Raw genomic sequence first — 72089 nt, 5'->3', positions numbered from 1 at the left:
AAAAAATCAAAACAGAAATAAAAATAAAAAATTCACATGAATTAAGATCTAAAAGTATCTTGAACAAGAACATCAAGAACACCAACCTAGACATAAGATCTCAAAATTGAAAACCAAAAATCACGAATAACTCAAAAAATAAGACCACAAAATTAAACATAAGATCCACATCAAAATAAACATGAACAAGGAATTAAATAAGAATAAGATCAATATTCCAAGCTCAAAACAATCTTTCTCGAACTATTAACAGGGATCTAAGCATATAGAACAACACATGAACCTCCTAGCAAAAGCAACAAAATATAAAACCCTAATAGAGCTGAGATTTAGAAATCAAAGCAAAAGAGAGGGTGAGACACGGTGAGAATTGAGAGAGCTGGAGAGAGGAGAGAGAGGTAGACCCACCACCACGCCACCATCACTAGACCACCTACACAATTAGGGATGACAATTTTGCCATGCCTCGTTTGACCCGCCCCACCCCACTTCGCCCCGTGCGGGTTTTCCCCGCCCTGCAAAGGTGGTGGGGTGGGCATGGGGCGAGATTTTAAACCCGCACTTCAAGGCGGGGCGGGGATGGGTTTGCACTTTTTAGACCCAACCCGCCCCGCCCCGCATTAATAAGGGTTAAACTATAATTTTTTCATACCCTAAAACCCTACTATTTAAAAAAAAAATATCATCAGCTTATTTTATTCTACCTAACGTGGCTCTCTACCTCTTTTTTCTCTCTAGCAAAGTTGGAAATAAGGTACCAATTTTAATGTTTTCTTTTATCTTTATTAGAAACAAATTTATGTACTATTGAATTACTGATTTCATTCATGATTCACACATCTTTCTCAACTTACTTTTCGTCATGAACATAATTTTTTTTTAATGTGGTACAAGTCTGGGCCTGAGTCTGAGACTCTAAATATTTGTGTCTGTGTCATTGTGTGTGTGTGGGCATTTGGCTGTTATAACTTATAAGGTACAGGTTTGAGACGTTGTCCCATTCTCTATGAAATTGTCACAAAATGGGAGGACCTGAGTGTGCCAGTTTTTAAACATGCGTTGGAAAAAAACACAACCAATACTTCTTATAGTTTTTTCTTTGTTTGGACACAATCTGTTACTTTATTTTATTTTATTTTATTTTTTGGAGGGTTGTTGTCTGCTAGTATCCTCACTTTTTGTAAGTTTTTGGGCTTCAGTCCCTTTTTTCAATATAATTCTATCTTCGAAGTCAAAAAAAATAATGCACACTACTTAGTAATTTATAACATTTATTGGGTTCAAGTATATTTTTATTATCGAAACATGTCATTTTATTTGAAAAAATGGTAATAGTTGTAAGGAAAATTAACAAGAAATAAAGTTTTATGGGGTGGGGTGGGGCTTCGTGGGGCCTTAAGGGACGGGGATGGGGCAAGAAATTTTCCCCGTCATGCGAGGCAGGGCAGGGCTGGGGCAAGAAAAATCCATGCGGGGCGGGGGCGAAGACCCCATCCTTCAGCCCTGCCCCACCCCATTGCCATCCCTACGCACAATCTAGCAATAACCCACACCACAAAACACTCTGGAATCCACCATACCCACGGCTACATCACACCCACACGACCCAGCAGCCACAATACCCACACCCACAGCCACACCCACAGCCACAACAACCCTACATGATGATGCCAACACAAGCCCAACCCTGTGCGGCGGTTCAAGCCCAAGCCCGGCCCACCAGCGTCGATGAGGTCCACACTCTTTGGATTGGAGACCTCCAGTACTAGATGGACGAGAATTATCCCTTCACCTCACATCACTTTTCTACGTGCTTTTTATTCATTTTCGGTTTCTGGGTTTTGATCTGTGAGATTGTGTTGTGTTTTGTGTTTTGTGTGTGTGTGTGTGTTTTTTTTTTTGTTATGCGGTTTAGGTGTTTGATTTATTATCTCTGAGACTTCTTTGTCAGAATGGTTGTTTTGTTGCATACCCATTTTTTGTTTTTCGATCCTGTTCATATTTCTGTTATCTTTTGGTCGTGAAAACTTTATGGGCTTTACATTACGTGGTGCAAGGAGAAGGGTTTCCTATTGTTCTTATCCATGGATTTGGTGCCTCCACATTTCAGATCTAAGTGTTTTTTTTTGTTTTTTATTTTTTTATTTTTTTTATTTTATATATATATATATATATATATAATTTTTGGGTTTGCGTTCTTAGATCTGGGTTTGTGTTCTTGTTATTCTTGTTCAAAACACACTTAGATCTTAATTCATGTGATTTTTGGTTTTTAATTCTGTTTTTAATTTTTTTATTTAGTTCAAATTAATATATTAATTTTTTTAAATTTAGATGCTGATGTGGCATTTTTTAATGCCAAAATAAAATTTTTATTATTATTTTAATAATTCCTTCTGCCACCTAGGACTTTGTCATTAGGGCACTGGCGGAAATGACTAAAACAAGATGCATTTTTTAGGATATGGAGTAAAAGCAAAGAAAATAAAAGACAGGGACTAAAGTGGGAATTGCGTGAAAATGTAGGGACGAAAATGTGGTTTTTGTCTTGATATGTTTTTATAGCTTAGGTTTATGTAGTTGTATATTTTAAAAGCATGTTAGGTTGTTAGAATTCGTGTTTTGAAACCTTGCTCTGTTTGCTGTGTTTCTAGGGTTTTTGGGTAGAAACCCGCTTGCGCACACAGGCTTGATTATGCGCACGCAGGGTTGTTCATGTGTGCGCATGAACCAGCCCAAAAACTCTAATTTTATTTCTTCTAATTTTGCTTCTGTTTTCACATGTAATACTTCTGTTTAGACTCTTTTCCATGTTTTTATGGTTTTAAGCCTCTGTCTTACATGTTTAATTATTTGTTTTTCTTTCACATGTTAGAATTAGGGTTTATCTTGTGTTGTCTTATTTTAATGCAATGAACAATGTAGACACCGCATTTTGTACCTCTCACGACTCGGGCCCCCGTTCCTTAATGATGCCTAAACTTTAAGGTCCAAGGCCAGTTTAGAGCCCAATTAGATATCAAAATGACTTGAAGAGTATTAAAATGGAAAATATAACATTTCAAATGGGCAAAAATCTATTTTTGGAAATAAAATGACCAAAGTGGCTTTCAGCCCACATACGTGAGCAGCAGCCTGCATACATGGGCCAAAGCATGCGTACGCAAGCACACTCTTGCATACGTACCTAGGGTTTCAGAGACATAAAAAAAAGAAAGTGTTCTGCAATAATGGCTGAGGTTTGGAATGAATCCCATATCGTTTGGGAGCCGTTTCAAACCCCATTTTTTCCACTATATAAAGCCTTACATGGTACATTTTCAAAACACACAAAAAATCCTAAGGGAAAACCTAAAATTCACTAGAAAATAGTGAATCAAAAGGAAGTTTTTCACAAAACACTCTCAAGTCATTTTTATCTGATTGGGACCTTTTTTTTTGCTCCAATCCTTTGACTTTAAAGTTTCTAATCACTATTTTATTAAATTTTGATAGATTTGACTGAGGGGAACGGTAAAAAATCAAGCTTAAAGAACTTTTTGTTTAAGATATCCCTTAAACCCTTTCTTTTTCTATTTTACCTTTAATATTTGTTTTAGCCTGTTTTATTGCTTGGTTTATATTTATGCATGTTTGTTTAGGTTAGTTTTACAGTTCTTTTGTGTTCTGAACATGTTTGGTTGTTAGAATTAGGGTTTTCGTTTCCGCTCTATTTTTTTGCAAGTTTGTTTATGGGTTGGGGTTTTAAACAACCCTGCGCGCGTATGCCACAAGCATCTATTTGTAGGTCAAATCCTGTGTATGTGTGATTTGGCCTGCGTACGCATGCTATTGCCAAGAAATCCTAACTCAGGTTTTTGCTTCGTTTGTTTGTTTCATATGTATTGCCTTTGTTTGAACCCTTTTCACATATATACACGTATCTGAGTCATGGTTTCACATGTTTTATTTGTTGTTTATCTCTCATATGCTGGATTAGGGTTTTCTTTCGTTTTGATGCCATAAACGTGCATTCACACGTCCATACATGATGCCATTGGTGCTAAGTTGCTACAAGGTAAGTAAAGGTAGGTCATGTATTGGTATGAACATGCATCTTTTATGATGAATATGTTTGTATGATGTTTGATTTTGAGTATGGATGTTTATATGATCTTATGATTGCCATGATTAAGTTGCTGTCTTGATTGAGTTGCTGCCTTGTTCTAGATGTATGATATGATAGGGTTTTCACATGTTAGATGAATGCTAGGGTTTGTATGTATGCATGGTTGGGTTTTTTTTTTTATTGCTTTATAGATAGATAGGTATGTGTTTTGGGATAATGATGTCATGTTGTATGCTTTGATGTATGCTAGTGTGTGTGAGTATAGATACAAGTGTAGAACTTGTTTTTTAATGAGGTTAAGATATAAGACACAATGATGGAAGGCCAACCTTAGGGTTAGGCTGTCTTGGATGCCTAACACCTTCCCAAAAATGTACCTAAACTCCGAAAGGATGCTATATATATGATTCCTAGACCATTTCAAAAACTAGGTGGCGACTCCAAAACCTCTTGTGTCCACAAACACGCATTCACATGCTCATACATAATGCCATAGGTGTTAAGCTGTTGTAAGGTAAGTAAAGTAAGTCATGTATTAGTATGAACATGCATTTTAGTGTTGTTTGATGCTTGATTTCATGCTTAAGAGTTGGAATACATGTTATGACCTATGTTTGATTGTCATGCCTATTTTTCTGCCTTGTTTTTGTTGTTGCCTTGTCTGGGATGATATATTATACCATGATTAGATGAATGCTAGGATGATGTGACATGTATGCTAGATGAATGTTAGGGTTTATGATGTGATGATATGCATGATTAGATGAATGTTAGGCTCTGGTTGACAAGTATGATAGATGTATGGTTAGGGATGATTGATGTCATGTTGTGTGCTTAGATGTATGCCAGTGTGTGCGTGTGAGTTAGATAACAATATTGAGTGTACCTTTAATAGGGTTAAGATATAAGAAACAATGAGAGGAAGCCAATTTTAGGGTTAGGCGGTTTTGGGTGCCTAACACCTTCCTAAGACCATACCTTAACTTTGAACCCATATCTCTAGTAATAAGATCAATGGTCATTTCTTGAAAGGACACTATATATCTGGTTCCTAGACCATTGCAAAAACTAGGTGACAACTCCCAATAATCTGTTGTGTCCACAGCAGGTTTCTACATGTGCGTGCATATTGCTACCTAGAAACCCTAATTTAGATTTCTGCTTTGTTTTCTTCGCTTTTTCACATGTTATGCCCCTATTTGTTCCCTTTTTTTTTTTTTATATATGTTTTAGTCATTGTTCTTTTTTTTTTTTTTTTTTTTTTTTTTTTTTTGTTGTTGTTGTTGTTGTTGTTGTCATTCACATGATTAAATTAGGGTTTATGTTTGGTTGCTTTCTTTTGATGTCATGAACACGCATTCACATGTTCAGACCTTTATTTCATAGGTGCTGAGATACAGCAAGGTAAGTGAGGTAAGTCATACATTCACATAAACACACATGATGTACGTTTAATGATAGAGATAAACATGTTTGTTTGGATGAGTATTACTTAATGTATAGATGCAATCACATGTTTACTTGGGCCTTTTTATGCTTGTGTTTCTACCTCGATTAAGTGTTTACATGCTTCTACCTTGATTAAGTGTTTACATGCTTCTACCTTGGATGTGATATGATGCCATGCTAGATGATTGTTAGGAGATATCATGATAGATGTATGTTAGGGTATGCCATGATAGATGAATGGTTAGGTCTTTTTGGGATGATTGATGTCGTGTTGTATGTTTAGATGTATGCTAGTGTGTGTGTGTGTGTGAGTTAGAATGCAATATTGAGTATGCCTTTAATAGGGTTAAGACATAATGAGAGGAAGCCAACCCTAGGGTTGGGTGGTTTTGGGTGCCTAACACCTTCCCCAAACCATACCTAAACTCAGAACCTATATCTTTAGTAGTAAGATAAAAAAGGTCCTTCATCAAAAGGATGCAATATATATGGTTCCTAGACTATTGCAAAAACTAGGTGGCGACTCTCCGTTGTGTCCACACTCCCTACCTGGCTCCCCATCTTGGACAAGGCAATAGAACCCGTCGTGTCAGTACTTGAGATGATCAAAAATTTATTGCCGAGGCCCTTGTTGTTCTCGAGAAGACAAGAGATAAGTCTAACTGGAGTATTCCTCATCCACAAATAGTAGCCAATGACCTTGCTATTGTGACAACTATAAATCGAATTGATGTCATAGTGGGTCAGGTCCACATTCATTTTTTCGATTATGCGGGCTACATTATTAACTATCTTAAAAAGGTTAATGGAACACATGGAATGGCTTGTTCTAAAATATAGGAGGAAGTCACGCATCACCCTGTCCATGAGTATCCTCATCCCTGCTTCGATGAAGGTTATCATGGGAATGGCTACAACACCTGCTGGTCTTCTAGTGTAGTGCTTACCTTTCTTACAGTGCTCTATGGTGACCTCGGCTGAGATGCCATATTTGTCCTTAAAGGCCTCCCTTTTTTCACCAGTGTCCCCTAAACTAGCAAACCTACTCATCCTAGGAAACAAAAAGGGAGAAGAAAAGGAAGAAGCAAGGGAAAAATGAGGAGAAGATGAGGAAACTCTAGACATAGAACCTACTCGATTGAGAAAGAAGGTAAAGAAACTTACAAAGGAGGAAAGGCAATGCCTCTCTTCAAAAGACTCTTATGATTCAGAAGAATGTGCTAGGGGCAGAAAATGAGCTCCTTTCCCCTCTTATATAGGGGGAAAAGGAGCGGAAAATTTTCTCTCCCCCCCCCCCCCAAATCAAGGTGAAATAAGGATTGTGAAAACCCCATCTCACCGTTAGACATGGGTAGCAGGCAGCCGCCAGTAGCATTTAATGTCGTGTTGGGAATCTGGAACATTAGGGAGGTGCGCAGGCAATTGAAGGGTCAGGTTGGCATGTGGGAGCACTTATGTCATGTATGACCATGCAATGTCACCAAAACCGCACATTGCCAAGAAAATAGGGAAGTGGGATTTTGGGGGGGCTATTGTGGGGGGTGGGCTGAGGACCGCATAGGCCCAACAGATGGAGCATCAGGCCGATCAAGGGATATTGAAGACACTGCATTTTGTACCCCTTACGACTCGGGCTCCCATTCCCCAATAATGGTAAAATTCTAAAGCTCAAAGTTGGTTTAGGAGCCTAATCATATTATAAATTGACTTGAGAAAGATTTTTATGGAAAATATAACTTTTTTATGAATAAAATAAAGGCCACGAAAACCTAAGGCTGTGTACGTATACACGTGTATGCGTACGCAGCTAGGATTCTAGAAGCTATGAAAGGCAAGTTTTTCTGCATTAAAACTGAGGTTTGGAATGAATCCCACATCATCTGGGAGCCGTTCCAAACCCTCATTTTTCAATTATATAAAGCCTTACATGATATATTTCAAAAACACACAGAAAATGCTAAGGGAAAACATAAGATTCAATAGAAATAGTGAATCAAAGAGAGATTTTTTCATAAAACATTTTCAAGTCAATATTTTCTGATTGGAGCCCTTTCTGGCCTTGATGTTTGAGTTTTAAGATTACTAATTACTCTTATATTTGATTGTGAATAGATTTGACTGAGGGAAACGATCAAAATCAAGCCTAGGAGCTTTTGTTTGGAGGTAATGTTTTAAGTCTCTTTTTCTTTTCTTTTATCTATTTTGATCTTCGTCTCCTTGTTTCTTTTGTTTATTTTGGTTATAATATGCTTGTTTAGTTCAGATCTACATAGTTCCCTTGTTTTAAAGCATGTTAAGTTGTTAGTTTCTTTAGTTTTTGTTTTTGCGTTTCTATTTTTGGGTTAGGGTTCTAGGGTGTGTCTACGTGCGCATGCTTTCTACATGCATACGTAGGCTTGAAGTATGCATATACATACAACTGGACTGTGTACGCAGGCTTATGTATGCGCATGCATACTTGTGCCCAGAAACCCTAATTTAAATTTTTCTACTTTTGTTTCTAAAAACAAAAAAAGTTTTTCTGCTTTTGTTTCTTTATTTCGTTTACTTAATATGCTTTTGTTTTGACCCTCTTTTATGTTTTTAAGTCCCTGTTTCTCTGTTTGATTGTTTGTGTGTCTTTAACATGCTAGATTAGGGTTTCTCATCAATGATTTCTTTGTTTTACCATGAATACGCATTCAAATGTCCATGCATTGATGCTTAGGTGTTGAGATGCAGTAAGGTAAGTGAGGCATGGCATGTATTCATATGAGCATGCATTTATCTTGTGCTTTTGGTGATGGATATGAGTATGTTTGGTTGAATGATATGTAGGGATATCTATCACATGTTTATTTTGATCTTGCCATGCCTGCGTTTCTGCCATGATTTGTTTGTTGTCTTGGATGTAATAAGATAGGAACATGCTAGGGTTTATGATAATATGATGCCATGATAGATGTATGTTAGGGTTTTGGGAAAATTGATGCCATGTTGATTGTTAGATGTATGTTAGTGTGTATGTGAGTATAGAATTCAATGTTGAATATGCCTTTAATGAGATTAAGACGTAAGACACAATAAATGGAAGTCGACCAGTGGGTTGGGTGGTTTTGGGTGTCTAACACCTTCCCAAAATCATACCTAAACTCCAAATCCAATACTCTGGTAATAAGATCAATCCTTCCATGTAAGGGCATTATGTAAATGGTTACTAGACCTAATCTAGGTGGCGATTCCATCTTTTCTTTGCCCCGATCCACTCGACCGAGGAGTATTCCCTTTTCTTAGGAGAAAACTGCTGCACCCACAGAGATTCCCTTGCACACCAAGGAGGGTGAGATGAGCCACCATCATACCAAGGAACATAGGCCAAAGTTGGCAGCTGCAGGAAGACCCCCAAGGAGAAAAGGGGGGAGTTATGTTGGAGAAGCATCTATCACCTTTGAATTAAATGCCTTGCACCAATCAGGACAGTCGCATTAATGGAGGAAGTGATGTCTGAACAGTGTCTGGAAAACTTGTAACTCACCTGGCACATCCTCCAAAGGAGAGGATGGGACAAGTATCAGATAAACAACCACCACCTTATAGCTAGAAGGCCAGGATTAAGAGCATACTACTATAAAAGAAAGGTAAAATCCTACTAGATAGGGAGGACCAAAAAAAAAAAAAAAAATAGAGAGAGAGAGAGAGAGAGAGAGAGAGAGAGAGAGAGAGAGAGAGAGACTTACTCATACTTGTGTGATTACTAGCTCTGTAACACATTCCTTGGTCAGCCAAGGGGGCATTAATACTAGACTCTTCCTTTGCATAATCCTTCTGCCTTCTGCTCAACTTTTTTATCTCTATGCTAGGCCCACTTTCCCCATTTTAGACTATAGGGCTAGGAATCCACAAGCTAGTCTGCCTTTCCCATCTCTAAACAATTAATTGTAGCGAGCTTGTCCCTAAGGCCTCGTTTGGGAGGAGGGAATGAAAAGGAATGAAAAGAATCATTTTTTAATATTCTTCCATTCCTTTGTTTGAGAGTTTTAATGGAGGAAATTGAAAGTTCATTCCCTTGTTTGGGAGTTTAAGTGGGAGGAAATGGAATGGGTAGGAGGAAACACTTATTCCTCTTTATTCCTTTAAAACCTCAAATTTTCATTCCCCTCGAAATTAGGAGGAATGTGAGGGAATAGAATTAGATTTAATGATTTTTTTACTAAAACTCTCAAAATACCCCTAATATTCAACTCTTTATTTTAAAATATGGGTCTAATAGTGATATTGTCATAAAATGATTCCATTCCATTCCCTCCATATTACTCCCAAACAAGATTACTTACATTCCATTCATTTTCATTCATTTCCATTCCTTTATTTTAAAACATCCAATCAAGGTCACTTAATTCCATTCTATTCTTTTCCATTCTTTTTCCTCACTTAAATGCATTCCATTCCATTCAATTTCTTTCCATTCCCTTATGATCATTCCATTCCATTCCCTTATGAACTCCCAAACGGAGCCTAAGGCCCAATCTTCTAGCCTTTGGATCCTTGGGAACCATTTCCTGCCCCCCACACCACTAAATGCAAGTTGTGCCTATTCGACTATTTCTCATTCTTAAAAATAAAAGAAGGATTTGGTTAATGGGTACCTTTAGATTGTTTTAAGAAAGTTTTAATATCAATTTTATAGAAAATATAAAAATTGTTAAAAATCAATCACTTTTTTTCCCATAAAAAGTTTATAAAAGTATTTCATAAAACAATATTTTTAGGGTATCTGTTAACATTTTCCTTAAAATAATTGTCTTCTAAAAATAAAAATAAAAATAAAATAATAGATGTAGCTTTGTCTTAGAGGTTGTGATATTTTTCAATTAACTCTTCTCAATTATTTATGTTTTTTTTGTTCTATAAATTTTGGTACAATTGCTTTTTTATTCTTACTCCTAAAGTTGTGAATAATTAAAAAATAGAGTTCGAATTTGGTAAGGATTTGGTTTAAAACTCATATTTTACACCATCTAATAAGAGATTGTCACATTAATATTTTACTTAAAATTCAATATATCTTACTACACCAACATCTCAATAAACTCCCAATTTGATTGGATTTATATATGAGTATTAGAATTAATTGGGTGTGGTTGTATTTATTCTTAAATATGTGATAAGATGATGTGGTATGTTGGAATTGTAAAAGTAAAATATGAGTTTTACACTACATCCTTACTGAATTTAATTTCTAAAAAATAATGACAATTTTCTTAATTAATTAAAAAATTAAAGAAATAATATTTTTTCAATTGTTTCTTAGAGATATAATTTTTTATTCCTAAAAATAGAGAAGAATCGAAACCGTACATAGAATAAAACAATTAAGAATCTTAAAAAAAAAAATAATGATATTGTTTTTTTTTTTTTTTTGAGAATTAATAATGTTTTCTCAGTTCTCAGTTCGAAAGTCCAGATGCACCCTCACTTCACTTGTGAGTTGTGAATAATAAGGAGGAAAGATATACTTATCAAAAAAAAAAGGAGGAAAGATATCCGACAGAAGCCAAAGTTCAGCGCGTGGTGACTACGGAATCGATTTGTTTTAAGGAATTGACTTTTTCAGCACGTGTCTAATGCGTGAAGACCCATCTAATGCCACACAGTTGAGCAGTGCCACTGAAAAGAAACTGTATACAGTGACCCCCAACTGCCAAGATGGACGAAGAAGGTTCATTCTTCAACAAGCTTCTACTATTTAAAGAACAAGTCCATTTTTACTCTATTTTATTCCATTCTCCTGTTAATTAATATATTCAATTATGTAACATCAAAATCCCATTTATTACTTATCAACGCTTAGGTATAGGCTTTATTTGGATTGAGTTTATTTTTGTTGAAATTAAAAATTGAAACTGAAAATATTGTAGCAAAATAATTTTTAAATGTATAAATAGTGACGTGAGGCCAATTTTTAATGAAAAAGTTGTTGAAAAGTGAAATTTGTAGATCCATAAACAATACACGAATGCACTGTTCATGCACTGAAAGTCAACAAAACCGGCTTTAAAAAAATAATAATAAAAAAAAAAGGACTGAAACGCAAACGCACTGCGTTTCAGCCCAGTCTACGTTTTAACCCAATCCAAACGCTACCATAGTATCCAAGTATCCGTCTCAAACGCTAGGGATAAGAGATGGGCAACGTGTTGTGATATTTATGAGATTTTCGGTTTAAATTTTGAGGTCACTCTCATGAACTTTTACCCTATAGAGCTATAATAATTTGGTACATGTATATTCTTAAAAGAATAGTAAGTTACTCTCAAAGAGATCGTATGAAAAAAAATTCTTCTCGAACTTTTTTTTTTTTAGAAGAATTTTTTTTTCATACGATCTTTGAGCGCCCTTCACTCACTCCAAACCATCCTTTCCTTGCAAAGATCTCTTTAAAAAAAAAAAATACACATAATTACAATAAAAAATGGTAGAGCTATAATTTTTTTTCAAACAAATTGAATGCTTATTGTAAGAGTGATATTACTAATGGGTCCAGATAAAAAGCATTACTCAATTACAATTATACACGAATAATAAAATTATGATTAATAATAATTTAGAAAATTACAGAACAATACACATATTACTCTCATTAGTCATTACAGACAATCTTTGTAACACGACACAAGACAAAATCGCCGTATTAATAGTGCTAAAACCGGCTAACTCTTACTAATTAAATATTAACACTCCGTACATTGACCAATACACTATCAAAAATATCAAGGTTATTTTCGGAAATCCGAAAAAAATTGGGCTTTCAGTTCGTTACCGTCCCCGAAAATAACCAATAAAATTATGCCACATAACTACAATTGGATATATCTCTAGTACCATATTACCAAACTATCCCTCCCATTTACCAAATATCTCCCGACAACACGTGCTTCCTTTTTTTTTTTAAGAAGATGAAATTATTATACTAAGAACGAATCGACGTCAAACTCGCCGAACTCTTCCTCTTCCTGGACCAATTGCTTTCTAGACAACATGAAATCCGTCAAATTTAACGGCCCGTCAATACCAAACCCGAAAGCATCGACGTCCCCGAAACCAAAGTCATCGAACTCTAATTTCACCTCCTCGACCAAGGGCTTTTTTGACAAAACAAGATTCGTCAAATTTAACGGCACGTCAAAATCTAACCCGAAAACATCGACGTCTCCGATCCCGAGGTCATCGGACGGCGACGATTCCTCGTAACGGAGAACTGAGGTGGGAGATGAGGAAGCCACGTCAGACGAGGCAGGAGAATCGATCTCCTTGCAATTGACACTGTCCACGTCAACAGACGTCTCCGTCATAACGGAGTTAGGGAAATTGGTAACGGCGTTAGGACCCTTGAGCTTAACCGCAGCTTTATCGTACTCAGAAGCAGCTTCCTCCGCCGTATCGAAGGTACCAAGCCAGACCCGTTTTCTCCGAGTCGGGTCTCGGATCTCAGCGGCCCATCGACCCCACGGTCTTTGCCGGACGCCTCTGAACTTTTTCCGGCGAGTTACGGCGGCGGATTCCGTCGATCTAGCTGGTCTCTTCTTGCGTACTTCTTGCTTTGGCAACTGTGAGCTCGAGGGAAGCGATGGGAGCTCGAAGCTGATCTCTCTGACGAGCCGTTTGATTCTCCGTACTGGTCTCCGTTCTGGCTCGTCGTCGCTGGAAGAGTCTGTGGCGTAGGGGTCGGTGTGTATGATCCTCACGAGTTTTGAAGTCATGGCTTTTGGGTCAGGGACGAGCTTGCTTGTGGTCACTTTGTGTTCTGAGTATTTCACTCTGTGGGGTTGCACGGTGGATGAGTATCGAGGATCATCGAAACTTATCATGGTACTTGTTGTTGTAGAGAAAAAGCAGAGAAGGTAGAAAAAGCATATAGTTGGGACAAAGAAGAAATAGACTGAGAAAAAAGAAGCGAAGGCAAAGAGGAAGATTCTTTAATTCTATATATATTCCTCTTGGAAGCGAAATTGAAAAAGAAAAAGAGAAAAGACAGTGGTACTGATTGTATATCTGGAGTGAGAAATCTTTTTGTAGATATCCCAGCAAGAAAAGGAGATGACTTTGAAATCATGTACTTGAAATACACAGAGATGGATGGACAAAAAGATATTTAGCAGAGAGAGAGAGAGAGAGAAGAACCAATAGGTAATTATTAAGACGACCCCAAAAAGTTAATTAGGATATTGGGCTTTTGGCGGGAAGGAGAGGCCCTTGCAGGCTGTGACAAATGGGGGAGAGAGAGAAAGAGAGTTAGAGAGTGAGAAGGAAGAAGAAAACGAGAAGAAAGGTGTGTGGGTGAAGTGTATATATAGTACACGGGGAGTGGAATTTTCAACCTTTTTTCGTGGGTGGGGGTGTGAGTGTGAGCTGGGCTATGAGTCATGGGCCATTACCAGAGAAATGGAAATTTTGGGGAAGCTGATTCCAGCTGCCAGTTACATAGACGTGTCAGAAGCCTTCTCTCTCACTTGTCTATTCTATCAACAACAACACCACTAGGCTAGGCTAGTACTACTTCCCCAAGCTAGACACTAATAATCTTTTTTTTTTTCCTTCCTAATAATCGTTTCTAATTGCCTCAAAAGAAAAATAGCTTCACTTCAAAAAAAAGAAAAAGAAAAAAAAGAAAAAGAAAAATAGCTATTGGACCAATAGAGGGAAGAAAAAAAAAGTTAAAGAAAAAGAAAGAACAGTATTAGAAAAAAAGAAGTAAACGTTTTTCTGGAAACAAATTTTGGATTTAAAATATGTGTTTTTGGCAACAAAAGTAGTTGAGATTCTTGAGAAAAGGTGGTCCTAATTTCGGCGGGTGTTTGATATATATTTTTTTTTTTCCCAGTTTGAACGGCTACGCATTTTGTACAGTACGAGAAGGGGCTTTTTTTTGCTTTTTTTTCAATCAACATGTTCCCTAATTTCCGTTTGTGCGGACTGAGTTAGTAGAGTTTAGTAATGACTTTTCTAATTCATCATAAAAAATAAATAAAGTAATGACTTTTCTAAATCTTATGTCTTTTTATTGAAAGAATTTTGATTAATTAAGCCGCCAATGTGCGCTAAGATATTCTAATTAACAAGTCTATTGAATTGTGGAAATCTTGGATTTGAAAGGAATTATTGTTGTGAATAATTCTATATAAGTTTTAACAACATATGAAAATCAAAAGAATAAGAAGGCACAAGTTCGTATTATTGACATGATGGTTATTATATAAATATAAGTTCTTATAAGGTAGATGGTAAAGATTAAGTTTGAAGTTCTCAAGGAAAAGTTTTATACACATATGTATAGATTAATTGTAATAAAATTTTTATCTCCAACTAAAAAAAAGTAAAACACTTTTTTTTTTTTTTTTTTTTTTTTTTTTTTTTTTTTTTTTTCTGATATACAAACAGTGAAACACATAGAGAGCGTTTGAATTCGGCTGAAAAAAACTGCGTTTGCGTTTTGTCTGCTTTTTTTTTTTTTTTTTTTTCATGCGTTTTGGAGCGTTTTGGGTGTTGCGGCTACCGTTCATGCACTGTTCAATGAACAGTAGCTGCAAACTTTGACTTTTCAAATTTTTTTGACCAATCACAGCACATTGTGTACTGTTCACGGACCCACAAATTTCACTTTTCAACAACTTTTTCATTAAAAATGGGTCCCACGATACTATTCACACATTTAAAAATTATTTCGCTACAGTGTTTTTCAGTTTTTCAGTTTTCAGTTTCAGTTTTCAACTGTATCCAAACGAATCCATAATTTGATTATTATATTGGTCAAGTTGAAGCTAATAATGAGTGGATTAAGGTGATGATATACAGTAAACATGAAATTTTATAGTTTGTAATAATAAGTAAGAATCATGTTAATAAGTGTTTTTAGAGTAATGATTAATAATTTATTTTAGAAAAATTTTGATATTATTTTTATAGAAAAAAAACTATTAAAATATTAATTATTTTTTTTAGTAAATTTTTTTTAAAAATAAATGGTTAATTATTTCCAGTTAGCATCTCCCAATAATTAATAACACATTTCCGTCAAAACCGACCAAGCAATTTGTAAATAAGTAGAGTAGAAAACGTGAATGGACTTTTTCTTCTGGTCTGACCGGAACTGACACGTTGGACGACTTGGAATTCACTTTGTTTTTTTTTTTTTTTTTTTTCACCAACATGTAGCTTTACTACTACTTTTCTCAAAAAGCATGCTGATACATACAGCCATGCCCTGTCCACGTCAACATGCTTGGGAGTTGTGAATCGTTGTGAGGCTCGCAGCCGCGCACCACCTTCGCTTCTTGTGCCCAATCGATTGCTACACATTACACAATTTGACCCAAGTTTCTCAACTACTACCGGACCTTCCAATTCCTTTTCTTTTTGTTTTATTATAGTGTTCCAAATTCCAATTCCAATTCTCAAAAAAAAAATTCCAATTCCAATGTTTTTACTTCAATCCGCGAGCCTAAATTTGACTCAAGTAATTTCAAATTCACAAAAACGTAATTAAATTCTTGTGATTATTTTTATTTATTTTTTGTTTTCATTATATATACGCTCGGATCAATAAATTATCAATCAATAATTTTAAGATCAATTAACATACCTTAATATTTTCAAATATCAACAACAAAAACATTTAAAATTCAAATATTTATTCTATTTATGATTTATCAGCATATAAAATCAATAAATTATAGAATAAGAGCTTACATCATAATCAAATACTTAAAACAATTTTATGTATTATTCATAGTTATTATTGGAATCTATTCTTCTCTCCTCTACCATCTACCTATTTCACCAAATGAAGAAGGCTACTACCCTAAACCACTCTTCCAAAAAGTCAAGGTTTTACTGTTACACCATTGCTTACACTTTTTGTTTTGTTTTTCATCCCTTTTGAGTTATATGAGCTATACAATCTGTTGAGAAAAAATGCACTAGGCTACTAGCCGTTCCTTATTAAGACTATTAGTACAAAAAATTAACAATTCTTTAGACAATATACCACCAAAGGTCAACATAACTTAGATGATTTAAGAGTCTGTTTGGTATATAATTTCAAACCACAATTTTCAGTGTTCAACGTAACTCAAAAAATTTAAGAGTCTGTTTAGTATGTAATTCCAAACCACAGTTTTCAGTGTTTAAATATTGAAAACTGTGGTTTAAAAAAAAACAATGTGTTTAGTAAGGGTGTTTTTTTAGAAATGTTAGAGTTACGTTACTCATTTTAAAGTGTTTAAACATTGAATTTAAAAACTCATTTTACTAATTTTTAGATTTCAAGTAACGTTGCTCAATGACAGTTTTGTAAATATTTTGAAAAACATGGGGCCCATTTGATTAGACAACACATAAAACTTCCTTCTTCAGTTACAACTAGGGGGCCCACTGGTCAGCTTTTAAAAAAAAAACACACATACTAAACACACAATTATGTTTCTCAAAAAAAAATAAACACACAATTATGTTTTTTCACAAACTGAAACATGTTATTTGAAACATAACACCAAACACATTTTTTGTTTTATGAATACTGTAAACACGTATTTTCACAATACTTTTTAATCCACAGTTTTCACATCATTTTAAACAACACTAAAAATCTCTAACCAAATGGATCCTAAGACCACAATCTTTTTGTATCAAAACTTATTAACTTAATCATAACTTTTTATGTCACAACTTTGATATATAAAAAGAATAATAGATATAGGTAAAACTGAAAAAAGAACAAGTAAATTAATCCCAATTTATCACTTAAAATAATTGTAAAAAAGACTGATAAATTTTATGATCTTAAAATAAAATATCAAATAATTCTACAATCACGCACATTACCACAACCGTCCTACGCGACATATCGGTTGACACCCTTTTACATGGACCTGCAATAGCTTAGCAGCAAAGAATCTATACAAAAATATGTGGTTGTAGAATTATTTGGGTATATCTCTTTTCTTCGGTGAGGACTTCATGGTCCTCGTAGCTTGACATAGTAATTTCCTTCTGACACCTGTGATTCATGTGATACGAGAAAATTAAGAAGACGGCAGAAAAAAACAAAAATGTATAAAAAAAGAAAAAGAAAAAAGAAACCGAGGAAGTGAGGAACATTACAAAATGAAAGGGGGGTCTACATCGTACAGGGTTATAAATAATGAAGCCATTCAAAGATTGATAATAATAAATAAAGATTGATAAAAAAAGAAGTTGGTTGGTTTTGGCTTGAAGGGTACGCAAAGGTAATGACCGCCAACAATCAGCATGTGGGTAATCATTATTCATTCATGCATTAAAAGAGTTGGAGACTGTGACTGTGACCCCCTCATCGCTTCTCTACCAAGCGATAACACTTTAAATTCTTTGTTCCATGTTTCATATAATAACCAGTTCTTTTTTTTGCTAACTCAAAGCATATAATTATAGTGAATTCTCCAACAGTTCTAGTCCTCTCTTTTACTACATCAGGCCCCAAACCAAATATATATATATATATATATATATATACACACACATAAATTGGCATCAAATTAATTTACAATTTTTTTTTTTTTAGTTTATGGGGGTTAAAAGTGATACTCCCTCTGAGGAGGATAATAATGTTAATACGTGTTCAAACTTTTTTTATTATTATTATAGAGTTTCAATCTACAGTGTCATGATTGCCTTTTTTATTATCAAACTAAAACAACAATCAGTTTTTAGAATAATGTTATAATTTTTACAAATTTTATTACATCATCTTTCAACATGTTAGGGGTGTTTAGTATATGTGTTTGAAAACATGTGTTTTGTTATTTGAAAACATATGTGAAAATACGCATGGGTAAAAAAATGTGAAAATACGTGTAATGTTATTTAAAAACTAAAAACATGTGTTTAAACATGTTTATCAAACAGCCTCTTAATTTTTTAAACACAAAACAATAGAGTATTTCAACATTTTTTTTTTTGTAAATATATTATCAATGTGATGTGAGTCATGTGACATTAATCACATCAATTTATAAGTCATTTAAAAGAAAAATTGATAATTTCTAAAGTTCTTTTCTTTTATTTAAGGACAAACTTTTGATATACTCCTTAGTTACAACATATTTGATTTTTTACTTAAATTCAAACGCATTATTGTATTAACCAATTAAGAACACAAAATGTTAAATTTTTTAAGGACAATTAAAATTAAATAACCATATATAAGTTTTATGATTTTACTCTTCCCAAGAATACTAGAATTTTATAGGAGGAGTGAAAGATTGAATTAAAATGGTTTATATTATTTCTCCCATAAGGGTAATTAAGTAATGCCCAATTATTGCCTAGTGTTCAAAGTTCAAAGTTCAAAATCATCATAATGAGGGAGAGTTAAAAAAAAACAAAAAAACAAAAAACCTAGATAAAGAGGCCATCCAGAAACTTCACAAAGATCGTGAGCCAGAAGCCTCAAGGAAAATTAATTAGTGGATGATGTCGTTTTCCAATATTGATATTTGAAGCCTGCCCAACATTTAATAATAAATGGTACTGCTGAGATTCCATGTTATATGCAACTGTTGCAGCAGAGATATATATAACATGCTTACTGATATAACAGTGACCTATCACAAATTTGGGGATTGCTTAAATTAAAACCTACCTTAGTTGGACCGTCTCCATCACATTACCGTTCTCTTAATTGGTAATCACATGCGCAGAATATTCAGGTCCCATGTCAATGCGCATGACTTTCACATTTACTTTGTGACCTTCATTTTTTTTTCTCTAATTATAAATGAAATTCACATCTGAGTATTTAGAAAAGTGTCCGCAATTCTGCTTTACAATTATTTAGCAAAAGTAAAAGTATCCACTCCTTGCTTCTAAAATAAAAGGTCATGCATTAAGAAAGCAAAGCCAACTTTGAATTTACTATCATATTTTTTATTCTTCTTCCACAACATTACTTTTTGGTACCATTTTGAGCTTAGACATTATATACAATTTGTTAGAAATACAGGGTTGAAAAATTGAAATTAGTTGATTTAAATAAGTCATTGTATCCCTTGAATGAAGAAAAACATATTAATTAAGCTCGAGCTTGTTTAAAACGAAAAATTACATATAATCCGACTTGATAATGAACATGAACTTGACTTATGCTAAGATTAAACTCATATCTTGAACTTTAAACAAAATTAAACAAACACAATCTTGTAGTTCAGCTTAGTGTCGCAACAGAAACACTGCAAAAACCTATGGCATAGTGGAAATTGATAAACTTCCTCAACAGTTACAATGGTCTACACAAAAATCTTGCACAATTTAAGCTAAATTAAAAAACAAAAACAAAAACAGAGCGATACACTTCCTCAACGGTTATAACGGTCTACGAAAAACTCTTGCACAACTTAAGCTAAATAAATAAAAGAAAAACAGAAACAAAAACAAAGGAAGTGCCACTATAACCGTGCAGTATTTTAAATAGAAATAAACACTGTTTCAACTTTCAACAGAATTTAACACTTAGATACAATGTCTGAACCAAGCATAGCAGTATCATGCCGGATTCAGTCCCTAATACAAAGCAAGAATTGAAACTTGGAGGAATTGTACCCGTAAAACATTATTTCTTAATCAATCAAATGAGTTGTAGATCAACAAGCAAATCATTCACTTTGACAACAACATGATAACATTACATTACAGTTACCCAATCTCCAATGTCTTCAAATAAATATTCACAAGATGACAACAGAGTTCCTTGCCAAATATTGAGTTCTTGGTGAAAGAAGAATAAGGAGATTTCATTCTCAATATTTCCATTCTTTTACCTGAAGGGAGATGAGAGAACCATGGATTAACAGCTTGCTTTTAGATGCTGGGGGGTTTTCATCTGCCATCATCCCATGGCATACTTCTGTGTCCAGCTGCGAGCAGTGGCTTCATACTTGGCCCTGTCAGTCTTGTACATGTGAGCAATTTCAGGGACAAGTGGATCATCAGGGTTGGGATCCGTCAAAAGGGAGCATATGGACAGCAGCACCTAAATACAGGAAGTATGAAAGACTCAATGAAAAAATATTTTATTAATGACTGAAACTCAGAAGTATAAATCAAAAGTTTATACAATACTGCAAGCGGATTTAAAAATGCATAAATGTTGAAGTTATGATAATTCAAGTATAAATGGCCCATCACTAGACCTATAATCTTTCAGGTCAAACTCTAGATGGTTCATAATTCAAGTAACAATGGCTCATTACTAGAGTTCACCCGGCCCACCCCCCCGGCCCAACCAAAAATAATTGTTGCTTTATTTTTTTTGGTGGGGGAGGGGGAGGGGGGCACGGTGTGGTGTGGATTTCATTGAAGGCTTATGGGGGAATGTTAGGGAGATAACGCATTGGGAAGACTCCAATTGAGGCCTTTACATAACATATTGAGGCAACAATTAATCCAAAAACTAAAACCGAAGAGTTTAGGCCCAATTATGCTCCATTTATTCCCCAAATTATTTAATTTCTCTTCCATGTGGGACTTCCACTCAAACATATACACCCACACTCCCCCTCATGTGTGAGTCATCGCTTCTCTATGAGCTTCAAGATCTCTTTATAGGCCACAAACTCCTCAGCTTTTTACATAACCAGGTTTTTAATAAATGAAATAAAGACAGGAGAAAAAAAAGGGGGGGGGGGTTGTTAGCTTATATAACTTTGTACAATCTCCATGGAAACAAGTACCAACTTTGAGCGGCAGTCCATGAGAAGAAAGCAACTCTAGGAGGGATCTTTGAGCGCCACACAGGTTTCCAAGGAAAAAGAGTGTCAGGGGTCGAGAAGAGGGATAAGTAGTATTCACTAACCTTAAAACCCTTATTCTTTGTCGACTTCCAACAAATTTTGTCATGCCCCTCACCAGTAAGAGGTATAGAATAAGGTCCCAAAAAGAATCTAAATGTTCCAACTCCCAATCTTGGGGCTCTCTATAGAATTGAAGATCCCAGTGAAGCCTCTGATTAGGAAAAGACATCTCTAATACCACTTGTTACGAAGATAACACTTAAGGGTGATTCCAATTGAAGACTTAATACAACATATTGGGATACCGCTTAACCCAAAAGGTTAAACCTACGAGTTTGGACTCAATTATGTTATATTAGTATCTCAAGTTTTTTACTTTTTCTTCATATGGACTTCATCACACATGTATACTCAACATGCAACTAAATAAATGAAAGTTTGACATTCTAACTTAAGGGTACTAATTTGTCATTTAGTAATTCTAGCACCTTCCAATGGCATGGCCAATTCTTTTCACAAATGTCCCTTCAAATTTCTTTTTTCATGTGAGAAGTGAGAGGGAAAAAAGGCCTTTGATAAAACCCAGATGTGTGACCCTATACGCAAGAACATGCATCGAGTGGTCCACCATTTGAGCTACCCATGTGGTTTGAGGAACCACCAAACTCTTCGAAATTCAATTTCCTGATCTTCAACCATCAATAAGGAGATGGTCTGCATTTTGACTCACAATTAACAAGACTGCTTAAGCCTCAGCAAACACAAGCTTGTCAGTAGTTTGAGGAGCTTTATTAGAATCATCTAGATATTCAATTCCCATACCAACATAACAAGAACATTCATATACTGAGAAAAGGCACAGCTTCATTCAAGCAAACAGACACAAGCTCAAATCCGAACCCAACCTAGTTAATAATGTGACCATCAATTCACTAATGTACTAAAAAACAGTACTTACATATTAAAATAATTACTAAAAAACAGCAGCCTTTTTTTTTATGACCAAAAAAAAAAAAAAAAAAATTAGACAGCAGCCTTGTAAACATGTGAAACAATTGACGACATGGAAAAAAAAATGCCTTTCATTATCATAACTTTATTACAAGGTGTGAATAGTAATTATTCCAACAGATATTTGTTTAATTTCCAATATTGATGTGGTAATCTGGAAGCATAATGCAACATGAATCTAGTAGCCGTGAAATTGATCAAAATTAAAAAGTGTATTGCAAAATGATATCAAGTTGTTATTCCATCAAACACCTTATAATCATGCATAACAGCATAAAATCAGACCAATTATGAGGTAATGAAAATATAAACTATAAAAAGAGGGAAACAGTTCAAAGAAACCTTTGAAATGGTTAGTGCTGGGCTCCACTGTTCTTTAAGAATATCCAGACATATGCTTCCATTGCTATTAATGTTTGGGTGGAATACCTTAGTCCTGAATGCAACCTGAAGTAAATAACAAGGTTAGTATTCTCAATTTCTATTATACCAAACACAAGATAACCACAAAAAAATTCAAGACAAGGCAATATTAAACTACCACCAAGGCAGCACCACTTAATAATAAAAATAGGCTACTATAATTGAAGTGTCAACCATTAGAATATAAGCTTCACGTAAAATTTGCATACAAATTCAATAACAAGTTTTGTTTAGAGAAGCATCACAATATGCACTTCACATCAACAAATCTCCATGTCACTTTGTAGAATTTATGAAATACAGACCCTAAGGGCACATTTGGTACACTGTAGTGCTGATTACAATATAATAGGAATAAGTATTACAAGGAATGAAGAAAGTTGTGATGGAATAATTATTCCTATTCATCAGTTTAGTGATAACACATATTAAGGTGGTGGAATGGCACCATATTTTGGTCAATTTCATAAAATACCCTTTTTAAAGAGACCATACGTGTACACTTTTTGTGATAATTGTTTAGCATTCCATTATGCATAATTTTTTTTTTTTTTTGATAAATAATAAAGATATATATTGAAGAAAACTACCTTATGCAGAAAAACATAAGGCAGAGAGAAAAATACAAAGGGAAAAGAAAGAGAAAAAAGAAAAAGAAAGGAAAAGATACTAAATACACAGGAGAGAGCTAAGGAACATAGGGAGAGAATCACTAAAGGTGATTCCCCAAGCCCTAAACCAGTCAAACAGAGAGCCACTGAAAAAAGCCAAAAGCTGGTCATCCGAACTCTCCATATCCTCAAATGTCCTCCTATTTCGCTCCCTCCAAAGACACCACATCAAGCATAAAGGAGCTAAATTCCAAATGCTAGACAAATGCTTTCCAAGCCAATTCCACCAACCAAATAGAGTATCCGCAACCAATCTTGGCAAGACCCAAGAAAACCCAAAAGATCTAAATACCAAACTCCATTACTACAGCACATGATACACCGGTCGACAAAATCCATCCCTCTACCCCCCAATTTATCACCTGTAAGGATCCCATCCCATACAGCAGTTCACACAAAGAAGGAAACACGCCGCAGAGCCTTAACCTTCCAAACAACTTTCCAAGGAAAAATGATGGGCAAGAGGCTTCTCAACTTATTGTAAAACAATCGAACATCAAAATCCCCATTCTTTGTCAACTTCCATCGCATACGATCTCTGTTCTCAATAGGAGGTAGATTTGAGCCCAAGGTACGGAGAAAATCATCCACACCACCCATTTCCCAATCATTTGGTCTCTGAGTAAAATGAACATCCTAGCTTCTCTGTTCCTCTATCCCCAACCGTTCGAGAGAAGAGGCCACCGATGCCTCTTTATTGGATGCAATCCCACACACACTCGGAAAAGTTGATTTGAGTGGAGAATCCCCACACCATTGATCTATCCAAAGCTTCACTCTATCTCCCACCCCTACCTCAAAGCGAATATTCTTGCTAAAATCCTCCCATCCCATGCGGATACTTCTCCACAAGCCACTCCCATGTACCCCTCTACCTAGCTTGGAAGTCCATCCCCTCCATTCTTCCCCAAACTTGAGGGCTACAACCCTTCTCCAAAGCCTTGTCTCCTCAATCCCAAATCGCCATAACCACTTCCCTAGTAAGGCTTTATTAGTAGCAGTTAATTTTCTTACTCCTAACCCACCGTTTTTCAAAGGTGCACACACCTTGTCCCATCCCACCAAATGTGTCTTGGAGTCCCCCCACAAGAAATCCCTTTGCAGCATCTCAATTTTATTGGCCACATGCGTAGGAATGGTAAAAAGGGATAAATAATAAGTGGGAAGACTAGATAACGTGCTTTTAAGCAACGTTAGTCTTCCTCCTTTGGACAAATACAACTTCTTCCAACTGGCCAACTTACGCTCAGTTTTTTCCAAGATAGGATTCCAAATAGTAGGAGACTTGTGAGACGCTGCCAATGGCATACCAAGATAGGTCATAGGCAAAGACCCGATCTGGCATCCCAAAATCTCAACTAGGATATGGACATTAGGAACCTCCCCAATGGGAACCATCTCACTCTTCAGCGCTTTAACGTTTAAATCTGTCACTGCCTGGAAACAAAGAAGAAGCATCCGAACATGTAGAATCTGCTCCTCATCTGCATCGCAAAACGGAATTGTGTCATCCGCAAACAAAAGATGCAAGACACATACCCCTCCATCTCGTCTACCATCAGCCCTAAAGCCTCGAAGCAAACCAGCCCCTTCAGCTCTTTTCATCATCTTGCTGAGGACCTCCATCATAACCAGAAACAACATGGGGGATAGCAGGTCCCCTTGTCTCAGTCCCCTCGAACTTCCAAAAAAATCAGCTGGAGACCCATTAAACAAGACAGAGAATTGGACAGTAGATAAGCCCTGTGCGGATCCACCTACACCACCTCACCCCAAATCCCATTCTCCTCAACAAATCAAGAAAAGCCTCCCAATACACATGATCATAGGCTTCCTCAATATCTAATTTACAAATAACCCCCAAAATCTTACTCTTCACCCTACTATTAACACACTCATTAGCAATGAGAACTGAATCAAGAATCTGTCTACCACCCACAAAACTATTCTGAGACTCAGATATCAGTTGATCCAAAACCTCTTTCAAGCGGTTTGCCAAGACCTTAGCCAAAATCTTGTAAACACTCCCCACCAAACCAATAGGTCTAAAATCTCAAATATTAGAGGCACCATTCTTCTTAGGGATTAAGGCTATGAAAGTTGTATTAAGAGATTTTTCAAACTTACTGTGTTGATAAAACTCTTCAAACACAGCTAAGACATCTCTTTCCACAACTCCCCAATAATGGTGAAAGAAAGCCAAAGAGAATTCATCAAGACCTGGAGTTTTATCTCCTTCCAACTCTTTGACAACTTGAAGAACCTCCTCCTGTTCAAACCTCCGTTCAAGCCAGTCCCTCTCCAACCCCTCAATTTGATCAAACTCCAAACCTTCCACAAAAGGCCTCCACTCCTCTGTCTCCTTGTACAAATTTTTATAAAACTGTACAGCTTGGTCTACCATCTCGGATTCGTCCTCATAGGTAACCTCATTCACCTCCAACATACTAATATGATTATACCTTCTCCGAGAATTGGCCACCTTGTGGAAGAATTTGGTATTGTTATCTCCTTCCTTAATGCAAAGCATCCTCGATTTCTGTCTCCATGAGACTTCTTCCAATGAGAGAAGGTTCTGTATTTGAGATCTCAACACAGCCCTCTAACTCCACTTCAGAAAGGCCAAGCTCCCCTTCCTTAACATCCAATAATTTCAAAGCCTCCAACAATTCTTTTTTCTAACGCTCTACATTTCCAAACTCACTCCGGTTCCATTGAATAATATCTTCCTTCAATGCCTTCAACTTCTTGGCAAGAACAAAACTGGGAGTACTTGAGAAAGAATATCAATTCCACCAAGAATGAACCCTATCTTTGAACCCATCCGTCTTTAGCCACATGTTCTCGAACTTAAAAGGACTTTTCCCCCCTTAAAATCCCTCCTACCTCCACTAATATGGGGAAGTGGTTTGAAATGGGACGAGGTAAAACTCGTTGGATCACATTCAGAAAGTGATCCTCCCAATCATTAGAAACCAGAACCCTGTCTATCCTAGACATCGAAGGCTGATCCGAACCACTCGACCATGTGTAACTCCCTCCTTCCAATGGCAAATCTATCAAGCTAAGCTCCTCAATGAACTAAGAAAATTCTCCATAGCCAAGGTAAGACATAATCCCCCCAACCGTTCACTTGGGAATTGAACAATGTTGAAATCCCCTATGTAGCACCATGGAACTTCCCAAAGTTGCTAAATTCCAATCAGCTCATCCCACATCTGCCCCCTCAAGTTATTATCATTCGGGCCATAAACCCTAGAGCATGCCCAAATAAAATCATCCCCCAAACCCTACCACCGAACTGAGATAGAAAATTGACCCACCATTACCTCCAACTTTTCTAAAGCCCTCCTATCCCACATCATCAAAACCCCACTAGCTGTCTGAACCGCATCCAAAGCTACCCAATCTACATAGGGACAACTCCATAAGCTGCAAATCAACTGTATATCCATGCTTGCAAGCTTGGTTTCTTGAAGGCAAACTACATCACAGTTCCATTCCCGTAATAAATTTCTAACTACCAAACGTTTCCGCAAATCATTCAAACCTCGAACATTCCATGACACCATTCTCAACTTCATTGAAACTGTAGACTCCCTACTACAACCTCAGTCAAAAAATCAAAGTAAAGGAAACTATCTCCCATCATAATTAACCGAGGAAATCAAATTCCTCATCTCCCTCTTCCCTTTGACCTTAGAGACAGCTTTTCAGTATGTAGCATCTTTCCTGTGCACCAACTTGGCTGCCTCAATCTCCGTCTCAAGTCTTTGTAATAGCATAATACACCTCTTCTCATGTTGACCCAAAGAAAGCCCCATCATCTTACTGAAACCAGGGAGTCTATGTTGCACCCAATTAGAAACATTCAAAGAGTTATCAAACCTCCTCACCTCAGCAATACTATTCAACTCCAGAGGATTAATAGACATCAAGGGGGAAGAACTGTCCACATCACCCAAGACCTCAACAACATAAGCTATTTTGACCTCAGTCAATGCCAACACCGACTGGTTAGCCTGATGGGAGGTGTCTGTCCCCTGAATATCACTTGCACCCTCAACCTGACCACCTACATCTCCACCTAGAACACCCCTTACCTCAATCCCAACTCTTGGTGGACTCAGAGCATAATTGGATAACACAAGGCCATTTAATGCCCTGTCAACCTCTGTTTCTGCCTTACCCAGAGCGAACGGAGGCTCATCAGTGCAATGCCCAATAGAATTAAGACATTCAACCATTGCCGAAGTCTCCGCAGGGCAACCCATATGCTCAGTTGGAAGATCAGATTCCAAATCTAACCTCATGGTGTGGAATAGACCAAAATCGGCCCTACCCAGAGTCGCCGGTGGGTCCCTGCCATGAAACCCATCAGAAAAAGGGTCACAGTGCACCTCCGATGCCTTCATCGGACAACCGTTCTTCTCTGTTTGACCCGCCGAGACCATCACCGTCATCGAGGCTTGAAGTCGCGCTGTACCAGCCTTTTCCGATGGTGCCAGTGACTTCTTAGCGAGATCTACGACGGCACTTGTGGTTTGAGCACCCGAAGTTACTTAAAGAGCTTTGAACATCCCCGATACTTGATCTACCGAGTTTAAAAGACTTGGACCACCCAGGGATGGGCTTTGACCCCTTTCCATCGTAATTGGGCTGGTGGGCTCTAGGTAAGGGAGCACCGGATGACCCACATGGGTACCCTCCTGGGCTGTGCCCACCACAGAAAAATTGTAAACTGGTGACCCACTAGACACATGCTCCCTTTGCTCCCTCTATGACCTTTTGAGACCCAAATAGAACTCCTCAATCCCCCTTTATTCCACGTTACACTCCTTTTTCCCTCCTTATTCACTTCTACAGTCAACCTTTTTGCTACCCAATCAGAATTCCCCAGTTCACGATATTTGCTATTACCGTGTTCAAACCCATTTGATTTGAAAAGCAACGAAGATCTTCTATTATTTCCTTCCAGAATTGTCTTTCCAAAGTTAAACTCCTCAGTACTGCGCCGAGAACCCCCAACTCTACCTCCTAGAGTCATCGAACCCGGTAAGCTCATCGGCACTTTGCTCAACATTCTTTGTTTAATAACTGGGTTTTGCTTCTTTGACTAGTTTCTACTCCTGACCTACACCTGATGCCCACGCACTGTATCAGCAAAAGATTTAAAGGGTTGAACCCCTGAGTTATCCTTACGAAGCTAAGCCACAAATTTCTACCACCATTCACATAGTTTTCAAGTTCCAATAACTTCCTTAACTCTAACCCAAAAACCCTCCATCCATTCTTTGCTCTGCCTACTGGAGTAATAATGGACCTCCCAGACCCACCAACTTTAAATTTAGTCAACAATAGGAACAAGCCAAAAGAATTGGAGCATCGTTGGAGGGTGTAAGCTAAATCACCTTCCCTAAAAGAATAAAAATACTTAGGACTGATCCCAATGACAATCTGTTCTAAACTCTTCATCAGCCATTGTGCCACATTCTTACCCATGAAGACCGACTTCATGAAGAACCTACTCCGCTCAAAAATCCTTAAAGAAAAATACTGTCCTCCTTCCTCTACCACCAGTTGAAAAAGTTTGGATTCTATAAAAAAACTACGAACACCACCCATAATGTTCTTGAGAGAGGTATCAGCTAAATATTTTCCTTAGACATGCCTCAAATATCAATTTAGAGGAAAGTTTTGTTTATACATCCATCATAGCTATGTATAAATTCAATATATGTATATAATGTTATTGTTGAATGCCCAAAATTAATATCTCCATGGTGAGAATCAAAGTTGAAAAGGTAAACAACAAAGCTATAGAAGCAAACTTATCACCAAAGAATGACTCTTCTGAAATAGTACTTACAGAATTACAGCAAAGTAAACCAGATAGAAAAGAGAACGAAAAGGGAGGACAGAGAGAGAGTACATGAAGAGCAGAGAGAGAAACAATGAGGAGAGGGAGTGAATGGGAAGAGCATTGCGTCAGTACTTTTGGGAATTTTGGGGTTTTTATTTTTTATGGTCATTACTAGGTAAAAGAATAGCAATTACGACCTATTTGGTAAGGAATAGTCATTCCGCATTTTATAGAATAAGTATTCCAAATGAAAAGCCATTACTTGTAACAAAAACACAACCAAACAACCGAACGGTTACACCTATGGAATAGCTATTGCATTATGATGTCTATTACAGTGTACCAGACAGTGTTGGTAAAAGCGAGGAGAGCACTTAAGCGCAAAGGTCTCTCGGAGCCTAGGCGCATAGCGCAAAGCACAAGCGCGCGCTTGATTGAAGTGAAGCGCACATTTTTTAAAAATAATTTAAAATTTTAAAAATTATTATTAATGAGAAATGCAACAATCAAATGATCAAATTATCATATAAATTGATATAAAACTTTTTATATAATTCATATAACATTTAGATATGCCCTACTTTTGCAATTTTAACACAAAAATTGCAAGTCAAGTCATTTTATTTTTTTGGATAAGCTAGATATCAGTACTTCCATGTAATATCCTTTATTAAATCTCCTATATCTATAATGCCCTACTAATTAGTAATATTAGTTAAAAATTTAATCACTTAATGACTATAACTCTGGAAGAATTAGTTTGCAATGTTCAAAATCAACCACTAAAGTAACAAAACAATTACCACATATATTATATCATACGTTTGTTTTTTTTTTTTTTCATGAATGAGCTAAGAATATGAGGACATTGCAACATGGTAATTGGTACCAAGGAGCTAGGGGGGTTACTGCTTCAAGGAAAAAAAATAAAAATAGAGAAAAATCTAGGAGGTTGTGGGTTGGGTTTTAGGACAAGTTATACTCAAAATATTTTTTTTTGATAAGTAATTTACACTAAAAATATACAAAATCAACGGTTTATATCAATCATGTCAAGATCCTATAGCTTTAATTCAGTTTTGGTTTTTTTTTTTTTTTTTTTTGAAAAATATAAAAAAAGCTCCAAAATGCGCGCTTCGAGCTTTTTGAAAAAGAGCGCCTAAAGCGTGCTTCTTTGAATGAGCTTAGCTTTTGAGGCAAAATGCGCTAGAGCCTTGGGGCTTCGAGCTTAAGCTCGCTTTTAACAACACTGGTACCAAACGTACCCTAATCGCAACAATCATGCAAAACCCCAATCGTTAACTTTGATGTGAAGACTTGAATATCTTACGCTTACTTCTTTCAAAAAAGCTAACAATATAAGTTTAAAAAACACCATATATTTCTTACGCTTAAGATTTCTAATTCTTTCAATTTGTCTTACAAATAGACAGTGCTTATGTACCTTTAGATAGACATGTATCAAATACACAAGTGGAAACATGATTTGACCACTAAGCACAAGACGGAAGATGTGTTTAACGAGGAAAACTAATGACCAATATATACTGCTCAAACATTAACAAAAGTTTAATTATCTTCAAACTTTATGCTTATTGAAATTGCTTATGATTAGTAAGATACCCAAATTTTGTTTTTAAAATAATGATTAAGTTCAGCAGCTAAATAGCAATTTTCAAAACCACAGATTTTCAAGAGGAAGTAATAGCAGATCTTTGATAAAACACCATGTAAATGAGAACCCAAAAAAAAAAGATGCACAAAATTTTGAGGAACAAGGCTACAAAGCGTATAAACATGATAGGTAAGTCTCGGATGATACGGACGTGTTACAAGATCGACACAACCTCTAATGGGGAGCATCCCTATAATAGATATGCATTAAAAGACAAGGACTCATACATTATACTTGCTAACAAATCAAATATAAAACTGATATTTTGTGATCTGTTTTGTGGATTTATAATGTGTTAAGAAGCATCCTCTTTATTGTTTTACAAATATAATAGCACCTTAAGTGGAACTCAGCTTCTCTCATATTTATTAGTTTCCACTTTCCACCCAGAGTATCATGTCATTAACAACATTCCACTGAACACAGATCTTTCATGTTATTCTTCAAGTCAGAAAACTATGTCATCTGTCTCTCCCTTCTAACAATCCCCTTTCCCTCTCTTGGTTAGGGCATTTGGTTCAACCTTTTGATCCCCATTTTCTGGACCCTGAATCTAGTGTTGATGCTTATCACCAGTCAGCAAGAGATTTCTACAGCAGTTCTCCATTTACTCTCTCCCATTAATGTTCCACCACATATGGATACATTGTATATATGGTAAAAATGCCACTAATTTCCCAAGCACTAATGTCAGGTTAGATTTCATTTACCCCCAATAATCCTAACTCTGTTGCACCTGAAGAAACATGAATCAAAATAATACTCATAAACCACTATGGTGAATACCAAATTTTGATCAAACCCAAAAATTCTACAACATCCCAAACTACATTTGATAAGGATTTAGATTATTCACTTTCCCATCATCTTCATGCTATAAACTTCAATGGTACTGATCTATGAACCCAGCAAAACTAATACACAGCTACAAGATAATAATTTCCACCGACAACAACATACAAAAGAATCGAATCTCTCAAGTGAAATGAACCTCGAGGTTCAGTTTCACTGCAGGAAGCCAATTTATTATGTACCAAAGCTTCTAAACAACAACAACTTTAAGTAATTATTCAATGTTAAGGGAACATAATTGTACTCCAATAACCACTCAATACGCATTAAATTTCAAAGCTAGCCACGACCCCTATTTCCGTATATTGCAAGCAATTGAAAATAGTACCGTACAAAGAGGACGACCCCTATTGCCGTATACTGCAAGCAATTGAAAATAGTACTGTACAAAGAAGACCATTAAATGCAATAAACAAGGACGAATAAATAATAATGATAAAAAAAACTACCTTTGGAGGCTTGAATGGATAATCAGGAGGAAAATGAATAGAAACTAGAAATACACCTCCAGCATAAGGACTATCAGCAGGTCCCATGATGGTGGCTTGCCAATGGAACATGTCCTCAGCCACAGGTCCTACAGTACAGTAACACACAAATACACAGCACCCTCTTTCAGTTTACTAATCATATCAAAATTCAAGCATATGGGTCACACATATTATGAGCTAAGATACTTCAAAACCAACAAATCAAAAGTTACCAGCGCTGCAAGAGGTAGGTGGGTCTTTCTGTAAATCCTTGAGCTCCTTCAAGATCCGTTTCGAAGCCATAACTTTTTTGTTTTTCTAAGACTCAGAAACAAACCTTGAAACCAACAACAAACAAAACAATCAGATAGAGTTTTCATGAAAACAAAAACAAAAACAGTAACAGATATTCAGAGAAAATTCAGTAAAGTTTTGATTTTTGATGATCGAAACAAACACCCAGTTAGATCTGCTTACCTGAAAGGGAACCACAACAAGGAAATGGAATCAAGATTCAGAAGGGTGCGATTGTGATTTTTTACTATTACTATTATAGAGTCACGGAAAGAGAGAGAGAGAGAGAGAGAGAGAGAGAGAAAAAGAGGTGAGTCTAGAAATTTCTGTCTTTTAAAAATGTAGTAAAGCATTTAGCGTGGAATCAACGTCCTTGTTTTTTCCAAATTTTTTATTACTCAACAAAGAGAGATAAGGGAAAATTCTTTCTTTGTCGGAACAATGATTTTTATCTGATTTTGGTTCCTTTTTGTTTTGTGTTTTTTTGCAATATCGTCCTTGTCATTTTTTGCTTTTTTTCTTAATGCCCCACCTTATCTCTTTCCCTTTCATTTATGTCCGTGCATGTGGTATCATATCATATATTCGTATGGGGTCCATGTTCATTTATATTCTTTGCTGCTTGACTGCTTCTTCTTCTTCCATTATTAGCCACTAATCAATTAAGAATTAATAACTTACCATAATAGATGGTTGTTCTTTGGTCATTAAACATCAATTAATAAAAGACTAAGTAGAATTACTTTTTATCATAGTTTAATAAGATAGCCATCCATAATATTTTTCATCATATTTTGCATGTTAGATTTGGTCATAAAAAGACTAGGCAGCATTACTTTTTATCATAGTTTAATAAGATAGCCATCCATAACAGTTTTCATCATATTTTGCATATTAGATTTGGTCATAAAATAATGCTGGTTTTGAGTCTGGATTGTTTAACTCTGGCCTACACAACACAATGTTCACCAGCCAAAATGGGTCCACAAGAAAGTCGCAGGAAAGTTCCCTGATTGAAGATCATTAATTAATTAATTCACAATGTTTAAAAATAAAATATTACAACAAATCATGAATTGAAAAACCCAAACTAAAATGAGAGTAAGAACTCAATGACTAAGAAAAATGGCACAACTGGAAAGATTCACACTGTACCAAGTCATACATGCAAGAAAGGTTTTAATAACACTTGGGGGGAAAACCTCACTAGGCATGTACAAAAATAAAATGTTCAATTCTGCATTAGATGAATTCTTCACAATTGTAACTTGAAACTTGGCAAGCATACACCAACAATGGTTTTAGGCAATCATGGAGTCTGCACATTTGAGTCCTTGGATTTGTTCTCTTCAGAAGATGGCCGGTTCTCTGAGTCTGATTGCCGGATTTCTTCAATCATTCTAACAACTTCATCCATGGTAGGTCTCAAGTCTGGTACCTTTGCCACACAGGACATGGCAATTTGCAACATCTGCACCATTTCTTCTTCAATGTTTTGGTACCTCATCAACTCAACATCAAAAACCTCGGCTGTCCATTCCTCCCTAACAACAGACTGGACCCATCTTGGGAGATCAACCAAATCGTCACGTCCCGGTGATTGGAGAGGAGCTTTTCCAGTCAGCATCTCAAGGAGGAGGACACCGAAGCTGTACACATCTGATTTATGAGTGTGCTTACGGGTTTCAATCACCTCGGGAGCACGATAACCTGCACTCCGTGAAGGAGTGGCAGGAACATTCATAAGAGGGGTTAGGCCAAAATCGGAAATGGATCCTTCAAGATCCTGGTTGAGGAGGACATTTGAGGACTTGATATTTCCATGAGTGAATTTCGGACCACCCATGGAATGGATGTGGGCAATTCCTCTTGCAGTTCCAAGGGAGATCTTTACTCTGGTGTCCCAGTCCAATGGAGTCCTTCCAGCTGCCCTGTTTCCTGTTATACAATTGAAATTGAGTGCAAAGTGACAAGTGAATTAGTTAGCTGATAGAGCAGGACTCCACATCATGGGGAGGTAGATTATAGATAGATAGATATAAGATTATCCAAAAGGAGTTAATTCACAGACGAATAGGGGTGTATCTCATCTGTCACCTAGAATATAAATTTTACAGTAATCTTTTTGTTAGAAATAAGAAGAATTTACTCACGAAGAAAATGAAAACTTTTTACACCATGGGAGTTCTTGTTCTAATCCAAGTAAAAAGCTGGTCCATATTAATATTACCATTGGACTCAATTAACAGAAATTCCAATAACATCATCTTCTATGATGTACCTCACACAACAAAAATCATCTCCAACCAGCAGGCTGGAAAGACTTCGCCAGGGAAAGTGTATGTTAGTATGTACCATTTGTCTTCAGCAATTTATCACCCAAAAAAAACAGAATTCATCAAAGCTCTTTTAGAAGAGTGGTCCTTGATACTTACTAGTCCTGGATGGATGAAGGTTTAATAACCACTATGCCACAAAAATTTCACTCAACTGTTAACAGAGCCATAAGGCACACGCAGGTAAATATGTAACTGCAAGAAGGGGTTCCCTTACAGATTGAATAATTATAACAATAAATATAACAATGCCAATTAAATGCAACATAATCGATTAGTAATTACTACATGCCACTAGAGAACCTTGTAATTATCACTTCAAGACCTTACAAAAACCTCATATTTAAATGTGTTTTTGACCAGCTACACCATGAATTCATTTATCTTACACCAAGTGTGGAAAAATTCACGATGATCATCTCTCACAATGTATTTTTTTAAAGTAAATTTATCACTCATAATACTTTTTTTTTTTATAAACCTATTAATCATAATACTTCTTTCTCCTTTTAGTGCTACTTTCATGTTTCCAATGGCAGTGGTAACAAAAGAGAAGTACTACAATGATCTCAAAACAATATAGAGGGTTACAATGATCCAAAACTGAATGAAATAAAGAGAGGAAATCACATACCATGCAATAGTGTAGATAAGCTGCCACCAGTGACATAGTCATAGACAAGGAGCTTCTCATCTTTTGAATAATAATAAGCTCGGAGCGGCAGAACATTTGGGTGGTGCGCAACCCTACCCACAATTTCCATCTGCTGTTCAAAGTCCCTTTTTCCAACCACCACTTCCTTCAACCTTTTCACCACCACTGTTGTTGCCTCCTCCAAAACTGCCTTATATGCTGTGCCATAACTACCCTTTCCCAACACTTCAGCTGAAGCCCTCAACAGATCCTCAAGATCAAAGTTATAAGAACAACCTTCAAAGAAAACAAGCTTGTTTTTCTCAGGTTCCTGCACCCCACTCCCAAATTCCTCTTTAGGCTTCTCACTCCTCCCTCCACTTGAAGCCTTTCCTTTCGATACGCCAGTGCCTTCACTATCTTTCTTCTTTAGACAGCAAAAAATAATAACTAGAGCTAACAATGACAGCAGCACAAACCCTCCGACTGCAATTGCAATTATAGCTCCCAGGGACAGTTTCTTTTTGGAGCTTTTATTTGAAGGACCCAATGGTGAGGGTGGATTGAAGGTAGGAGATGGAGAAGGTGGTGGGGTAAAGCAAGCTTTTAGAGGTGGTCCACATAAGAGAGAGTTTCCCACAAAGGTTGAATTAGAGTACTTTTGAAGTGGTAATGGAATGGAGCCATTAAGATGATTGTAGCTTAAATTCAAACGTTTGAGCCTAGGGAGATCAATTGCAGGTATGGGTCCAGAAAGGGTGTTGTTTTGGAGGCTCAATCCTGTAAGTTGAGTCAAATTTTTTATTGTTGGTGGAATGTTACCAGAAAAGGAATTGAATGATAGATCCAACACAATGAGCTGAGCGGAAAAGGAGGTAGGAATCTCACCAGAGAAATTATTACGTTGGAGGTATAGGTACTGGAGTGAAGGAAGGGAGGTAATATCAGAAGAAAGATTACCACTGAGAAGGTTAGATCGAAGGCTGAGAGTATTAAGGGCATCAAGCTTACTTAGGGTGTTTGGTGGGATGCTGCCCACAAGTCCAACCCCAGGGAGCCGGAGCTTAAGCACACGGGTGCGATCTGGTGTGCAAGAGACACCTACCCAAGTGCAGACTGGGGTAGCAAGGTTCCAGTTGAGCTTACGTCGATGGGGAACAGCAGCAAAGTTAAGAAGTGCTTGCTTATCTGAGTTCAGGTCAGAAATAGCCGGGGGTAGAAGAGTGATTATGATAAAGAGGGAGGTAAGTGCTGAAGTATGGCAGAACCTCATGGGGAGTTGTTTGACAAAGGGACTGTAGCAATGAAAATGTAACCTTTGGAGGCCTTGACAATTTCCTGGTTTAGTACAAAGACCACATAACAAGATTAACAAGCCAACCAGCAACAATAGCAAGAAAACCCGTTCTCACCCACATGCGAATTGTTTGCAAATACTATTACAAAGTTCATAATTAAATAAGTAAACCAACAAACATATCTCCTGCATTTGTGGCAGTGGCCGCAATGCAGTAACCAAAAAGGAAAGAGATAAATAGAAGTACGGACAAGAAACAATAAAGTGCAACTTCTGGTAAAGATTTAATTCTACTCTGTTTTTGTTTGACAAATGCAAGTTTTCATGAACAGTAGAAGAAAATAAAGAAGAAAATCTCTCTTCCATTTCATCGAACTCATGAAAGTATGGTTCACTGTAATACAGCAATATACATTCAGAAAGCAAAGAGAATCCAATACCTCGTGTATTTCTCCAATGATGCATGCTTAGATAACACAGAAATGCATATCTATATGCTAAGGGACTTGATCTAGCTCACATGTGTACCCAAATTGTCTATGTGAAAATGAAGATAATGACTTGTATTTTAAAGGGGGTTACTTAAACGACCTTTGGGAGCTCTGGAATCTTGAAACATCAACTCTCAACTTTCCCATTAGAAAAGTTAAGCCGTTTTTTTAATCTTTCTTTCTATACCCGCACCTAAATGAAATTTTACAGGCAATTGCAAAAAGTAATCTAAACCCAAAAGCAGAAGGGGAAAAAACTTTTCCTATTTACAAGTTCATTTTTTTTTGTCTCTCTTTGAAAAATAATATTCCAATTTGCCATTATATGCATACCAAACAGAAAAAGATCCTTATCAGTAGTAAAAAAGGCAATAAGGCACACAATGTATGTGCTTGTCCAATGTAGAGCACTAAAACCAAATTAAAATTCTAACCAAACTTAAAATTAAAAAAAAAAAAAAAAGACCCAAAGAATTAAGGGAAAAAAAATTGAGAGACTCAGTCAGAGGAATAAAGAAAATATTTCTCATTTAATTTTTACCTTAAAAAGGAAAGTACTAATTATTGTTAGCTGGAGTTGTTCAACAAACTCAGGTCCATTTAAAGTAAACTATTGTCTTAAACAAAAACCAACCTAATTAGCAACATAACACGAAATTGAGATAGAATTTTTTTGGAAGAACATTGACTAAAATCAACAACGTGGGCATTGAAGTTTTAGCAAAAGCTCTGGTTACAAATTGAAAAAAACTGCAATAAAATGTGAGGAATTCACAACCATTGTCGAAAACTGCAATGACCCAGATCTACAATAGGCTTTATCAATACGCAAATGCATGACCCATTAACAAAAATGGGCTCCAAAGTCTAAGCAACAACAAAAAAAGGGACATACCTGAAGAAAACATGAGAGAACAGGAGCTTTAGCTAGCTATTTTTCATACAGTAAAGTGTTGACAGCTAAGCTCCCGTGAGAGACACGGCAGTGGGTCAGAATCACAGCATAATTTGGGTGGCCAAATCCAACGGCATTTGCGGAGAGAGTCTTGAGTCTATGAACTATGAAGTAGCTGAGCTCTAGTTTCAGATCCAGTTAGCTGAAACTAGCTCATGGCTTCAGCAACAAACAGAGCCACTAACTCTCTCATAGAAAACTTCATAATTGGTTGAACATTTTCAAGCAGCAGTTGAAACAGAAGTAAAAGTGGTTGAACAACATACAAATTTTCTTTCTTTCTTTCTTTCTCTGTATATTTTTAAATTGAAATAGTAATAGTTTTTGTTTGGAGAGAATGAAAATAAAAAGGAAGGAAATGGGAAAAACTAAAGGAGAAGAAAGAGTAAAGAAGAATAAAAAGAAAAAGAAAAAGAGAGTGCGTGAGAGCACTGTCTTTTTGTCTGGCAGTGTTCGGTGTCGGAAAGAGAGAGAGAGAGAGAGAGTCTGACGAAACAGACTACTCCAAGTTTAGTTTAAGAGAGACTTTTTTTGAGTGAGCAACAAAAAAACACCCATATTTATGTTTTGAATCTGATTGATTAGTATAGAAGAAGAGTGTCTAAAATGCTGCCTCAATGCAAAGTACTACTACTCCTATATGAATCCTACAAAGTACTAACCACACACAAACAAAAGCCAAATTTGTTGCGTTTGGGTCCTTTTCATTTTGCCCTCCACGGCTCCACCTATCTAATTTTTAGTCTTTTTATTTCTCTCATTATTACTTCTTTTTTTTTACCACACCAACTTTGGACTAATGCTTTGTACAAATTTTTTTTGGGACCTTAGGACTTATTATATATCTTGGTGATTTTGTACACAACAAATTGTACTATAAATCCACCTTCCTTCTCCATTTTCTTTCTTTGTTTTTTTCAGTTCAAGACTACCCTACATATTCTGTGAAATTGTAAATTCATAGTCTTTGAGCCCCATCCCTCTCCCATTTGTGTTTGTTTCTCCAAAAAAAAAAAAAAATGATATATATATATATATACATATATCACATTGTTTAAGAGAGTAACTTGTCCACCCATTCTTTAAAAGTTATATATCATGAATTTTGAACGAAGTTTGTGGTTTATATTTATGTTAGAATTTCATTCTTTCTTTTTCGTGGGTTTATTTACAAAAGTAAAATTCATAGTCTTAAATATACAATTGTTTACATTTTTCCCAACAACTATGAAGTGTCCTTTAATAAATGTTAATAATCAATTGATAATCAATCGTGTGTAGGTTGAAGTAAAAATTAATACAAAATTGTGATCTTGATTGTCAACAAATTATTCAAAAGGTTGTGTATATAACATTAGCGGTTACATGATGTCAAAAAAAAAAAAAAAAAAACATTAGCGGTTTCATACATGACATTGCTACTGAAAATTCAACATTTCTAAAATCTTTTAAGTTCATGCACTTAATGAACATTACGCTCAACTATTATCCTAGTTTTGAGACCTCAATAAATTAAAAGAATTTTTTTTTTTAGAAACTTATTTAAACTTTGGGAAATGTTGGAAATATTAACGAATTCCTTAAGGGAATTTTTTATTGAACCATTTTAAGAAAATTTTTATGGGAGAAAAAAAACAATTAATATTTTGACAATTTTTTTAATTTCTTATAAAAATGGTATAAAATTTTTTCTAAAATAGTTTATTAACAATTACCCTAAAGGCCCTATTAACGGATGCTTTTAGGACATTTGTTAATAGACAATTTTATGAAAATTTTCACACAATTTTTATGAAAAATATAATAAAAAAAAAGTAAAAAAAAAAAAATTTGTGGGAATACAATCTATTTGTCCGCTTTGGGGATTTTCACCTCACCTCAGGCCAAGGGCTTGCCTTGTAACCGATATTGGATTTTGGCTTGACACCCGCACAGCTTTGTTCTCTTAGCGAGTGTGGGCATGCTCATTGTGCAAGAGTCCCACATCGCTTAGAGAAGCGCTCCCCCTATGCCTTATAAGCTTGTGCCGAAGGCAATAGGGTACCACTACAAAAATCAGTTGTTTTTTTTCCATAAAAAAATTATAAAATAACTTAAGCATCGGTTAATATTTTCCTTTAAAGAATTTAAATTATTAGATTTCACATTTACAGAAGCTCATTGAAATTAAATAAAAAATCAATTCATAAAATTAAGGAGTATTGCATTCAAAATTTCGTCAACATATATTTTCTGCTGTTGAATGAAGGGTGACAACTCCTTTCTAAAACTTGGGTCAGGTCCAGTGACTCGGGCCACCAGCGGGGTCAACTGCACTCCATTGCATCGGTATGGGACCTTTTTAGAGCAACGGGCCATCTAATATAATATCATTGACATGTTGAATATTTTATTATAACACTGGATGCTCTTTGAAAAGATGTTTGGTTGGCATTCAAATCCTACATAATTGGCTGACCTCGCACCTCAGTTTCTCTTTTTCTTCCATTTTTAGGGTTGGTTTGGAATCTGTTTATTTTACTGAAGTTGAATTTTTTTGTTGAAAATATTGTAAATAAAAGTAAAAGTTAGCTGAAATAGTATAGTAAAATCCATAAATAATACCAAAAAGTACAATGGACTCATAAATAGTAGTAAAAATAAGCTAAATAGTAGAATAAGCTGACTTTTTAATTTGGAGCCAAACACACACTTAAGGGTCGAACAAATTATTTTAGAACCACAACTTTCATCGTATTTTTTTTTTCCATAACTATTTTATATGTTAGACTATAACTATTTGTTTGTTGCTTTCATATAGATCTAGCATTTTTTTTCTATCACTCACGGTCACCAATATACGACATAGATGTAGCAAAGAGTGTAACTAAATGTGGTTCTAAAATTATTGGTAAGGAACACCATTGACTAGTGCTCAATTGAATGAACCATAAATGAGAATGCTAAAAACAGGAACACAGGACTAAGGCCGAACTATACAAATTCTTGGTGTTATCTCGTGTGTAACTGTGTATATTTTTAGTTTTTTTATTCTTAGAGCATCCACAGTAGTGGAGCCAAACACACATTTAAGGGTTGAACAAATTATTTTAGAACCACAACTTTCATCGTATTTTTTTTTCCCATAACTATTTTATATGTTAGACTATAACTATTTGTTTGTTGCTTTCATATAGACCTAGCATTTTTTTTCTATCACTCACAGTCAGCAATATACGACATAGATGTAGCAAAGAGTGTAACTAAATGTGTTCTAAAATTATTGGTAAGGAACATCATTGACTAGTGCTCAATTGAATGAACCATAAATGAGAATGCTAAAAACAAGAACATAGGACTAAGGCCGAACTATACAAATTCTTGGTGTTATCTCGTGTGTAACTGTGTATATTTTTAGTTTTTTTTATTCTTAGAGCATCCACAGTAGTGGAGCTATTTTTTTTAGCTATTTAGCACCACAAAAAGCTACTTTATATATTTTACCTACTCATTTTACAAAACATCCAGTAATAGTGGATCTATTTTAGCTTTCAGTACAATAAAATGATATAAATATCACAATAAAATAATATATCTACTACAATAAAATAATATATCCCACCACCGCCACCACGACTTCATACAGCCCACCACCACTACCATTACCCACAGGCAACTCCTCCACCACCATAAGCACCAAAATCAGCCCATAACTACTCAAGAAAATCAACCCACAACCATAAAAATAAAACCCACGGCACAACCACCATCACAGTAGCCTCAAACTCAACCAAAAAACCTAGCAACCAATTGAAAAAAAAAAAAAAAAAAAAAAAACCTAGATATGCAATCGAAAGAGACCCACATAGCAAACACACACTACGACCCTAGCAACCCACCCACAAACCCAACGGCAGAGTGGAGGTGAGGGAAGAAGAGCTTGGAGGGTCAGACAAAAGAGAAGAGAGGCGAGTCGGGTTGGCATGGGTTGGAGGTGTGGATCGGCGGCTTAGGGCTTGGGTCGGCTTGGGAGTTCGATGGAGTGGGTTAGCCCGTGGGTCGGTGACGTTGAGCTTTGGTGGGCCGATGATGTTGAGCTTCGAGTCGGGTCGACGACAGTGAGACAGAGAGGTGAGAGTTTGAGAAAGTGAGTTTGAGAGCTGATCTAAGGAGAGAGGGAGAGAATGAGAGCAACGGGCCGAAAGAGAAAAGAAAAAGAATTAAAAAAAATAGAAAGAAGTATTATTTTTAATATGTGTAAGAATTAAAAAAATATTTTAAAGTTTTAGCTTCACTTTCTGTACGAAGCCAAAAGTAGCTTTGCATGGAAGCTTAAAGCTAAAATAATTTTAGCTTTACATACATTAATGTAGACCATTTTTTATGTTTTGGTGAAACTAAAATAGCTATATAGCTTCACTACTGTGAATGCTTTTAGAGAGAAGATCAATAGTGTAATACCATAATCAAAAGTACTTTGTTGATGAGTGAGATATACATCTTCAGAAAATTGTGACTTTCAATATGCCAACAAAGGTAGTCGATCGATTGGATCAAGCTCCAACACCACTTTGACTTTATCAATTTACATTGTGTTTGAGCACCTTCAGGTGCGTTTGGTGCCTATTGGCGCACTTAGAGGTAGTTTGGGGTGATTTACAATTAATTCTTTTGGTTGAGCTCTAATGTGGGATTGACGCTTGTGATTGATAGAAGTCTCACCAAGGTGGAGATGTACTAGTATTTGGCAGCTCAATTCATGCCGAGTTGAGCAGAGGAATTTGATGAACTTTGGTGGTCTTCAAATTTCACCAAGGTTGCGAATTGTTATAGAGTTTGACTCAATTTGCTTTTCTTTTAGATTAAGGGGATGAAGGTGGAATTCTTACAAAAATAAGGAAGATTTCTTGGTGGAATTGAGTCAAGACGGAAATTTGTTAGAAATCATCTCAAATTTCTAATTTGACTTCATTTGGTGTGGAAGGAAAGTCTATTCCTTGTTAATTTAAAGAAGTAAATTGGTATTCTTTCTCTACTAAAAAATAGGTTTTGAAATTTGAAGTCTTAAGAGTAGCTAATACTACAAAGGGTTTGGTGGCTTGGTTCAAGAATTTTCTCACACAGGGTGAGACTTTGAATTACTTTGAGAGAGTTTAAAAGAGATTTTGTTATTTGTGAATATCATTTAAGTGTATGAAGACTTGTGTAATCTCTATGTGATATGATAAAAATTAATCATCTGCTGCCCAAGCATGTAGAGGTTGAACCATGTAAATCATTGGTGTTTACTCTTGTACGTGGTTGTGTATATTTTTAGTTTCCTCATTCCTATTATTTATTTGTGAGATATTTCTCAAGCCAATGACATTTTTCAAAATCAATCTTGTGTGAAAGTGCTTCCGAGGTACTTTTACATAACAAATTAGTATCAGGGCATCCTTTGTCACAAAAGTATCAATAGCTTCAATATCAATATTCTTGGCAGATGAGGGCCCTGGGTGGATGCTTATGATAACTTTTCTCTTCTGGAAAATTATACCAAACCTTCATTGAATTTTCATAAACCGAACTTTATCCTCAAAACTTTTTTTAAAGATGATACTCTCCCTTGTGTTATGTGTAAACTTAACAGATAAGTCCTTGTCCTCTAATATCATTAATAATAATATTGTATTGTATGATTTGTATCTTCAGCTTTAACTATGTGATTTCCAATATGGGTCTTGTTTATATCTTGCTGCCATAAATTTTTTGTTGCGTTCTTATCATCACTGCCACTTACCATTTATGTTTTGATCTCTGCCCCCAACTTACCAGTTATGTTGAGTTGAGCCACAACAAAATGTAGGATAAAAGTTGGGAAAGAAAAAAAAAGAAAAAAGAAAAGAGGGAAAAAAGCAGTACTTAATGCTTTAATGGTTCTTTAATTTCCCACCCCCAAACAAAAACACATGACTTTCGGAGTTGGTAAGCATACAATCTTTAATTAGGACAAACCTTAATCTAACTACTCCCACCTTTTTTTCATTACCCAACTACCTCCACGTACAAGATCTTGATGCTTATCTTTTGCCTCAAACCAATTGGAAATTTTTCCATAAAATGAAAGTTTAAAGAAAGAAATTACTTTCTCGAAGTCAAATTAACATAAAAAATATAAGAGTACTCAAGAGGTTTGTTGCTTAATGATATTGTCTGATCATCTTTATGTAGAGAATTACGATTCAAATCTTCTCATCTATTGTTGTAACTTGTAAGTTGTAACTACATAATGTATATTTTATATATACACACGATAGCAATCTTTGAATCAGGCAGCATATAAACAAAGTAGTTTCTACACGTTGCTTTGAATATTTTAAGCAACCACACCATAATTTAGGACTTTGAAAAGGACAAACCCCCCTCCCCCCCTTTCCAACGATCGAGTGCTATAAAAATTGTTTTCTGTATTGTTCGAAGTTTAAACCTTCCAATGAAGCTAACTCAAAAACTACTAGATCAAAGTAAGAGATCCGTGAATGGTAAGTTCTAACCATCATGATGTCTCAACTTTCATAAAAAGTTCATGATTACTAATTGTGAGGTCTAAGTTGGCAATAGCAGAAGCCACCCACAACTAGATCTCCATGGAAATTAATTATGTTTTTCTACTTCATAAAAAAGGCACAATCAAAACAAAATCATACCACACTCTTGCATGGCTTTGATTTCACTTAATTAGGCCTTGGGTTTGCCTTGATTTTAAACCATAGGCTAGGACTTGAATTTTTTTTTTTTTTAATGGGAGCTAGGACTTGATTTTGGTTATTTACTAATGATTTGTGACTTGTTAGTTGTAGTAGTTAAAACATCTAACCTAAACATTCAAGCAATTAGGTGGAAGGATTTTGACAAATACATATATTACTGTAACCCTTCTTATATCTAGGCTTAACAAAATAGAAAAACTAAAACAACTTGATTCTATGTCTCAAACAAAACCAAAAACAAAAAGACAAGAGCTCGACACGTGAAGTCAGAATTGAACCCATATATTATAACAATAATGATGTTTATTTTTAATGCAAACACTTAAAAACATATAATACACAATCTTAATAAGATTGCAAGCAAATATAATCTGCGGGCCACATATAGTTTAAAAGCCACGCTAAAGTACATATACAGTTTTCTAAGTTTGTTCTTCCCATTGTATAATCTTTGATCAAGTGAGCTTAAAGGGAAAAAATTAATAATTGCATGGTCAAAAAAATAAAAGAAAGAAAATTGAAAGGTACAACATTTGATGATAATATTGGTTTAGACAAGGGCATGTGAATTAAATATTTGTTCATTTAATCAATCATTAGGCCAGGTACTTTTTTTTTTTTTTTTTTTTTTTGGGTCCTAGGGAGAATCATTCTTCCAGCTTATAGCATAGATGGAATTTACGTTGGACCCAGGAGCTTGAAAAACTTTATGAAACAATTGATATACTGACTATGGAAAAACTAGTACTGATACAAATATATATATATATATATATATATATATATACATGTGGGAACGCAGACTCAAGTATATATTAGGCCTTGGGCCTTTTCCAAGGAGGCACAATTATCTGAAAATAGATCAATAATAAGGAGGGAGTAAGACTTTGAACTTTACAAGCAAGCTATGACTGTAAAGGCTAGGAAAGGTAGGCCGATGAGAAGTATCTCCTCAACTAAGTGAAGAAGGGGTCAGGGGGAGAGTTTTATTATCCAGAGTGACGTTCCAAGAAGTTCTGTTAATAAGGATATGTACTGTGAACGTACAAGACAAGATGGAAGCTAAGAAATATCTAAAGAAAAGCTGCTACCACCGCATTGAATGCTCTATAGCTAACTCTCTAACCTCATTTATGTGGAGAAGACCCCTGAACAGTGCTGTCTTGGCCACCCCAACTCACAGAGGACTTGTGAGGGTGTCCGATGGAACAATCACTCAAGTAGTGGCTTAGACGACTGATAAGTGAGGTTCAGGATCATTCAAAGGGAGGAATATAATGTATAAGATCCCTAATGAGGAAGAGGTCGGGAAATTTAGAAAAAAACACTGTAGCAATCAAGAACTACACTTGTAATCACATGTGAGAATCAAGATATAAGAGCTTATCTCCTCAGACTAAGCCAAGGAAGATTTTCTTTAGTTTGAACTTGTCTATTTTCATTTTCTTGTCATCAAACTTATTTTACTTGTTGTCTGATTCATTAAAGCCCAATTTTTTTAACACATTCTCTACAAATTCATTGTATTGGGCCTCTTGGGCCAAAGTCCATCCACTATTTGGCCTAAGGACCCAAATCTGGTCCTTGCAATATATATATATATATATATATTAATGAATAAAAAATGGGTAGGGAGGGCAACAGGAATTCACATCTTTCATCTAGGCATGATAGGCAATAGAATTTTTTGTCCCTACTTGTAGGTGCTTATGTCCCTTAGGATAACAAAATTATCCTTAAGGTTTGTGGTATTTTCTTTTGGGGGTTGGGGAAACACAGTATTCATGGATGAACTAACAAACCATTGCAAAGGTTTATCACTTTCGGACAGAGAAGGGCCAACCTTCAATCTAGAGGAGGAGATGGCCATGCCAGAATTTATCATTGCAACAAAATTCTTCATAAGACGAGCGTTGAATATGGAAGCTATTGCCTTGACATTTCAGCCTCTGTGGAGATCAAAAAATGGATTCAAAGTCAAAAATATGGGCAATCACATAGTCCTCTTTATTTTTGACAACAAGCTTGAAGTTGAAATTATTCTCGAGAATGAACCTTGGAACTTTGACAAACACCTCATGGCGTTGCAACGATACGACAAGGACACGCTAATTGAAGAGTTACAGTTCAATCAAACTTCCTTTTGGATACAAGTACATGACATTCCAGTTAGATTCATGAATCAAAAGGTGGCAGCGGGGATTTGTAGCCAGGTTGGTACGATCATTAAGAAATCTGAAACAGAGGGAGAGGGTGGCAGTTTCATGAGGGTTCGGGTTAGGGTGGACATTACTATTCCATTGAGCCGAGGAAGAATGGTGTCAGTGGGGCAAGGGAAGGAAATCTGGGTATCGTTCAAATATGAACGCCTACCAAATATCTGTTATTAGTGTGACTACCTCAACCATGACGATAGGGACTCTGAAGCTTGGTTGGAGAGTGAAGGGTCACTTAAAGTTGAAGACTAGCAGTTCGGACTCTGGTTACGAGCTGCTCCTGCTAGTCGAACAAGGAAAAACCTAGTCATTATCCCAGGCTTGTTCAAGAAGACGAAAGGAGTTTCTTCCACTCCAAAGAGTCCGACCACCCCAAGGAAAGCTCAGGCACACACCACGACAGTTCAGCCACCACAGAATCGTCTAACGTGGAAAAAATCCAACCTGAGCCTTCAATGACTCATTCACTGGGATCGGTTACAAAGGGACAAATTTATTGCTCTCATGATTATGAGCAGCAACATATTCATGCAGAGCCATTGGGGAATGGAGTAAAGGAATTGAAGAATAATCTAGCAGTTAATGAGGCACGGAATGAATTTCCTTCCTTATTCAATCCAAATTTATTGCACACTCACAAGGAAACCAAACCGTGTCACACTCCTACTGAATCGGTGCACTAGGATCCTTTCCTATCTAAGCTTGCCAAGATTGATGAGGGTTTATCAAAATTAAATGCCAGGTCAGCTCCTAATTCTGAGGTTATAAGGAAAGAGCATTTAAGCCACGTAATTAATGAGGAAGTCAAGGCAGCTAGGGTTTGCCATGCTTAGGGGTCCGAAAATCATCAACACTTCAATCAAAATCAACGAAGAAGCAGGAAAAAAAAGTCACATAGCAACAAAGGACTTGGAAATGTGTGACTAATCAGGTTGTACTGCAAAGCAAAAACAGCACTACAAGCAAGGAATTATCGGTGCTACAAGCAAAAAGAACTCATGAGCAACTCTCCCATCCCAATGGTTTGCTAAGCAAAAAATGCATGGTTTCCTTTGAGATTAACCCTTCTACAATGGTGGAGGCTGATGATCAACCACGCCTATCACAATGAGTCTCTTAGTTTGGAACTATCGTGGGCTTGGGAACCTATGTACAGTGAGGGAGTTTGGAGATTACATCCAGGCAAAAGATCCTACTGTCGTGTTTTTAGCTGAGATATAGACAGATGATGCAAGGCTAGATCAAGTGTTTCGTAATTTTGATTTCAGAAATAAGTGGTCAGTTGCAAGTGGAAATAGAGGCGGTTGTTTGGTTCTATTGTGGAAGTAAGAGATTAGAATCACAGTGGAAGATTCGTCAAAATATTGTATTGATGTACTGGTTGAAAAAAATACTCCACAGGAATGGCAATTCACAGGCTTCTGTGGTGAACCGGTTACAGCTAGATGACATGAGGCATGGTCAAAACTTCGAACCCTCAATGATAAACCACACATCCCTTGGCTATGTGTGGGGGAGTTCAACGAAATCACCAAACAGGAGGAAAAGGTGGGCGGAGCTATTCGTGCACATAGTCAAATGCAAGCATTTAGGGATGTCATTGACGAATGCGGATTTATGGATTTTGGGTACATTGGACCGAACTTCACATGGAGCAAACATTATACAGATGGACACTCAATATGGGAGAGACTTGATCGTGAACTAGCTACCAATCAGTGGTTCATGAAATATCCTGGCACTATAGTACACCATTTACCTTGCATTTCCTCAGATCACTGCCTTTTATTAATCAATCTGACAGGTATTGAAATTCCATCATACAAGAAGCCCTTTCGATTCGAGGAAATGTGGCTATCAGATAGTAGATGTGGAGAGGTTGATGAAGCAGCTTGGAGGTCATGTGTAGTAAGGGATTCAGATAGAGAAATTCTTGGAAAAATTGACAAGTGTGGCAAAGATCTATCATGGTGGAATTATAATGTATTTGGTAATGTTCGTAGGGAATTAAAAAAGAAGAGAGAATTGCTTATTGAAGAAGAAGTCGTGGCTGTGAGAACATGCAACAACGTACAGATTAAAGAATTGAAAGAGGAGATCAATGTATTGATGGACCAAGAAACTAGGATGTGGAATCAACGCTCTCGTATTCTTTGGCTGAAGAATGGAGATGGAAACACAAAATTTTTCCATACCCAGACCTCACACCAATTTAGGAAGAATGTAATCTTGGGAATTAATGATTCACATGCGGTTTGGAAGGTAGAGCCGAATTATATAGGAGGGGTTCTCATCAATTTCTACCAGGAACTTTTCACAACCTCAAATCCATCCCTACATCAAGATGTCTTGGATCAAATCCCATAAATCATCTCGGATGATATGAATCAAGATTTGATGTGCAAGTTTGAGGAAGGGGAAGTAGTATAAGCTTTGAAGCAGATGGCTCCTGGTCCTGACGGAATGCCCCCCTTGTTTTTCCAACATTTCTGGCCCATGATTGAAGGGGATGTTACACACTTGGTGTTATCGTGGTTAAATTCAAGTACTCTCCCACACCCAGTAAATCATACCTTTATCACCCTTATTCCAAAGAAGAAAAATCCAAGTTGTGTGTCAGATTATCGCCCCATAAGTTTATGCAATGTTCTTTACAAAATTTTCTCTAAAGTCCTTGCTAATAGGCTAAAAAAACTCCTCAATTATGTCATTACTGAACACCAGTCGGCTTTTGCTAAAGGGCGCCTTATTACTAATAATATCCTTATTGCCTTTGAAACTTTGCATTGCATGGAACACTATAATTCTAGCTCAAATGGGTTTATGGCTTTGAAGCTTGACATGAGTAAAGCTTACGATAAGGTTGAATGGGTGTTTTTGGAAAATGTGATGAGAAAAATGGGGTTTTGTGCACAATGGATAGGCCTTATCATGGTGTGTGTAAAAACAGTCACCATGACATAAGTAAAGCTTACGATAAGGTTGAATGGATGTTTTTGGAAAATGTGATGAGAAAAATGGGGTTTTGTGCACAATGGATAAGCCTTATCATGGTGTGTGTAAAAACAGTCACCTACTCTATATTAGTGAATGGTGAACTGAAGGGCTTGATTCATCCCTCAAGGGGTCTTAGACAAGGAGATTCCCTCTCACCCTTCCTTTTCCTCCTGTGTACTGAAGGCCTACATGGTCTTATTAAAAAGGCAGCTAGCAATGGAGACATCAATGGTTTCAAGTTGTGCAAACAAGGACCTAAACTAACTCATTTATTTTTTGCAAATGATAGCCTTTTGTTTTGTAGGGCCAATTCCACAGAATGTAGTAAGCTAATGGACTTGCTATCATTGTATGAAGATGTTTCAGGCCAAAAAATAGATAGAGAGAAAACAACTTTGTTCTTCAACAAATCAGTAATTGAAGCTAACAGACATATCATTAAAGGGATTCTTGGAATTCGTGAAATCCAACACTATGAAAAATAGTTGGGGTTGCCCTCTTTGATGGGAAAAGGAAAAAGAGCAAGTTTCAACTATATCAAAGAGAGAGTATGGAGGAAAATGCAGGGATGGGAAGGAAAACTCCTCTCCTAAGTGGAAGAGAGGTTTTCATCAAGGCGGTTATCCAAGCCATCCTAACTTATGCAATGGGTTGCTTCAAATTACCAATAGGTTTGTGCAATGAAATTAAGGTGATGATAAGGAAGTTTTGGTGGGGACAAAGGGGAGAAAAAAAGAAAAATTCATTGGTTAAAATGGAGTGAAATGACAAAGTCCAAAAGTGAGGGTGGTATGGGCTTCCGTGACTTAGTCTTACATAATGACTCTCTCTTGGCCAAGCAAGCATGGCGCTTATTGCAGGATCAAGGCTCTTTATTCTACAAGATCTTCAAACCTTGGTTTTTTCCGAATTGCACAATAATAGAAGCAGCTGAATCTAGCCGTGGTTCATATGCTTGGAAGAGCATTTTACATGGCCGTGACGTGATCAAACATGGAGCTTGTTGGAGAATAGATAATAGGAAGACAGTCCAGATTTGGCAGCACACATGGTTGCCACTCAAACATCCTACCTATGTCCAATCACCAATGCTAGAGGGTTGGGAGGAGACCACAGTGGATGTATTGATAAATGAGGACAGTCGAACTTGGAATGAGCACCTACTAGATGGATTATTTGTACCTGAAAAAACTAAGCTTATTAAGAAAATCCCTCTATCGAGACATTCAATAAATGACAAGCTGTTCTGGCCATGGACATAGAGTGGAAAATATTCGTGCAAATCGGGATACCAGTTTTTGAAGATGGAGGAAGAAGAGGAAGGGCCTGAGGTAGCACAGAATCGAGATAAAGAATTTTGGCGAAGCATTTAGGATTTGCGAGTTCCAAATAAAATCAAGAATTTCCCGTGGCATGCTTGTTGTGATGCTATTTCTACAAAAGACAACCTGAAGCAAAGACATGTTACGGAAAATTCTGTGTGTGAACGGTGCTAGATGAGGAGGAAACAATTGTATATGTGTTGTGGTCTTGTAGCGAGCTCAACTTGGTATGGTCACAGACAGATTGGAGTTCTCGACAAACCTCAGGAGTGACAAACTTTAAGGAGCTGCTGTCATGGATGCTCAAAAATCATGGAAACAGGGAGCTCTTTGTGATGATTACATGGGAAATTTGGCACTCGCAAAATCAAGTCCAAAACCACAGACCCAGCTGCACCTCAGACTAAATTACGTCACAGGCAAAAGAGAAGTTAGCAGAATTTTGTGCTGTGCTCCCACCTATTCTTCTAGCAGCATTGAAACCAAAAGTAAGATGGAAGCCACCACATGCAAGTTTAGTCAAAATAAATTTTGATGGAGCAATCTTCAGGGATGAGAATAGAAGTGGCATTGGTGTTGTTGTTCGTGACCACATAGGTGCTATCCTAGCGTCTGTAGTTCTGAGTTGATCCCCAGCACTTCAACCAGCAGAGATTGAGGCAATTGCAGCAGCACGAGCTCTAGAATTTGGACAGGAATTAGGCTTAACTGAAGCTGTTCTTGAAGGAGATTTGAAGTTGATTATGAATTCTTTAAAGGCAGGAGGAGAAACCATAGCCTCAGTGGAGCCACTCATACAAGATGCCATTATTTTTTCAGGTTTATACACAAAATTTCTATACTCTCATTGTAGAAGAGACGGCAATAAACTAGCACACAGTCTAGCTAGATATTTGATTCATGTTCCTAATTATGCAGCATGGATAGAGGTGTTGGGTTTTGTGGAGCCTAGTTTTGTTTGATTCGGTTTGACGATCCGACCCGACCCGAATAATATTGCATGATTTTTAATAGAAGATTTATTGAGATTTAGTCCATGGAGCGGAGGCTTGGGCTGATAGGCCCAAGCCGGAGCACTCATGGACAAGCCTCTTGGGGGTCCGAGGGCGTTGCCTCCGAGAAAAAAAATTTTGGCCCGTTTTTATATAGAAACTGACTTTGGTGATTAGGGTTTTATTATGGGTGTTGGTTGCCATGTTTTTGTGAGAGAGAAAAACATTGTAGCCACACTTTGTATTTTTCCCTGATAATAGTGAAATACCTACAACTCCGTGGACGGAAGCAAATTGCCGAACCATGTAAATACTATCTTGTGCATGTGATTGTTTTTCTTTGGCATTTGTTTTCTCTATATATATATATATATATATTTTTTTTTTTTGTTTCTCACAGATTGGGAATTCAGGTCAAATTCCCTACAGGAGAAAGTTCCTTGTCCTTTACTTTCAGTAGCACAACACGATGTAGCCAATTTGGCAATTCAAGTTTAATAAAGTTTCTTCAGTTCCTTTTTTTTTTTTTTTTTTTTTTTTTTTTAAACAATAACAATACATATTGCATTATTAAACAGTTGATATATGGATTCATTTTTTTTTTTTTTTTTTTTGAGAAAGAGTTCACGGATTTTTATTAAGGTAGGCTCCTTACTGATACAATATTAATTGCATTTTGGAAGCTTTGAAAACAGGTTTAATTGTTCTTGAATTTAGGACATGCAAGTTGCTGCTTTTTACCGACCCATTTTATATATGATGTTAAATCATGTGAAAGCTTTAATTTACAAATTGTTTGATAGGTGGATATACCTCGGACTTTTGTAACGGTCGAGCTAGCTCAATACTTGAGTAGCTTTTTTTTATGGTTTGACATAATTTTGGTTGTCATCTTCATGTACTCAGTTTTCTTCTTGAAAGTACTTTTAATAATAATAACTATTCGTTTATTTTTGTCTCGGTTTTGTTCGAGCCTTTAAACTTTAATGTGGATGCAGTTTTTGTCCGAAAGTGTATGAGAGCGACATTTAACCAAAAAAATCATGTTAACCGATCTCTTGCGACATTTGTTAATAGATTATTTGAGAAAATTTTGAACATTTGATTATTTAAGAAAATTTTTATATCATTTTAATGAAAAATATAAAAAAGCTGTAAAAAAAATCAGTTTTTTTTCTCTTAAATTTTTTTTAAAAAAAAAATTTCTTAAAAAAAGAAAAAGAAAAAGAAGACAGTATTGTATGAGAGACTTTGAGCATATATCTTGAAATGAATACGTAGACACATTTATATATCTTAAATCATATAGATGCATGCCTGGGCACAAAATATAGCCTTGAATGAGAGCTTACCTACTCATGTTGAGGTGCACCAAATTCTGGTCCCACCTCCTAAGTACGTATAGTTAGGAGGTAAAAATTTCTTTGTAAAAAGTAACAGTTTGTACGAAATTAAATATATATAGATGATGAATTTTGAAAGATTTCTTCTTTAACGTTATGTAATATCATGACAAATTTGAATTTCTGGGAGAGAAAAGAAATCATGAAAGCTGTGTAAAATGAAGAAATATAGTTCATTGCATATGATTTTTTTCTTCTGATTGCTTTGAATTCCTTGCGTGTGTGTATAAAAGCAAAACCAAAAAGCCACATGGTAGGACCTTTGCTTTGAAATACTCAGCTGGGTCCATATATTAGCTGCATTTTTATTTTAGCATTAATTAGGTCAAGTGCATGGACCCATTGTTGAAAGGAGTGCAGGAACTTCGATATAATAGAATGGATAAGATAATTAAAATCGTATGCAGATTAGCTAGAAGATTCATATAGGTCCCGTCCTCATATACCTATACAATAGAAAGTGTAAAAGCATCCACAGCAACTGTGGTATAATTTATGCCATTTTACCACACTAAAGACCTACTTTATTATTTTACCACATCATTTTATAACATCACATTTATCAGATGTTTTATCATTCAATCTTATACATTAAAATAATATTTACTACACATTAAAATAATATAAACAACACAATAAAATAATATATCTAACACAGTAATTAACAACCACAACATTGTTGCCGCCGCCACCGCCACCATCGTGGCAGCCACAATCCATTGCAAAACAAAAAATTGAAAGCAAAACAAAAAATTGAAAACAAAACCACCACCATAACCACCGCCCACCACAAAACCCATTAAAACCCAGAAAACCCATTAATCAAACCCAGAAAACACAGCAACTCAAAACCCAGAAAACACAACCAAAACCCACTAGACCGGCAACCCAAACCCACGAAACTACTAGCACCGCCAACCCAAAGCCACGAATCCACTTGCACCGGCAACCAAAACCCATTAGCACCGGCAACCCACGATTCCGATCTCACCTCAATGTCGATGCCCACGTCAATTCCAATCCCATAATCGTGACGAACACTCCGGCGGCAGACCTCGCCCTCACGAACCTCGCTTATTGCTCGCACGCCGATCTTCATGGCTTCGTCGTCCCTAGCACCAAGCTCTACCTCGCCTCCATCGCCGATTCCCTTGTTCTTTCTGGGTTTGTGATGATTCCATTTCTGGGTTTTGTTTTAAACTGGGAATTGGATTTGAGGATTTTTGGGTTTGATTTTTGGATTTGAAGAAAGAAGATTTCTGGGTTTGATTTGAGGAAAGAACACCGGTTTGGGAGAGAGAGACAGACTGTGAGGAGAGGTGTTCGTGAGGAGAGGAAAGATACCGGTTGGGGAGAGAAAAAATCAATTAAAAAAGTGAGAGGAGAGAGAAAACCGAATAAAAAAATAATAAAGTTATACCACATTTCGTCCGTACGGTGGTAAATATATGAGGTTACTGTTCAATGTTGCATAATTTATAAGATTTGGAACATCTAATAAATGAGGTTTTTTGGTGTTAGATGTGGCAAATGTGCCAAATATTTGACATTTGGCACATTTACCACATCTAGTGTGGATGCTCTAAAAGAGAGTTGGTTGTGTTTGTGATGTAATGACAGTTTTTTTTTTCCCTTTCTGTCTTCTAATTTCTTTTGCTCAATTTACAGTTGTACTCTTTACGAGAAACTATGTTCTATTTATTGCAACCTGTTAATGTTATAAGTCTTTTTAATAACAAGAGTTTTTTTTTTTTTTTTTTAATATTCAATACATAACATATTATAATTAGTAGAGAATTAGAGGATTCTTATTCCTCTTAAGAAATTCTAGTTAATACGAGTAAACCAATTTTATATTTGTTATAATATACAAGTATATTATCATAAAATATGTAAATCATCCTAGAATTTTATGGGCTATTGTGATTTTGTAATATTATAGACTATCATGATTTTAAGACTAACGTAATTCTGTATATACCCTACATTAGGGTTATTATCACACACAATTAAATATAGTAAAAATGTAATGGCTTATATATGCTTCTCGTTATGGATGTAGGTTATTAAACTGAACCATATTTAATTCACTTGCTCTCTCTCTCTCTCTCTCTCTCTCTCTCTCTCTCTCTCTCTCTCTCTCTCTCTCTCTCTCTCTCTCTCTCTCTCTCATTTTATTTTCTTCTTTCTATTCATCATTTGGTTTTCTTCATTCTATTTAATATGGTATAAGATTATAAGAGTCAATGTTATGAAACCTTTCTCCTCGTCATGCTTTTTTTTTTCAGCATTCCTTCCCAGAGGTGCCTTCTTCCAATGGTGTTCCTGAAGTTGTTTATTCATTATTCCTCTCAAATCTCAAAATTCCAATAATCTTTTAAAGATTTGAAGTCAATTTGCAAAATGCCCCAAAAATTAACCCAAAAGGACATCGTGAACGACTTCACACATTGACTAAAGTCTCTACACATCATATCCACATACCACCAAACACACTCACATGCCTCCATGTGCCACATGCACGTGAATAGGATCCTCTCCATTAATTTCAATGGAAATGGAGAGAGAGTCCATTTATAGTGAAGATTTTATTTCCTGTATTTATTAGTGTACACTATAGAGTATCATGTCATTTAAAATTTTAAATAACATAGTATTGTATAAACTCTTAGATTTTTAATATTTAATTTGAAAAATAAAATAGATTTATCTCAATGAAGAGGATACTATTATACATGACTACCACACATCTAAAGACGCCTTTACCATATGTTGACATTTGTTTATAAGTTATAACACATTTCATAGTATGCCAGGTAAGTCCTGCCACATCAACAAGCTAATTTCTTCCAATCACATCAACGCTACATAACATGTCATCAACCATGAGATTTTCCACATCATCATTATATGCCACGTTAGCATCTTGCAATATATATGTGTGTGCTATTTTGTAGACTTTAAAACTATTGATATAATTATTTTATTTTTTGGTAGAATTGATATATTTAGTCTACTCTCTTGAAAAACATTTTAAACCCCACATCTCTTCCTATCAAGTCAACGTCTCCATAAAGTATTTTACTGTGAATGTATGCAAACCTACGAATATGTCCTCTTAATTGGTGTAATGAATAAAAGAAAGAGCAGCAATAGGACTATAGGATGGAGGAGAGAAACGAATTATTACAATAACAGACGTACGTAGATGAAAGCAACAACATCAATCATAATTGCTGATTTTAGTAACTAGTATTCCTCCTAACAAATCTTTGTTGTCTTTGAGTGCCTTAAGTATCTTCCATGCCTCAATTGAATTCCCATCTTTTCTGATGCTAACATCTCTCCCACCTCTCTCCGACAATGTAAATTTTGTTATCTTCCTTTTAAATCCCCTACTACAATAGGGACATGCTTTGGGAATTTGGTATATAGAGTGTCCAATGGCACCTTTTATAACTAAAATAATTGACAACTATCTATTATGTAGTGTCCTTGCATCTACTTTATTATATATAAATATATAGTTTGTCTTTTCATTTGTTGACAAATTTGGTATTTTTGGAGTTTCTTATATAAATTAAAAATTAATAAAAAATAATTTTTGGAAAAAAAAAATTGAATTGAACTTTCCCCCCTCAAATTGAGGGAGAGAACATAGAGAAAAGAAGAAAATTTAAAGTAGGTTAGGTATAGAATTATTCCTGCATGCACGCCTCTTGCAATGATGAACTTGTGGAGGTTCTTTAGATTCAAGCTTTTGTTCCTAAGTTATAGCAACTCCACTCCTGGGATTCTGTACTAGATTTCCTCTTTGCTTCCCAAGAGGGGGATTGGTGTTGGTTTGAAATTCCTCTAAACTAGGGTTTTGTGGTTGAGGATTTAAGGGTGTGGGATTGTTTGTGGTGAGTGGTAAGGGTTTTTTTGTTTATTGTTTTTTTAGAATCAATGGTAAGGGTTTCTAGACCTAAGAATTCCGAGGGTTTGTGAATTGTGATAGCTATTCAAAAATATAGGAGTGCACACTTGCAATTGCATTTACTGCCCAACTTTGCTATATCTCTTTATGAGTGCTAGTTAAGACTTTATGTTATGTATCCCCCTATTTATAAAGGTGAGAGCACAGAGTATTGAATTCAATTAGAACTCTTTACTTTCTCAAAAAAAAAAAAAAAAACAATTAGAACTCTTTATTTTCAAGTCTATCCTAACTCATATAATTCTCTTAAGTTGGTAGGATAAGAACGAATGGCCAAAAATCCAAGTTAGAAACTGAAAAAGTCATGAACACAAAATGCCAATTAAAGGGCACGCACTTTTTGTTTTTTCCAAGTTTGCTTGGTTTTCTGATAATTATGAGTTTTAGACATGATTTTCAATCGTGATCAAATTATTCTAAGAAATAATTGATATTTTCAATTGTTAATTAAATGTCTAATTTTATGATATGATCAATTAATTAATTATTTAAAAACCATATTTTTTTTTATATTTTATTACCACTTTCTATTAATCATTTCACCACATATAATATGTTTTTCTACCTACACAATCAATGACGGCTCTAAGAATTTTTTCTAAGATGGTCATTAAGAAACTTAAATTATAAAAAAATATAATAAAAAGATAACTTCATATTTTGACCCTAAAAAAAACTCAAAATACATAAAGTCTTAGAATTTTTTTTATGAGATTCTTATTTTGAAATAGTTACATGATAATCTTTTTATCAATGTTGCAAGCTACATATCTTTCAACTAAAATACATTATCCCTAATTTGGATAGTGTATAGTTTATACAATTAATTGAATACAATTTTCAGATATTTTCCAAATTCTCTCAATTTCTTTCAATTTTTTTACAATTTTGTTATGGTATAAGAGCTCGAGCTCTAACAACTCCAATGGCATCTAATTCTGATTCAATTGCTAATGCTAATTTTAATTCAACCTCCTCTTATTGTGTTCTTACTCCAATGGAATATCCTAATAGTCCTTTCTTCATTCATTGCTTCATTCATTGAAATGAGTATGAGACACCTGGAGCAATATTAGTCGTCTGACTGAAGACAACTATCCAACCTGGGCAAGAGCCATGAAAATGGTGTTAGATGCTAAATGCAAGCTTCACAGTTTCATTTAGAATTAACAAGAGGGAATGAATTTCAAATCTTCCGCCTTCCTGAATTTTGAAAGTAATTCTCTAGAGAGCAAGATGGGTCAATTAAATCAAATTACATAAATTTTGGTCAAATAAGAACCCATCTATTAACTGGCATGTGTCCAATTTGGTTGGCATCAAAGGTTCTCAAAGGTACTCTTAGAATCGGTTTAAAACATTTTGGGGTTTAAGGATACAATCTAAAATGTTTCATTTTATGATAATTTATTTTCTAGTACTGAAAAAATTAGTTTCTTCCAATATCCCAATAATGGTCGTTGCAGAATAGTTCTTTGCAAAGCCATCAATTTGATATTTATGTGTTTTTAACAAATTTAGCCTCTGTTATTTGCAAAGTTATCAATTTGATATTTGTGTGTTTTTAACAAATTTAGCCTCAATTGAATTGATTTCTTTGTACTAATACCACAATGATCATCCCAAAATCATGAAATATTAACCATGTTATTGGCATATTATATGCCTTTCATGCAAAATATGACCATATTACTATGAAGATTTTTAATGTGTAGAGTATTTCAAATATAAAATAAAAAGTTTTAAAAACTTATAAATTACAAATGGAGTTGTTTATGTCAAGTACCTCAATTTAGTTTTAAACTCAAATTTGCAATCCGCAATAATAGAGCCCAGTCTAAGTGTCTGTTTGGCTAGCTTATTTTTTGCTAACTTATTTTACTATTCGACTTATTTTTACTACTATTCATGGGTCCTACTGCACTTTTTGGTACTATTCATAGGTCCTATTTTACTATTCCAACTAACATTTACATTTATCTACAGTACTTTCAATAAAAAGTTTTCAGTTTCAGCGAAATAAGCGGATCCCAAATAGACCCTAAGGCCAACTTAACATATTTTGGATCTTCTCTTATTTTTATATATTGATTGAATAATATTTATGCTTTGATATATTTTTTTTTCATTTAAAAATCTATTTTACTTGCCTTTTGAGATGCAAGATTACTACTACTTTTTTGTATTTAAATTCCACTAAGATTCCCTTTTCAGTTAGTAATATTGCTAATCTACTTAATCTTTCTTCTGACGTAGTTGATGTTAAATAGAATTTTCTCAATTTTAATTTTGGATAACTTCTTTTTGTAGACACAAATGTAAAATGTATTATTAGTTAATATTTTATAAGCAATTGCATGCATTAGAAAAAGGAATAGTAAAATAAACCTAAACATTTTTATATAATTTAATACATTAATTAGACTATTTTCATTTATTTATAAGCATATTTTAAAACTTTTAATTCTAAAAATAAATCTAAACAATATATATCAGGATAAATATTATGTTTGAGATGATCACTATCTCTCTAAACAATGTTGGATTTTAGGTATTGAACCAATAGATTTAAGAAATGAATTTGTCTAGAAAATTATTAATTCTAATTTTAATTTTTTTTAGTAAGAGAAATGAAGAGAAAATTTTTTGAAAGATTGAAAATTTTTACTCTTAAACTACCGTAAACATAGTAAAATGTATTAATAGAATCATGATTGTCAAAATCGAGATCCTACGTAAGATCGTGAGAGGTAGTTGGGATCATAGAGTGTAAGATCCTACCTGATGATGCCAAAAATGGTTGTTAGTCGTAGACCTCGTCTAGGTTGTGGATGAGGTGATGTTCCTTGCAAATATGAGAGAGAAAGGTATCAAAGTGGCGTTAGCCAATGGTTCTCCGATGACTAAATCAGTAAGCTTTTCAATATCTCTTAGAGAATCAGAATGTAATTCTGTGTATTTTGATGTGCATGCCTTTCTTCTAGTGCTTAATGGCTTATTTATAGCCATAGTACAACTATTGGGAGCCTTATTATGAGTGTGACCATTGGGGGCCTCATTATGGCTCTCCTAGCTGTTTGAGTAACATATGTTTGAGCTTAAATGGAGACTTAATTGGCTCATGATTGCTTTTTCTTACCGCTGAAGCTCGCCGATTACAAAGCCATTTATTGCCATGTAATTAGTGCCATATAGTCGTCCAATCTATGGTACTCGTCACTACCTATTTTCATATTTAAATCAATAAACACATTGGTAGTGATTTTGTAGTTAGATAATCACATAAATTATGAATTTATCCATAAAAGAACAAAGATTTGCATCAATATGACGTAATTTGTATGTCATACATCACTACGTCTTTACTAACACAACAAATATACTTAATTTTTAGTATAAAGTATTCAAAAATTTCAATAAATGTTTAATTAACAACTAAGTACCAAAATATTTACAAAACACATGGAAAATGTTTTCCAAGTTCTAAATTTCAAGTTCAAAATCCAAAACAATTTAGTAAATAAAAAATAGCTAACTACAATATGAAATCAAAAAACAAGATGAATATTAAGGTGAAGTAACCATTTAATCGTTAAAAAAATAAAATAAAAATAAAAATAAGGAAAATAACGTCAAGTAGAAATGAACAAGGTCTTACGACACGATCACTATATTTTTTTTTCTTTTTCTTTATCTCTCCTCTATAGAAAGAGGGGATGATACATGGCGCGGCATATCTGATCGTTTGGCCAACAAGACGTGCATAAGTCGACATTGCCTCATGTATATGTTCCTTAGAGCTAGAACCCATAAATAAGTCAAATAAAATGATATAATGATGAGCCTAGGGGGGCTCACTAAACTATCAAGAAATGGTTTTGGCCTAGAATCTATTGAAAGTGCTATATTAGAGGTTTGAGTATTAGGTACTTTTTAGGTTTAAATGTGGGGTTTTTTTTTTTTTTTTTTTTTTTTTTTAAATATAAAATATTCATTTGATATATGATAAGTTTGGCACTTCAATACAATCCTACAAAATTTACAATCCCAAATTTTACAGTCCTAAATGTTTGTAAAAATGTTAGAATCCTAAATGTTTGTAAAATCATATGATCCAGATTGCAACTTTAACCACCATAAATAGAATGCACAAGATTCAAAAAGTGTATATTTAAAAAAAAAAATTATTCATTAAATTAATAGACCTTAATTAAAAAATTTACACTATAAAACAAATAGACAAGACATTCTATTCTATTAATGTCTTAAGCCCGTAAAAGAGGTTTTTTTTTTTTTTTTTTTTTTAACTAGTTGAGGCCTTACTTTATTATTATTATTTTTTTTTTTTTTGCAATACTAAAATATAAATAGATATAATATTTCAATTTTAGTCTTTTTTTCCATTTGGAGGCCATAAATCATTGCCTAAATAGCCTAATTGTTGAGTAGCCCTGGTTCCTCCCCCACAGACTGCTCTAAAATGCCTTTTAGAAAGCCATCAATTAAGTACAAACAATTTAGCAACAAATGGCTATAACCGTTCAACAAAGTTCATCAGAAAAACATATAACTAGTTGTGGATGATAATTAGGATTCTGTCAAGATGGACACATCATGCTCATAAACATTTAACAACGGTACTCTCAAATTTGCTTCCATCTCTCGTCCTCATTTGTAAAATTCAAAGTCTGTATCTGGCTTCTTCACGTTTGTTCTGTATCCCTTCTCAAAATCCTTTGGCAGAATGACATACCTATTCTTGCGAACTGCATGCATTCCTGCTTCTTGACAAATAGCCGCAATCTGTGAACATCCAGCACGCATTAGGAAAAACATCACAAGACAACTTGGTATTGTTGTGTCAGGAAACAGCAACCCCACAGAATTTTCATAATTGAAGCTGTGAAAAATGTCCTTGAGAATTTTAAAAATCTTTCTGGTCTAGCTGCAAAATTTGGGTTAAATCCTGATACTAAAGCTCATTTCCTTAGCATCCTAGATTTTGAAGAGGTATCAGGAAAACTTTCTGTGGGTGATTGCAGATCATTGGCAGAGAAAATCACTTGGAAAATCATCTCCACCTGAAGATCTGACAGATTTTGTTGGGTGTTCTTATCTGTTTTTAGTTGTTGGTTGTCTCTGTAATGTTTTGTTCTGGAGGTTGTGGTGTTTCGGTTTGTGGGTTGTTTTATCATTTAACGTTTGTAGTTGTTGGTCTGTTTCTGTTAGTTGAAGTGTTTGGTTTGTAAACTCTTTTATGTTTATCTAATAAAGCCTTTCTTATGCGAAAAAAATCATCTCCTGGTGTGTTAAGCAATTGTCTTTTGCTGAAAGGGTTGCTAATAAAATATGTGCCTTTTAGTTTGCAGGTTTATTGGAGCCGCAATTATTATTATTATTATTTTTGGCTAACACGGGTGCCCAGAACTCTTTGAGCATCTACCTATGCCCCCAAGGGTATGTTTTTATCATCCCTAAGAAAGTGCTCAAGGCTGTGGGATGGTAAATTAATTCTCTCTTATGCTGTGGTGCTAATGGGATGGCTATAACTACTAACATAACTTGGATTGAGGTCATTGAGCCTAAAAAGTGGGTGGATTAGGTTTATGCAAAGCAGGGGAGTGGAATAGGGCAGCTATGATGAGATTTAAACTGAGCCTTTATGCTAGATCAGGGTTTATATGGGTTCGCTCTTATCTACTGAAGGGAAAATCCTTTTGGGAGATCTCTGTCCATCTGATAGCTCTTGGGGTTGAAGAGACTCCATTTGAGGAAAGTACTGATGCCACTACAGCAAGATTCTCTATTTGCTAACATAGGGGATGCCTGCGGCATGACCAATGGCATACAGATGGTCCATTGCTGGACATTTATCGTTACTGAATCATACATGATTTAGCAAGTAAATCTTCTGAGAAGTGTGGTTTCCTAAAACAATTACTAATCAGGCTTTTGTGCGTTGGTTTACTATCCAAAGCAGACTAACCAGCCAGATACATACTTGCAGCTTGGGGTTATCAGGGTGATCTGCTATATTCCCCATGTAGGGGCAAGATTGAACCAAGCATTCAGTTAGATTTTGAGTGTCATTTTACTTGAAGAGTATAGGATGCCTTGCAGAGAAAATGTCTGATGTAGAGAACAATTGGGATACAACTTTGAATTGGCTTGGGCGATAAAGAAAGCAAAAAGAGAAAAGTCTGCAACAGATCCTATGCAAACTTGCCGGGTCAGGTGTTACATATCAAAGATGGATTGAGAGGAATCAGAGAGTTCATGGAGGTAAGGTGTCTAATAGAATTGTGTGGTTAAATTTACCATATCCCAATAGCTTAAATTTTTGGGACAATCGGTAATTTAATATAGTATCAGAACATAAGATCTTGAGTTCGATCCTTATCTCCTCCACTCTACCTCCCATTTAAATTCCCACATGTTGGGCCTTGCCTATTAAGAAGTTTCGGCCCACACGTGAGAGGGAGTGTTAGAATTGTGCAGTTAAATAATTAAATTTACCATATCCCAATAGCTTAAGTTTTTAGGATAATAGGTAATTTAATAGTGTCCACTGAAGAGAAGGTGATCCAAGCAGTCATGTTTGCTGTTTGGGAAAAATGTTTTGGTGCAGAAATATTAAAAACACCATTCAGAACAAGGGTCAGTGCCGCATATGGAGGATTCCTGATATCCTTTTTTGATCTAAGATCCAGATTTGCTTTTTTATCTGGTGTGGTAGTACTGCTAGATGTGTGCGCTTGGTGGTTTTATGTGTGAGTTGTAAATCCTGTTTCACTGGTTGGTCATTTTGTAGCAGGGTGTCCTGCGAGAGTTCTATTCGGTTTTCTTGAGTCTTGCTTGCATAAGCAACTTATATGATCTGGTTTTCCCTTAAAGGAAACTTTTATCATCCATTAAAAAAAATATATCCTAATTGAAATCTAATTGCCTTTTCATTTTGTAAAAAAATCCAATTGATTCTCATAAAGTGATATAAAAGACATTCACACTATCATTTGAGGCAAAATCAGAAAAAGGGAGAACAAACAAACCTCAGCGGCACTAATTTTGTCTGGCCGAGAAACATAGTCCTCCAGGTCCACCTCATCACCAAGGTTCATTTTAGCAGTGCACACCTGCAAAAACATAAAGCGGCTCAAACATTTTTAACTAGCTTAGAATGCTGAAAATCAACAAAACCAATAACAACGAATAGGAGAATTGGTATTGATAAATGATAATTGTGTTGCCAGATTGCTATTAAAGATTAGGGTGGGTTTTTTTGAGGTCTTTTAATGTCTCTGTGTGCCTTTTATTTTTGGGATGAAAAAGATCTAAAATTGAAAACAAAACAAAGCATTACTATATTATCATTTGGGATAGCTTTTTTTATAAATGGAGCCCATACTAATAAGTGAGATTTTAATAAACTGTATGCACCTAAAAAAAATGAGGATTTAAAATGCTATACCTAAATAAGATGGTAACCAAGTCATAACAAGCAGGCACTATGCATGGTAAAAGACTTCAGAAACACTACACCAATGCATGTGCACAAGGCTTACCTGAAAAACAAGCCTCTTTTGTCGTCTATCAGGCAAAGGGAACTCGATTTTTCGGTCAAGCCTCCCAGGACGAAGAAGTGCAGGATCCAATGTATCTGCTCGATTAGTTGCCATGATAACCTTAACATTCACTGTCTGATCAAACCCATCCATCTACAGCCAAAAATTCATAAAATTAAAACATAGGAGAAGCAAACAAGATTGGGAAATGCAAGTATGAGAACATATGTAAGTCTTTTTTTTTACTATTATTATTGGTAACTTATACATGCACTAGGTCTTGAAACAATGATCTCAACCTTCATCCCATTATTATTATTATTATTTTATAATGAGGAACCCTCAAGGTGTGGGCCAGAGACTTTTGGGTTTACAGTTAGTCCAAGCTCTCTCCCTTACTGCTAAGGCACCCTGGGTGGGGGCAACCTCCATCCCATTATTATAGGTGGAGGACAAGCCATTTGAGCTAGAGCTCATTAGCATAAATTTAAGCCATCTAAAGGCAAGTCCTCTCCAAACCCAAGTCCATGATATGCACAACGAATTCCTGGCAGAACTTATGTAAGCCTCAATTCAACCAATCTCTCTCTCAAATTCATACCTGATTCAGGAGTTCCATGAGAATACGCTGAACTTCTCTATCAGCTCCAGTTTGAGCATCAAACCTAGCTGTAGCAATAGCATCAACCTCATCGATGAAGATAATCGCTGGAGCATTCTCTTTAGCAAGGCGAAAAACGTCACGTACCATACGTGGGCCCTAAAATGAGGAGAAAAAAGAAACAATAGTATCACTCAATGACCAAGAAATTGCTACAAGAAAACACTCAACAGATGGACCTTTTATATCACTAAAACCACTTGCTTTTCCCAAAGTATTCACTATTCAGGAAGTTAAAATTTAGAAAATAATATCACACAGGCCCAAAAAAAGATATCGGCACATTTAAAAAACATGTGCTACAAGAAATGATGAAGTGAGATATTTGATCATGCAAGCTACTTCACACGATAAGTTATATATAGCGAGTGAGACATCAAAATTCAGTGAAATATGTCTACAAAATTAGGGCACGCAAACTAATTTGTATAGCACACAATGTCAACACATACCTCTCCAAGATACTTCTGAACAAATTCAGAGCCCACAACTCTAATGAAGGCAGCGGTTGTATGATTAGCAACAGCCTTGGCAAGCATAGTTTTGCCAGTTCCGGGGGGACCATAAAGCAAAACACCTCGAGGAGGATCTATACCAATTTGTTTGTATAACTCATGGTGAGTCAGGGGCAGCTCTACAGCCTCACGAATTTCCTGCTTCTGAATGTCACACCCTCCAATATCCTGATACAAATATTAAATTAGGAGTGGACAAGCACACCAATGTTAAATTCTTATAAAAACAAACATATATATAAGGGTATGGTAATGTAGAGAGAAGATGGCAACATACAAATTTGGGATTTAAAAAGCTGTAACCAGTTAAATAAGCGAAACAAGCAGCAAAATTAGCTTATCCAACACTACATAATAAATTGCAACAAAGTAATGCCATAATAGCCTTTAAATTTCAATTATAATGCCTAAAAGTTTTTTTTTTTTTTTTTTTTTTTTTTTGGCTTTGGGGGAGGGAGGATGGATTAGGGCAATTTTTGTTGTATGGACTTCTATTTTCAAGTTTTGACACATGCTGAATACGCTACTATTTTTAACTTATCTTTACTTTGAAACAACTCTTCCTTCATACAAGGATTGATATAAGAATATCAAATTCCTTGAAAAAGGACATTACATGGCTGGATTGCCCAATTATATCACTCAGTCCTTTCACAGCTAGTTACCAATCTAAAAAATAACAAAAGAAAAATTCTAAAGCTACTATAAATTTTACTACACTACAAAAAAACTTACAAATTGATGTGACCGGCAAGAATATGATTGGTGCCACTTAAACGACATAATAAATGAACATTTGAATTACTTTGTTGTAATTGGTGACATGTCAGTTTATAAGTTGTAGGTAGTAGTATCCTTCGCATCACTCATAAACAAAAAAAAATTATAACTTGAAAATTGCTTGTTCAACAAAACCCTAAATCCTAGCAGGACCATACCCACACTATAACACATTCAATGTCCCTGTTAGAAGCACCAAAACGACAAACCCTTAAATCAAATTAAACTAACCCTAAATTCTATTGGATGTTATGGCTTATGTAGTAAAAACTGTAGCATCCCTAGCATAATTATAACTTGAAACTGCTTCTTCAACAAAACCCTAAATCCTAGCAGCACCGCACCGCCACTACAATGCATTCAATGTCCCTATTAGAAGCATCAAATTAACAAACCCTAAATTCTATTGAATGTCGAAAATTAACAAACCCTAAAACCAAATCGCGCAGAGTGTAAAACTAAAACACGAAAAAGCACAAAAATTTAGAATCAATTGGAAAAAGTATCATACATTATAGGTAACATCAGGCTTCTCAGACTGGCTGAGGAGCGAGATACTCGAATCGGCTTCGGGCGGCAACACATCGACGAGGGCATTAGAGTGACGGTGCAAAGCAACCGAAGCCGAAGGCTTCAACAGCTCGCGATTGATGGTGCTAAGGATCCGAACGTAGTAATTCGACCCGGTGGTTGACCCGACGATGCCGTTGTTCTGATCCACCATCTCCATGAACTGTCCAATCACGAGCGGCACCGATTGGATCCGCTTCACCTCTTCCTGAGCTCGCAGCAACTCTCGCTTCAGATTCTTCTGCTCGTCCTTCACGTACTCCTCCTGTATGTCGATGAATTCGATTTGTCTCTGTAGCGATTTGAGTCGGCCGTAGAGGTCGTCTTCGTCGGAGGTTTGGTCGGCGAAGTTGCTTTGCAGGTCGGATCTTGTGGAAGGAACCGATGGCGGTAGCTCTGGGGTTGGCTTTGGGTCCATTACTAGGGCTGAAGCAGCCATTATTGGAAGGGGAGTTTGAGAGAGAGAGAGAGAGAAGAGAAGAGAAGAGAATAGAGTGAGAGGCAAGAAATCTTAAGGCAAAGAATTTGGAGTATTTATTAGCTAACATGCCAATACGGTGACGTTTCAGACCTCCGCTTTTTAATTTTCTAAACACACCGTCTTTAGTTCTATTTTATTTTTTTATATCTTAAAATAAAAGAAAATCCCTCCTTTTTTTTCCTTCTTAAATAGGAAAATTAAGAGTTTATTTATAAACAACTTATTTAGGTTGTGTTTGGGTTTATTTATGAATAGCTTATTTAGGTTGTCTTTAGCATAAATTAAAAAGTTAGCTTATTTTTTACCATTTAACTTATTTTTACTATTATTTATAGGTTTCACAGCATTTTTTAGTACTATTCATATGTTCCACTATTCTATTTCAACTAACTTTTTACTTTTTTTTTTTATAGGTGCTAACTTTTTACTTTTATTTACAATATTTTTAGCTAAAACTGAAATTTTTTTGCTGAAAGCACTGTAAATAAAACTAAGGGTTTGTTTGGTTTGAGGAGTGGAAAAGTGAGAGGATAGAAAATGGTGGGAGGATGAAAAAGTATGAGGATATAAATGATTTTAATTTTTCTCCTTTTTGTTTGGTTGGGAGTGGAAAAATGAAAGGATGGAAAAAGTGAGTTTGTATAAATTTACTTATATATCCTTATTAAAAAATTATAGCTAATTAAAACAAAACAAAAAAAAAAGTGACAAACAACCAAAAAAAAAAAATCACCCAAATTATTAAAAAATAAAAATCATGTCTAGTTTAAAACAAAGAAAAAAAAAAGGCAACGCATAGGAAATCCAATAAAATAAAAAAAAGCCAACATCCAACCCAAAAAAAGAAAAGAAAAAAAAGGGATTTGGATGGATTGCACATGAGCATTTTTATCTATTAAGTAGCCTCATTTTCTCTTTTCAATTTTCTCTTCAATTTGAGGAGAAAAATTTTTGGTGAATCAGGAGAGAAAACACTTAGGCCCCACCATTTATTTTCCTTCGTCCCCATCAACCAAACACACTCTAAAAAGTTTTCCTTTCCATTTTCTCTCCAAAGTTTTCCATCCACCCTATTTCACTTCCAAACAAACACACTCTAAGGGTTCGTTTGGTTGGAGGGGTAAAAAAGTGGAATGACAGAAAATTAGTAGGGAGATGGAAAAGTGGAAGGATAGAAAAGATTTAGGTTATCTTTGGTAACAGATTTTGTTTTCTATATTTAAAAACTTGTTTTTGGCAATATAAAGAAAAAACAATTTTCTTGTATTTTTTAAAATTAAAAACATGTTTGGTTAGTTGAAATTTAAAAATAATTTTTTGAAAAACAAATAAAAAATACTAAAATACGTTATTATTAGGATTTGAACTCTAATACTAATTTATTAAATGAGACAGATTCATTAAATCAAATGTGTGTTTTCTTTAACTTTTGAAAACTAGAAACTAAAAATAACTTTTTATATGTTTTCAGTTTCCTTCACAGATTGAGTTTTGATAACAGTTTTTATTTTCTGTCCATTTTGAGTTGCCAAATAAGTTTTTTAGTTTTAAAAATAAAATTTTTTTTTTGAAAATAGAAAATAAGGAGAAAAAACAATTACCAAACATACTCTTAGTTTTCCCTCGTGTGTGTTTGGTTGGAGGAGTAGAAAAGTGGAAGGATAAAAAACTCTTTTGTTTGGTTGAAAATAAAAGTGGGAGGATAGAAAATGTAGTTTATATAAATTAATTATTATACCCTTGTTACATAATATGTAAAAAATAGATTTATTTGTACTCATTAAATAATATAAAATTTACCACATTATACATATAAATTTTTATTATTATTTTTATTATTATAATGTAAAAATTACAATAATGTACATTTAATTGGGTAAAAGATTTTGTAACCAGGGTATTCCTATATTCACCATTCAACTAGTGAATATAACGTGGGCAACAAATAAGCTAAGCAATTCAACTTGGCAAAACTTATAAATCAAAACTCGCACTAATAATTTAATTGGGCAACAAGAAACAATAGATTAATGAGGAATATAATGAGGACAAGAAACAATAGAATGAGGAATATAATCAGGTCACGTTGCTGTGCTGATTAAACAAGGAGAGAGAGAGAGAGAGAGACAGAGAGAGAGAGAGAGAGAGAGAGAGAGAGAACCTGAAGTAGTTCATGTTGCTGTGCTATGAAGGTGCTAAGAAAGTGATAAAGATGAAGAGGCAAAAGTAATCAGGTCACAGGTGAGATGAATAAAGTGAGGGTATTTGTGTAAAGTTCATCATTCAGTACTTTTTCCTCCCCATCTTCCTCCCAAATTGGGAGGATAATAAAATGTGGGCCTGGAGGGAAAATTTTTCTCCCCATTTTCTGTCTCTCTTGTTTTCTCTCCTGAATCAAACAGTGAAAAATACCATTTTTCATCCTATTTTTGTCCCCCTAAACAGTACCAAAAAGTACAATGAAACTTATGAATAGTAACAAAAATAAACTAAATAGTAAAAGAAACTGTCCAATATACAAAAATAAACTAAATAGTAAAAGAAACTGTCCAATATAAACTATCCCAAACCCAACGTTAGAATACGTATCTAATATATATTTCAACTGATAATCCACTTTTTGCTATTGCCAAAAGGCACAAGTAATAGTTTTTCTATTGAATAGTTATATATATCTTTTATTGAAGAAAAAAAAAAAGTTATATACCCCTTTGCAACAAAGCTTTTCATATATAGCCTTAGTTGGTCGTTGGGCTTGAGAGATGTGCTGAAGCAATGAAATATAATTGGAGGATTGATGTGGCATTTAGGGGGCCAAATTTTACCGCTGAAGGTCGCATAGCAAAAGACCGAAATCGGGAAGTGTATTGCAATATATTTTGGTTGACAATTTTCCCAATTTAAGAAAAAGAGGAAGTCCTTCAGCCCGAATCATCTATCCTATCTACCTCAAAGATATGGTCTGACAAATTCGAGAGAGGTCCCAAGGCAATTACAAAATAAGGCCCATAATGTAAGAGAATGGGCTAGTCTATTTGCAAACATAATACACATAATTTTTTAAAATTAATCTTCTAATATTTTGACTATGTTTTTACTGAATCAAGAATCACATCTAAATTGACATTTGAAGGACAAATTTGAGTAGAGAGAAGGGGAATAGATATCCCTACCCTTACCCTCTATCTACTCCCTCTCCCTCTCCCTCTCCCTCCAAACATAGTGGAAAGATGTTACGGTGTCAAGAACTATCCTAGCCATAGATCACCTAATGTTTGCTAATGGCTTCATGTTGTCTTGTGGTTATATGAGGAGATTGAATGTGTAGCTAATTGTGAGAATAAGTATTGTTCCTAGTAGGGACAAGAAGTGAATCAATCTAAGTTGAGTATTTTTGCATCGAAGAATGCGAGGCTTATATTATACATGCTAAATGGAGTTGTAGGAAAATGTCCTTGGAATCAAAAAACTTTTGTTACTTGTTATTTCTCACTAGGTGAAAACCATATGACTTCACTTTCTTAAAAGAAAAACTTGAAGCAAGACTT

The 72089-nt window shown here is 35.5% G+C and overlaps 5 protein-coding genes across 6 annotated transcripts; 1 reads left to right on the top strand and 4 right to left on the bottom strand.

Moving 5' to 3' along the window:
* Window positions 1-12475: 12475 nt before the first annotated feature.
* LOC115984408 (pathogenesis-related genes transcriptional activator PTI6-like) lies at window positions 12476-13868 on the bottom strand. The gene has a single exon (XM_031107443.1). It carries the CDS (start codon window positions 13402-13404, stop codon window positions 12502-12504), a length of 903 nt encoding a protein of 300 aa, XP_030963303.1. The 5' UTR covers window positions 13405-13868; the 3' UTR covers window positions 12476-12501.
* A 6143-nt stretch (window positions 13869-20011) lies between these two features.
* Window positions 20012-33046, bottom strand: LOC115984398 (ubiquitin-conjugating enzyme E2-17 kDa-like). The gene is made up of 5 exons (XM_031107434.1): window positions 32803-33046; window positions 32559-32662; window positions 32305-32432; window positions 22714-22818; window positions 20012-20600 (listed from the first exon to the last, which is right to left on the bottom strand). Exons 2-5 carry the CDS (start codon window positions 32626-32628, stop codon window positions 20457-20459), a joined length of 447 nt encoding a protein of 148 aa, XP_030963294.1. The 5' UTR covers window positions 32629-32662; window positions 32803-33046; the 3' UTR covers window positions 20012-20456.
* A 567-nt stretch (window positions 33047-33613) lies between these two features.
* On the bottom strand, window positions 33614-38927 carry LOC115984385 (probable inactive receptor kinase At5g58300). 2 transcript variants are annotated; one of them, XM_031107428.1, is made up of 3 exons: window positions 38273-38927; window positions 35590-36927; window positions 33614-34557 (listed from the first exon to the last, which is right to left on the bottom strand). In XM_031107428.1, exons 1-3 carry the CDS (start codon window positions 38283-38285, stop codon window positions 33929-33931), a joined length of 1980 nt encoding a protein of 659 aa, XP_030963288.1. In that variant the 5' UTR covers window positions 38286-38927; the 3' UTR covers window positions 33614-33928. The 2 variants fall into 2 exon arrangements, with proteins under 2 accessions (XP_030963288.1, XP_030963281.1); XM_031107421.1 differs by lacking the exon at window positions 38273-38927 and adding an exon at window positions 37327-37787.
* A 7920-nt stretch (window positions 38928-46847) lies between these two features.
* On the top strand, window positions 46848-47453 carry LOC115951288 (uncharacterized protein At4g02000-like). The gene has a single exon (XM_031068481.1). The coding sequence runs from the start codon at window positions 46848-46850 to the stop codon at window positions 47451-47453; it is 606 nt and encodes a 201-aa protein (XP_030924341.1).
* Window positions 47454-62382: 14929 nt separating this feature from the next.
* LOC115984376 (26S proteasome regulatory subunit 6B homolog) lies at window positions 62383-68573 on the bottom strand. The gene is made up of 6 exons (XM_031107415.1): window positions 68002-68573; window positions 66648-66878; window positions 66136-66294; window positions 65535-65687; window positions 65022-65105; window positions 62383-62775 (listed from the first exon to the last, which is right to left on the bottom strand). The coding sequence occupies exons 1-6, from the start codon at window positions 68497-68499 to the stop codon at window positions 62641-62643; spliced, it is 1260 nt and encodes a 419-aa protein (XP_030963275.1). The 5' UTR covers window positions 68500-68573; the 3' UTR covers window positions 62383-62640.
* Between the last annotated feature and the right edge of the window lie 3516 nt (window positions 68574-72089).

Source organism: Quercus lobata, chromosome 1 (genome assembly GCF_001633185.2).
Source record: "Quercus lobata isolate SW786 chromosome 1, ValleyOak3.0 Primary Assembly, whole genome shotgun sequence".
NCBI classification, from domain to species: Eukaryota; Viridiplantae; Streptophyta; class Magnoliopsida; order Fagales; family Fagaceae; genus Quercus; species Quercus lobata.
The sequence above is the reverse complement of the archived record's forward strand: the minus strand, read 5'-3'. Positions and strand labels throughout refer to the sequence as shown.

What these genes read in the sequence shown, in the direction of transcription:
- LOC115984398 (XM_031107434.1), bottom strand. Translation starts at nt 32,628, where the DNA reads ATGGCTTCGAAACGGATCTTGAAGGAGCTCAAGGATTTACAGAAAGAC. An exon ending in ACCTACCTCTTGCAGCGCTG is followed by an intron (nt 32,433 to 32,558) that starts GTAACTTTTGAT and finishes ACTGTACTGTAG; the next exon opens with GACCTGTGGCTGAGGACATG. An exon ending in CAGCACTAACCATTTCAAAG is followed by an intron (nt 20,601 to 22,713) that starts GTTTCTTTGAAC and finishes TCCTGTATTTAG; the next exon opens with GTGCTGCTGTCCATATGCTC.
- LOC115984385 (XM_031107421.1), bottom strand. Translation starts at nt 37,351, where the DNA reads ATGCATCATTGGAGAAATACACGAG. An exon ending in TCATTGGAGAAATACACGAG is followed by an intron (nt 36,928 to 37,326) that starts GTATTGGATTCT and finishes GTACTAAACCAG; the next exon opens with GAAATTGTCAAGGCCTCCAA. An exon ending in CTTATCTACACTATTGCATG is followed by an intron (nt 34,558 to 35,589) that starts GTATGTGATTTC and finishes ATTGTATAACAG; the next exon opens with GAAACAGGGCAGCTGGAAGG.
- LOC115984408 (XM_031107443.1), bottom strand. Translation starts at nt 13,404, where the DNA reads ATGATAAGTTTCGATGATCCTCGATACTCATCCACCGTGCAACCCCAC.
- LOC115984376 (XM_031107415.1), bottom strand. Translation starts at nt 68,499, where the DNA reads ATGGCTGCTTCAGCCCTAGTAATGGACCCAAAGCCAACCCCAGAGCTA. An exon ending in AGCCTGATGTTACCTATAAT is followed by an intron (nt 66,879 to 68,001) that starts GTATGATACTTT and finishes TATTTGTATCAG; the next exon opens with GATATTGGAGGGTGTGACAT. An exon ending in TTCAGAAGTATCTTGGAGAG is followed by an intron (nt 66,295 to 66,647) that starts GTATGTGTTGAC and finishes TCCTCATTTTAG; the next exon opens with GGCCCACGTATGGTACGTGA.
- LOC115951288 (XM_031068481.1), top strand. Translation starts at nt 46,848, where the DNA reads ATGGATGAACTAACAAACCATTGCAAAGGTTTATCACTTTCGGACAGA.